General features: G+C 38.7%; 3 pseudogenes; all 3 read left to right on the top strand.

Annotated features, from left to right (window-relative positions):
• Positions 1–30,699: 30,699 nt before the first annotated feature.
• On the top strand, positions 30,700–31,127 carry LOC127484818 (EP300-interacting inhibitor of differentiation 1-like; annotated as a pseudogene).
• A 13,628-nt stretch (positions 31,128–44,755) lies between these two features.
• LOC103351949 (ubiquitin-conjugating enzyme E2 C pseudogene) lies at positions 44,756–45,221 on the top strand (annotated as a pseudogene).
• Positions 45,222–45,349: 128 nt separating this feature from the next.
• Positions 45,350–50,252, top strand: LOC100348431 (calpain small subunit 1-like; annotated as a pseudogene).
• Positions 50,253–72,089: the final 21,837 nt, after the last annotated feature.

The following is a 72,089-nucleotide window of genomic DNA, read 5'->3' as shown; positions in this document are numbered from 1 at the left end:
TGGCCCGAGTCCTTGGGCCCCTGCACCCCCATAGGAGTCCCGGAGGAGGCTCCTGGCTTTGGATCAGCACAACTCCAGCCATTGCGGCCATCTGGGGAGTGGACTGGTGGATGGAGGATCTCTTTCTGTCTCTACCTCTCTCTGTAACTATATCTTTCAAATAAATAAAATAAATCTTTAAAAAAAGAAACTAGGCATTGTGGTGCCTTGGGCTTTATTCTTTTGCTCAAGAAAATTTTGACTATTTTGGGTCTTTTGTGCTTCCATATGAATTTTAGAAAAATTTGAGTTCTATGAAGAATATCATTGGTGTTGATGGGGATTGCACTGAATCTGTGAATTGCTTTGGATAGTATGGACATTTTAGCAATATTAATTTTTCCAGCCCATGATTATTTGCACTATGATGTGAATTTTTAGAATACCTACTCTGATAGCAGAAAGCCACACAAGGAACATTGTCTGTCATCCCCATGGTTGCCTTCTTCAGAGCTAGGTTTGGAAGCTGCTATGATAAAGGCCAAAATTTGCTAAAATTTAACAGACTTTTTCTTCACTCCCCAGTATGTTGCAAAAATATTACTGGACTCCATAGTTCCAAAATAGATTATTCAGACATTTTTTGCAAGCTAAAAACTGTTCCAGTGGAAGGATTGAACCATGGAACTTGCAATCCACCCAACTCTTTGACATCACTGAATTTTTCCCCTTTGTTGCTGTGTAAATAGTGGTTCAATCTAGGAAGAACAACAATTATATCCTTTTACATGCAGCATCCAGAATGTTGAGGTGAAGCAACAGATGTTTTCCTTCACCCATGTTATTTATTTCTGCTTGTCTTGGTGTTAGTATATATCTTTGCATCTCACCCGGTCCCATTTGTTGACAACACGGCTGTAACTTCAGTCTTGGGAAGTCTTTAAACACAAAATGTACACCTGAAAAATTATGTTGCAGAAAGAAGGTGAGCCTCAGAATCTTGAGGACTTTCATAAATAATAGTGATTATAATTCCCTCTTCTCAACTCAAAGTGCAGGTAATTAAGGAATATGTAAAAGCACAAAAATAATAATTCATATCCAGTGGTCTTCAACTATCATCACAGATTTTTGGTTAGCAGAAGAGCAAAGAAAATCTTCTATTACTTATACTTTTTCAATGTCTTATCCTAAATTTCAGAAATAATCCAAATTGTAGAAATTTCTCTCATGGGAAGAGAGAAAAAGTGCTCATGCTGAAGGATCCATGTGTAAGTGGAGGAAAGCTTGACCTAGCATGGTTTTTAGTCTTAAAAGATGTGCAGAGACCAGTATCTGCAATGAAACTTTCATAAGCCTTCAGAGGAACCCACACCCATTTCCCACTCTCAAGTTAGTAGGTTATAAAAATAATGAACAGAGTTTTAAAACACCATTCCTCAAAATATAGCTATAAAGGGAAGGAAGGATGAGACATTTTAGATTGTTTCTTTGAGATCTTTTCCATTTTTTAAATCCATGTATTTATTGCTATAAACTTCTCTCTCTTTACTGCTCTTGCTTCTCCCACATAGTTTTATGTTGTGTTTTAATTTTCATTTGTTTCAAGTAATTTTTGATCTCTTTTTAGTTTTGTCAATTATCCATTGGGTATTCAAGAGCATATTTTTCAATTCCTATATAATTGTAGATTTTCTATTGGGCTCCTTATTGATTTCTAGTTTCATTACATTGTGATCTGAGAAGGCACATAGTATGATTTCCATTTTTTGAAAATGTATTAAATATGTGGTGTATCATAGGAAATGTTCCTTCCATATGTGGTTGAGAAGAATATATAATATAGGGTTGTTGGACAAAATGTTTTATAAATTTTGATTTGGTCCATTTGCTTTATTTTATGATTTGTTGATTTTCTTTGTTGATTTTCTGTCTTTGTGATGTATAAGCTAATGATAGTGCTGTGTTGAACTCTCTGACTATAATGGGAGTGAATCTCTAGATCTAATAATATTTTCTTTATATATTTTGGTGGTCTTGTGTTAAGTGTATATATATTTATAATTGTTACATCTTTTTGCTGAATCAATCCTGTTATCAATATGTCATATTCTTCTTTACCTGTTTTTATAGATTTTGGTTCAAAATCTGTTATATCTGATGTGAGTGTAGCTACTCCTGTATATTTTTGTTTTTTGCATAATATATCATGTTCCATCTCTTAACTTTCAGTCTGTTTGTGCCTTTACCTATGAAGTGAGTTTTTCATAGGTAAGATATAGTTTGGTCTGTTTCTAATTATTCAGCCGATTTATATCTTTTTTAAAGATTCATTTATTCATTTGAAAGGCAGAGTTACAGAGAGGCAGAGGGAGAGAGAAAGAGAGAGAACGAGAGAGAGAGAGAGAGAGAGAGAGAGAGGTCTTTCATCCACTGGTTCACTTCCCAGATGGCTGCAATAGCCGGAGCTGCGCCTATCCAAAGCCAGGAGCCAGGAGCTTCTTCTGAGTCTCTCAGGTGGGTGCAGGGGCCCAAGGACTTGGGCCATCTTCTACTGCTTTCCCAGACCATAGCAGAGAGCTGGATCAGAAGTGGAGCAGCCAGGACTCAAACTGGCACCCATATGAGATGCCAGCACTGCAAGCAGCAGCTGTATACACAACACCACAGTGCCATTCCAGACCTATATCTTTTGACTGAGGAATTTAATAAATTCATTCAAAGCTAGTATTGACAGAGAAGAGCAGACTGTCATTTTGTTGATTACCTATGGATTGTTTTATATATCCTCTATTTTTTATGACTCTTATTTTTGATCTTTTTGTTTTGGTAAATTATGTCTTGAAACAATTTTATTCTCTTCTATTACACTTTTATGTATTTGCTCTGTTAGCGAATTTCGTCATGTGGTTGAATGATGACTGCTTTGATCATTTTACTTCCACAATAGCATTTATTTCAGGATGTCTCATTAGAGCTAGTCTGGTGGTGATGAATTCTCACAATTTTTGTTTATTTTGGAAGCACCTTACTTTTTCTTCACTTCTAAAGGATAGTTTTACTGATATGATATTCTTGGTTGGAAGTTTTTTTTCTTTGTTTCAGAATATTGAGTATAGCATCCCATTTTCTTTGAGTTTGTAGGATCTCTCCTGAGAAGTGTGCTGTTATTCTAAAGGGTTTTCTTGTTTATATAACCATGTTTTGTATAATGAACTTTAGGATCCTTTCCCTCTCTTCGGCTTTTCACAGTTTGACTATAACATGCCTTGGAGACATACTCTTTAATTTAGTCTAGTTGGTGTTCATTGAGCTTCCTGTATCTTGCTGTACATATCTCTTTCAAGAGTTAGGATATTGGAGCTGGTGCTGTGGTGGAGTGGGTAAAGCCACTGCCTGAAGTGCTGGCATCCCATATGGGAGATGGTTTGAGTCTCAAATGGTCCACTTCCGATCCAGCTCTCTGCGATGGCCTAAGAAAGCAGTAGAAGATGGCCCAAGTCTTTGGGCCCCTGCACCCACGTGGGAGACCCGGAAGAAGCTCCTGGCTCCTGGCTTCAGATCAATGCAGCTCCAGCCATTGTGTCCAACTGGAGAGCGAACCAGCGGATGGAGGACCTCTCTCTTTCTCTCTTAGCCTCTCCTTCCTCTGTGTAACTCTGACTTTCAAATAAATCTTTAAAAAAAGACGGGATATTTTAAACTATTAACTTCATTAAATGGGTTCTTTTTAAAAAAATATGTGTTTATTTGGAAGGAAGAGTTACAGAGAGAGAAAGTGAGAGAGAGAAAGAAAGAATCATCCATTCACTGGCATAGTTCCCAAATGGTCCAGCAGCTGGAACTGGGTCAAGCCAAAACCAGAAGCCTCAAACTCCATCCAGGTCTCCCACTTTGGAGGCAGGTGACCAAGAAGTCGGGCCATATTCTGCTGCTTTCCCAGGCACATTAACAGGGAGCTGGATTAGAAGTGGAGTTGTGGGTGGGAGGGACGGTATGGGGGGGAAAGCCATTGTAACCCATGAGTCGTACTTTGGAAATTTATATTCATTAAATAAAAGATAAAAAAAAAAAAGTAAAAAAAAAAAAAAAGAAGTGGAGTTGTTGGGACTCAAACCAGTGCTCATAAGGGATGCTAGCAATGCAGGCAGCACCTTATCCCACTGCACTACAATGCCAGCCCCATGACACTCTTAATATCTTTTTTCTTTTCTATCACTTTAAGTACCCTATAATGTAAATATTCTCTTGCTTAATGGTAACCCATAGGACTCCTAGGCATTCTTCATTTCTTGATATTCTTTTCCCTTTATTTTTGTCTTACTGGATTATTACAAATTCTTGTCCTAAAGATCAGAAATTCTCCATTCTCCTTCTCTATTTTGTATTGAAGCTCTCAGTTATATTTTTTTATTTCTTTGATTGAAGTTTTCGGATACAAACTTTATGATTGATTCTTTTTAATGAGTTCATTTTATTGCATTTATCTTTCCTATCATGTATTGTTATCCTCATTTCTTTGAATTGTCTATTCATATACTCTTGCATCTCATTGAATTTCCTTATATAATTATTTTGAATCATTTTCAGTTATTTGAGATTTCCTTTCAATTAGGTTCTTTTTCTGGAGAGCTATTGTGTTCTTTTGGAGGTGTCATGCTTTCTTGCTTCTTCATGTTTCTGGTGTCTATATGTTGACATCTGAATATATGGGCTAACAGATCTTTCTTTTTTTTTTTTTTGTGGAGCTGACTCCATTGGAAAAGATTTTTTTTGTTTAGAATGAAAGTGAAGTGCCATTTGGACTGTTAATTCAGCTTTCATTCTAGATGACCCCAGAAATGTAGCCTCTCAGTGATTTCTTCAGCTGCAGTCGTTGGTAGCAGTATCTATGACTGCCACGGTTGTCTAGTGTATAGAAGTTCATGGAGGTAGTAACATGATTTTGAAGTGAAAGTGAGCTTCCAAAAGTGTGTATCTTCAGGCCCCAAAGTGTTGAATATCCACCTCACTAGGGTTGGTGATGGCAGTAGCCACATTCCTAATGACATTGGACAGACACAGAGTGTTCTGTTCCCTTGTTCAATCAGGCAGGCATTAGGGATGCTGGGGCTTGTGGTATAAAGCTGTTCCCCCAGAACTGTGATGTGGATGGGACCCTCCCCAGGTCCTGGTCCATCAGTGTGGGTGACACTGCAGCTTATAGCAACAAATGCCTCAGTACCAGCATGGGGTAATATGGATACTTTTCTCTGGTTCCAAAGTCTGGGTACAGGTTTTGCTAATAATAATTCCCTGGCAGGTGTGGGCCCAGAGCAGTGAAATGTAGGTAGGGTCTTTCCCCAGCTACTTCATATTGAGTTCAAGTGACTCTGAGTAATACAGTAATAATAGTCATAGTTCTGGATTTTCACGTCAATAAGGGTACCTTGCCCAGTTTCCATGGGAAAAGCATAGGTTATGACAGGGGTTGCACACTGGCAGTGCTGAACTTACAGCAATGAAATGAAAACAGAACTTTCCCCATGTACACCATGCAAACGTAGGTTTTCCCCTTGAGTTATGGAGATTACAGTCACAGTCTCAGAGTTACATAATGCATTGGAGACTTCATGGACCCCCATATTTCATGTACAGATTATGTTGGAACCTGTGCACCAGCAGGGATTCCACTGGAGCACTGGAATGTAGATAGGATCCTTCTCAGTTCCCATGAGGTGAATTCTAGTCATTCTGTTGGAGGTAGTTACAAAAATCTTAGTCCTAGAGCTTCCGTATTTTGGGGTTCCTTACTCAGGTCTCACATGGATATCACAGGTTATACTCTGGATTGTGCATTAGCAAGTGCATGCCTGAATTAGTGGGACACAGATAGGGCTTTCTCAGGGGCCCACAGACATGCAAAAGTATCCTAAGACTTGTACAACAGTTACAGACCCAGAGCTGCAAGACCCAATGGGGCCATTACCTAGTTCCCTTGTGGTGAACTCAGGTGATCCTATTAAATATGCTCCAGCAGCCACAGTCTCAGAACTGCAGGATGCTGTGAGAGCCATTCCAGGGTCTCGCAGGGTAAGTGCAGGTCATGCTGCAGATTGTGAACTCTCAGCTGTCATCTGAAGCAGAGGGATGCAATTAGGGCCCTCCCCGTCTCACAGGTGATTGTGAATTACTTCAGGGACTTTAGCACCCACAGCCACAGTCTCAGAGCTACAGGACATGGAATACACAGCTTCCAATTCTTACAGGGCATGCAAGGGTGACATTAGGGCTTTCATCCTGGCTACCCAGCTCCCTGTCCTAAGTGATGCAAGAGGAGACTTCCTCTTGTCTTGTAGTCTGGGCTTTTCTATGGGATACTGATGATGCAGAATCCAAGAAGCAGCAGGCAAAATGCCCTAAATCACGCAAAGTGGGAAAGTGTGCTTCCAGAGTCTATGTCCAGCAATTCTGCTGCTTCAAGATGCAAATGGGCCCGCTCTCTGCCCTGTGAAGTGCCTCAACCCTAGCTCTGGGGGCTTCTGGTGGCAATGGGGAAGCCTGTTTTTCCTAATATAGAATGAAGTTGAGCAGTGATTGTGCCACAGCAGCTCCTGACTGAGGTTTTGGGTGGCTATGTGGGTTCATTTGGTGGAGCAAAGCAGTCACTTTGGTTCTAGACAACTTTTTTTTTGAAAGTCAAGAACTTCTTTTATTTTAAAATAAACATTGAGGATCCCCCATTTCCCACCACCCTACAAAATTTTTGAATGTGGAATGTTCAACAGCCTATCTATGTTCAACAGCCTATATGTTTTAGTAGGTTACAAAACCAGCAAAAACTCCAGTTGTCTAGACAACTTTCTTTTTTTTTTTTAACTTTTATTTAATGAATATAAATTTCCAAAGTACAGCTTATGGATTACAATGGCTTTCCCCCCATAACGTCCCTCCCACCCACAACCCTCCCCTTTCCCACTCCCTCTCCCCTTCCATTCACATCAAGATTCATTTTAGATTCTCTTTATATACAGAAGATCAGTTTAGCATACATTAAGCAAAGATTTCAACAGTTTGCTCCCACACAGAAACATAGAGTGAAAAATACTGTTTGAGTACTAGTTATAGCATTAAATCTCAATGCACAGCACACTAAGGACAGAGATCCTACATGAGGAGTAAGTGCACAGTGACTCCTGTTGTTGACTTAACAAATTGACACTCTTGTTTATGGCCTCAGTAATCTCCCTAGGCTCTTGTCATGAGCTGCCAAGGCTATGGAAGCCCCCTGAGTTCACCAACTCTGATCATATTTAGACAAGGCCATGGTCAAAGTGGAAGTTCTCTCCTCCCTTCAGAGGAAGGTACCTCCTTCTTTGATGACCCGTTCTTTCCACTGGGATCTCACTCACAGAGATCTTTCATTTAGGTTATTTTTTTCCCCAGAGTGTCTTGTCTTGGCCAAGACACTCTAGACAACTTTCTAAACCGGATTTAAACTCAAGTGAGGACTGTGAATTCCCGTGTAGTTAGGACTTGCTGATCTGTAGCAATGGTGTGAGTCATACAGCTTTCTGTTTACCTTTTCCTGGCAAAGTGAAATCCTTCATCTGGGGAACTGGAATAGAAACTGCTGTGTTCCTTGTTCCTCTAGATGATGGTTTTCTGAGTTTCTGTACCGTTTAAATTTCCTGTTTCTCAGTGTCATTCTCCTGAAAAACAAGGCCTTTTCTTTGTTGTTGCTCTGGTTCTTCTTTGTGGCTGAGGTGAGTGCAGGGCCTCTCTATTAAGCCATCTTTGATCCATTGGAAACCTACTTTAAGTAGAATGATATGGGCAGATTAAAAGTAAAAGTATGAAAAAAGCATGTAATGCCAATAATAACTTTTTTTAAAAAAGCTGAAGGATTCTATTAATGCCAAACAAAATGGGCTCTGGAAGAAAGAAAATTACTAAGGGTTAATAATGACATTACATAATGATAAAAGTGAAACCAATAGGAAGTGACAACATAATTAAAATACATACACACCCAATAATAGGGACTCAAAACATATGACATGAAACTGAAATGAGAAATGGAAAACAGAAGTTATAGTTGGGGACATTAACATCCCTCTTTCAGTAATTAATCCACAGAAAGGGCAAAAACACTTTACAGCTCATTTTATGAGAGTAGAATTTTCCCCAATATAAAAGCTATTAAGGGGGTTGGTGCTGTGGCGCAGCAGGTTAAAGCCACTGCCTGGAAGTATATACACTACCTGTGGCGTAGCAGGTAAAGCCGCCACCTGCAGTGACAGCATCCCATATGGGAGCCCGTTCGAGTCCCAGCTGCTCCATTTCTGATCCAGCTCTCTGCTATAGCCTGGGAAAGCAGTGGAAGATGGCCCAAATCCTTGGGTCCCTGCACCTGTGTGGGGGACCCAGAAGAAGCTCTTGGCTCCTGACTTTGGATTGGCTCAGCTCTGGCTGTTGCAGCCAATTGGGGAATAAACCAACAGATGGAAGACCTCTCTGTCACTGCCTCTCTCTGTAACTCTGTGTTTCAAATTAATAAAAATAAATCTACAAAAAGCTAATAAGAATAATATAGGAAAATCAAAATGTAGACAACATAGCCCTCAAAATATGAGTAAAAAATTCTTCACAAACAAAAATATTAGAAAATAGAATCTAGCAATATGTATTAAAACTAGAGTCTGGACAGGAACTGCAATGCTGGCACAGTATTCCATTGTAGCAATAATAAATAATATTGACAGAGAAAATCACATGATCAATTCACAGAAAAGATTTTGAGAACACTCAACATCTTTCCAATTATCAGCATATTCAATCATGAGAAACAGGAAGCTTATGTTAAAAAGATTTTAAAAAATACATTTTGAATTGTGAGTTCATCAAGGTCACATCATGCAAAGTTAAAATTAATCATATTTCATACTAGCAATGAACAAATAGATATTGAAATTTTAAAATATCATCTATCATAGTGTCAAAAAATAAAACGTATTGTATAAGTTTAACAAATCTAAAAAGAATCTTCATGTTAAAATTTAAATGTTAATTAAAGTAATCATAATGCTTAAGTAAATGAAAAACATACTGTTTTTGAAACAGGATTCATTGAAATATTCAATATAGATAAAAGATCAATTTTCTCAAAATTTGTTTATAATTTTAATTGTTATTCAAATAAAAATCCCAGAAATTCGGAGCTGGCACTGTGGCACAGTGGGTTAAAGCCCTGGCCTGCAGCTCCAGCATCCCATGTGGGTGCCTGTTCGAGTCCCGGCTGCTCCACTTCCGATCCAGCTCTCTGCTGTCGCTTGGGAGGGCAGTGGAAGATGGCCCAAGTCCTGGGCCCCCTGCATTATCGTGCGAGACCCTGAAGAAGCTCCTGGCTCCTGGCTTCGGATTGGCACAGCTCTGGTCATTGCAGTCATTTGGGGAGTGAACCAGCGAATGGAGGACCTTTCTCTCTGTCTCTCCCTCTCTCTGTAACTCTGTCTTTCAAATAAATATTTTAAAAAAATCCCAGAAATTCTTGTAGGTACATACCAGTGACTTGTAATAATTCTGTAGTATTTCAAAAGATATGGGATATCAAAGACATTTTGAAAAAAATTAAAAACTTATGTTAGTTCACTTTCAGAATTTTTATTTTAAGTGATATGTAAGTGTACATATTTGTTGGGTACAGTATAATAACTTGATACCTGTATAAAATGTATTATTATCAATATCAGGATAATTAAAATTTACATCTACTTAAATATCAGTTATTTGTTTTGGGAGACTTTGCACTCCTCTCCTATTTCTTTATAAAATACATGATTTTTATTTTTAAAAAGAATTTATTAGATTTTCTGGGTCACAGCAAATGCATGGTAGTTACTAAAGCATAATTCTCATAAATTCTCATGTTAATGTGATATTAACACAGAGAGAACAGATTCCATGTAGTTCATACATCCTAGTCTAAAAATATGATACTTCCCTTCTTCCTTTCCTTCCGCTCCTCTTTCTTCTTTTCTTTCTTTTAAATTTTTCAGGTAGTATATATATTTTTCAAAACTGGGAAGACATTTTTATTTTTTTAAAGATTTATTTATTTATTTCAAAGTCAGAGTTACACAAAGAAAGGAGAGAGAGAGAGAGAGAGGGAAAGAGAGAGAGAGAGAGAGGTCTTCCATCCAGTGGTTCATTCTCCAGATGGTTGCAATGGCTGGAGCTGATTCGATCTGAAGCAAGGAGCCAGGAGCTTTGTCCTTCCATGTGGGTGCAGGGGCTCAAGGGTTTGGGCCATCTTCCACTGCTTTCCCAGGCCATAGCAGAGAGCTGGATAAGAAGTGGAGCAGCCGGGACTGAATCAGCACCCATATGGGATGCAGGCACTGCAGGAGGCGGCTTTACCTGTTACACCACAGGTAGTATATTTTTAATTTACATTATAGTAAAAACCTTAATGCTCTAATAAATAAAGAATTAAACAAGTAAAAAGTAAAACACCATAATTCATCAGGAATATAGGCAAATTCTATAAATAATAATCAAATGAAAAATGTCCATTTCACTCATATACAGTAAATTTTTAAATAATCACAGGTAATTAAACTATAGTAGCGTATCATTCTTAATAACTGGCTTGACAACACTGATATATTCAAACACATCTTCTCTTTTTGTTTTTGATTATTTTGCTTTTGTTTTTTGACAGGCAGAGTTAGACAGTGAGAGAGACAGAGAAAGGTCTTCCTTCCGTTGGTTCACCTCCCAAATGGCTGCTACGGCTGGCGCGCTGCGCCGATCCGAAGCCAGGAGCCAGGTGCTTCTCCTGGTCTCCCATGCAGGTGCAGGGCCCAACCACTGCCCTCCCGGGCCACAGCAGAGAGCTGGACTGGAAGAGGAGCAACCAGGACAGAACCGGCGCCCCAACCGGGACTAGAACCCAGAGTACTGGTGCCGCAGGCAGAGGATTAGCCTAGTGAGCTGTGGCGCTGGCCGATTATTTTGCTTTTTAATCTTAGCTCCCACAGATCAGGGAGAACATGCTGTATTTTTCTTTCTGTGGCTGGCTTATTTCACTCAACATGATGTTCTCCACTTGTATTCATTTTGATACAAATGGTAGAATTTCATTCTTTTTTATAGCTGAATAATACAATTCTGTGTGTGTATATATATATGTAATATATATATATCACTTTTGTTTATCCATTCATATGATGATGGGCACCTTAGTTGACTCCATATTTGGCTATTATAAACAGTGCTGCTATAAGTGTGGCAGTGCACATATTTCTTTGTTTCAATGTACTCATGTCTTTTGGGTATAAACCCAGTAGAGGTATTGTTGGATCATATAATAAGTGTATTTCTAATTTTTAAGGAAATCTCTATATTGTTTTACACAGTGGCTATTCTAATTCGCATCCCCACCAACAGTGTATAAGTATTCCCCTTTCTCCACATCCTCACTAGCATTGGTTACTTTTTCGGATAATAACCATTGTGTGGTTTTGATTATCATTTTCCTGATTGCTAGTGATGTATAACAAAGTTTTGTAAATTGTGTCATCCTATAATGTAGTAGAATGCCAAAACTTATTCTTCTTAGCTAACTGTATGGTTTACTATCAGATTTTTAATACTATATTGAGAGTTTCAGTATTCAAGTTGTTGTAGTATTCAAAAAGTTTAGACACCTCAACCAATGGATGGAAGAAGTCAGAGTCAAAGGACTGCATTCTCCACTTCCATGATCATGGCAGCTCAAATCATACTAGCTAAGATGTGGAAGCAATATAAGTGATAGAGTCAAGAACAGATCCACACAGTTATGGCCAACTGATGTTTGACAAAGGTACGAAGGCAATTCAACAGAGTAAGAATAGTCCTTCAACAAACAGCAATGAAATAGTTGAACATTTCTATGTTAAAGGAAATAATGAATGTACCATGACCAAAATATTGTACCTCATATGAAAATTAATTCAGTATGAACAAGATCTAAATGTAAAACTGTAGAGAAAAATCATCCTTTAGGTTGAGTAGAGGTCTTGGACACAATACAAAACATGTATTTTATGGAAGGAAAAAAATAAATAAATAAGACTTAATCCAAATTTAAATATTTTCTTTGGTATTGTAAACTTAAAGAATAAAGACCGGAAGATAAATTTCAAATCATGAGTAAAAGACTTGTATTCAGGATATATGAAGACATCACAAAATTCAACAGAAAGAAAACAACAAAAATCCTAAACAGATATATTAGCCAAAAATATGTGGAAGGGAAATTGAAAAAGAAAATATTTTCAACATCTTTATTATTAGGGAAATGCAAATCAAAGTCACAGGAGGATATCACCAGACATCTATTAGGCAGCTAAAATAGTGACTTAAAAATATGGCCATGGGCTGGTGTTGTGGCACAGTAGATTAAGCCCCACCTATGAGGTGGTTGTCTTTTATCAGAGTGCTGGGTTGAATTCCAGCTGCTATGCTTCCAGTACAGCTCCTGGTTAATGAGCCTGGGAAAGTATCAAAAGATGGCTAAGTACTTGGGCCTCTATCACCCACAAGGGAGACACAGAAGGAGTTCCAGGCTCCTAACTTTCATCTGGCTCAGCCCTAACCACTGCAGCTATTTGGAGAGTGAAATAGTGGTTAAAAGATCTATTTGGGGCCAGCGCCATGGCTCACTTGGTAAATCCTAACCTCCGCCTGTGGCGCCAGCATCCCATGTGGGCACCGGGTTCTAGTCCCGGTTGCTCCAGGCCAGCTCTCTGCTGTGGCCTGGGAAGGCAGTGGAAGATGGCCTAAGTCCTTGGGCCCCTGCACCTGCATGGGAGACCAGGAGGAGGCACTTGGCTTCGGATAGTGCAGCGCCGGCCCCAGTGAACATTTGGGGAGTGGGCCGGCGGAGGGAGGACCTTGGTTCAAATCCCAGCTGCTCTACTTCTGATCCAGCTCTCTGCTATGGCCTGGGAAAGCAGTGGAAGATGGCCCAGAGCCCCTGCACCCACATGGGAGACCCTGAAGAAGCTCCTGGCTCCTGGTTTCAGATCAGCGCAGCTCGGCCATTACAGCCATTTGTGGAGTGAAGCACCGGATGGAAGACCTCTCTCTCTCACTTCCTCTGATTCTCTGTAACTCTGCTTTTCAAATTAATAAATAAATCTTTTTTTAAAAAAAAAATCTATTTATCACTCTGTGTCTGCCTCTGTCTTTCCCTCTCTCCCTACCTTTCAAATAAATAAAATAAAACTTTTTTTTTAAAAAAAGGTAATTCCAGTACTTATGAGAATGCAGAGAAATTGATGGTAGGTATGCAAAATGGTATAGACACTCTGGAAAGCAATTTGGCAATTACTTGTTAGTTAGACTCCTTGTGCTACATGACTCAGCAATTTTACTTCCAGATATTACTCTAGAGAATGAAAACTTATGTGCCATAAAAACTAAAATGCATGTTTTTAGTGTGTCTAGTTGTACTTTCCAATAACTAGCGAAAACTCAGTGTCCTTCGTTAGGTGAGAGAAAACCAAATAAACAGGAATGTGTGGGGTACAGCAGTTAAAACACGGCTCGAGGTACCTATATTCCTCATGGGAGAGCCTAAGTTTGAGTCCTAGATCTGCTTCTGATTCTACTTTCCTGATAATGCCCACCCTGGGAGGCAGTTGGTGATGGTTCAAGAACTTCTGTCCCTGTCATTCATGTGGGAGATCCATACTGAGTACTGGACCCCTAGCTTTGGCTTGTCTCAGCTCTGGCTATTGTGGGCATTTTGGAAGTGAACCAACAGATGGAAGATATTTTTCTGGTTGTCTCTGTCTCTATTTCTCAAATAAAATGAAAATGCATAAATAAAAATTAAAATGTATGTGATGTGTGCCATCACAAAAATATGGATGAATTTCAAAGGTATTATGATGAATGGAAGTGTGGTAGAGGCCTTCCCAAAATAGAAATAAAAGAAAAAAATGGATCTTGGGAATGAAATGTGGTCATTATCTGCTTGTCTATCAATGTTTCAACTGTGGCCATTATCTTCTTGCATGTAACTGTTTCAACTTCTGCTTGCTAGCACAGAGAGATGACGTTAATCCTTGCCAGACAAGATACAGCTCAGTATGTGTGTGAAAGAAACATTAGCTGTAACTATGTATGTGTGCTCAGTATTGTATCAATTCCTGTAGCCACCATGTGGCATTAGAATATCTGATCAAGTGGATTACATGTAGCTATACAAGGGAGAAAAAAACAAAAATGATATATTTACAAAATACCTTTTTTTTTGTTTTGGGCTCAGTCTTTTGTATACGAATCCAATTGAGCCTTAAGCTGGCATAATACAACACTGCTTCCTGGCCTTCAAGTCTCATCTGTGTTCACAAATCCTGCTACAGAAGAAGTCAGTCAAATGACTATATTACCCACTCCCAAGTTCATGGCAGCTCATTTTACATCAGTTAAGGTGTGTAAACAACACAAATGTCCATCAACAACAGACAAATGAATAAAGGTAATATGGTGAATATACGTACAATGGACTATTACTCATGCTTGAAAAAAGGGATATCCTGCAAATATAGGGCAACCTGCTTTGGTAAACCTTGAGAACATAATGCCATGTGAAATAAACCAGTCACAAAAAGAGAATCACTGTGATTTCAGTTAAATGAGGTATTTAAAATAATCAAACCGATAGAAGTAGAGAACAGTATTTGCCAGAGACATGGAAATGAGGGAATACCAATCAGCAGTGCAAGATGAAAAAGTTCTAGAGATCTGTTTTACAGCATTGTGCCATAATTAGCAACATTATATTATGCACTTAAAATTTATTAAGATTTTGGATATAAGGGCTCTTGCCACAATAAAATAACAAGAAAAATATTTAAAATGCTTTATTCTGTATGTTTCCAAATATATGACATTCTGAAAAAGTCATTAAGTGAAAAAAAAAACATAAAAAGATATCAGTACATTCTCATCAAATTGACTAGAATTAAAGATTAATCACACTAAGTGTTGGCAAAGATGTGGAGAAACTGAAAGTCTCATATATTGTAAGTAGGAATGCAAACTAATACAGCAGTTTGGGAAATAATTCAGTAGCTTCTTTTTCAAAAATTGTTTATATATTTATTTATTTGAAAGGCAGTGGAAGGAGAGAGGGAGAGAGAGTAGAGAGAGAACGAGAGAGAGAGAGAGAGAAAGTTCTCATCCGCTGGGTTTGCTCTTATATAGCCACAAAATCTGGAGCAGTACTCTGGAACCAGGAACTTAATTCAGAGTCCCCACATGGTTGACAAAACCCCATTACTTGAGACATCACCACTACTTCCCCGAGTGCACATCAGCAGGAAGCTGGAGTCAGTAGCCAGAGATGAGTATTGAATCCAACTATTCTAAAAAGGACATAAGCATAAATTGTCATCTTAACTGCTCACTTAAACAACTACTCTCTCCTCTAGCTTCCAGCAGTTTCTTATACAAGTTAATATGCACTCTGCCATATAACCCAATCATCCCATTCTTACATATTTATCAAGAGAAATTTTAAAAATATATATTTGGGCTTTGAGAGAATGATTGGACTTCATAAGAAGCTCAAAGAAATTTCTTGAGTAAAGAAAAAGTTTTTTTATCAGAAGTCAGCAAACTTTTTTTGTAAACAATCAGAGAGTAAATATTTGAAGTTTTGGGGCCATACTGCTTTTCTTTCAACTACTCAAATCAATTCTTGTCACAAAAAAATTAGCCATAGACAGCATGTATACAAATAAGCACAGCTACATTCCGATAAAACTTTATTTTTAAAAATAAGCATAGGGGGGCAGCACTGTGGTGCAGCAGGTAAAGCCAACGTCTGCAGTGCCAGCATCCCATATAGGAGGTGGTTTGAGTCCCGGCTGCTCTGCTTCTGATCCAGCTCTCTGATATGGCCTGGGAAAGCAGTAGAAGATGGCCTAAGTCCTTAGGCCCCTGCACCCACGTGGGGGACCTGGAAGAAGCTCCTGGCTCCTGGCTTCATATCGACCCAGCTCCAGCTGTTGTGGCCATTTGGGGAGTGAAATAGTGGATGGAAGACTTCTTTCTCTCTTTCTTTCTCTGCCTCTCTGTAATTCTCTGCCTTTCAAATAAATAAATAAGTATTTAAAAAGAAATACGCATAGAGAAGCCAGCACTGTGGCACAGCAGGTTAACGCTCTGGCCTGCAGTGTCGGCATCCCATATGGTTCCAGACCTGGCTGCTCCACTTCCGATACAGCTCTCTGTTATGGCTTGGGAAAGCAGTAGAAGATGGCCCAAGTCCTTTGGTCCCCTGTACCCACGTGGGAGACCCAGAAGAAGCTCTTGGCTCCTGGCTTCAGACTGGCACAGCTCCGGCCATTGCGGGCAATTGGGGAGTGAACCAGAGGATGGAAGACCTCTCTCTCTCTCTCTCTCTCTGCCTATCCTCTCCTCTCTTTGTGTAACTCGTTCAAATAAATAAATCAATCTTTAAAAAAATAAGCATAGGAACATAGTTGGTCTATGGACCGTAGATTGCCAACCATTTCTTTTTTATTTCTTTTTTTTATAAAGATTTATTTATTAAAAGGTAGAGTTACAGAAAGAGAGGGAGAGACAAAGAGAAAGAGATTTTCCATCTTCTGGTTCACTTCCAAAATGGCTGCAATGGTCAGGGCTGGCAGAAGCCAGGAGTCCAGAACTCCATCCAGGTCTCCCAAGAGGGTACAGAGGCCCAAGGATTTGGACAGTCTTCCACTGCCTTCCCAGACACATTAGCAGGGACCTGGATTGGAACTGGAGTAGCTGGGACTCAGATCCATCCCATATGGGATGTTGGCATTGCAGGCAGCAGTTTAACCTGCTTCACCACAACACTGCCCTCCTGCAAACTCTTTTTCTGTATCAATGTGATGATGGTTATGTGACTGTGACTGAATACACTTATCAAAATGCATCAAATACACTTATAATGGCATGGTGGGTGAATTTTATTATACCTTTATTATACACAAATTATATCAATAAATTTTTTTTATTCGTTCACTTTGAAATGCAAAGATAGAGACAGAAAGAGATCTCCTACCCACTGGTTCATTCCCCAGATGTCTTCAGTGGCCAGGACAGGCCAGGCCAAACCTGGGAGCCTGGGACTCAGTCCATCTCATATTTGAATGGCAGGAACTTAGCTATTTGTCGCATCACTTGATGCCTCCCAGGGTGCAAATTAGCAAGAATCTGGAATCATGAGTGGAGCCAAGACTTGAACCGAGACACACCAATATGAATGCAGGCATCCAAAGTGGTACCTTTACTACTGCCAAATGCCTGCCCCTAAAACTGATTTTAAATGAAGAAGAAAATTAAATCAGAAGGAACATTATCAGTATCCTTTACACTTGTACACCACTTCGTAGTTTATACAGTGCTTTCATATGTATGAATTAATTTTGTAATAAATAGGCAGACTCTGAAAATCATGATATTTAGAAAAAATTATAAACCATACACAGGTCTTTTGAAATCTTTTACTAATTTGTCTTTTTATCTGAGCTCTACATTCTTGGAAGATATAGAGCCGAAGTGATTCTACAATGCAAGTTATTCAATATCTTAGCAGGAAAGAGATGGCACATTCAAAAGGATTTAATTTAAGAGATTTAATGAAGTTACTCTTCACAAAAGTGTGATCAGTCTAAAGAACCAATAAATTGTTATAAGATGGATCAAAGCTAATAACAAGGGTAAGTTCTTAATATTCTTGTGGGCCTGAAGGTACTTCATTAAGACTTCGCCAAAAATTGGAGCTGTAGGAGATGAGCTGCCCAATAGGAACGCTGGTCAATTAGCTTTTGCAGAGAGATAAAGAGGCTGCAAAACTATAACTTTTTTCTCCTCCTCTCCCCTTACTTCCTGTATCCTATTGCTGGGGTAAACTGGAAAACAGAGGGCAAAAGACTTTTCGTGAAATAGGCCCTAAAGGTCAGCCTCTTCTGGCATGGAGGAAGACAGAGGAGGGTGAAAATAAGTTCATGGTGGAGCAGAGACAGGAAGCAAATGGAGACTGTATACACCATTCACCAATTTATGAAGAGGTTTGGCCCTATAAATAGTGTTTTTATTTTGACTAATGCAGCAAGTAAGAAAAATTCCCCCTAAGTGGTTTAACTGAGGAGACCCTAAAAAGGCCCCTGAAATTCCATTATTGAAGAATCTTCTTTTGTGTTTTAAAGAATTTTTTCATTTGCAAAAAATTCCTTTTTCTTCCCTCTTTTCCTCCATTTTTGCATAAAATATAAACTGCTCTAGAAGCTATAACCCCACAATACAATATTGCTCAAAGGTGTCTGTCTACCAAATCTAGGAAGAATAGAAGTGATGTACTATGCAAAGTGCAAGACGATCAAAGAGATGAATTTTGCCTCTAAGCCACCACTGCCCATTGCTGGAACTAGTTGTCTCCCAGTCCTGACCAAGGTCCAGGAGAACAGACTAATTCAGGACTACTTCATTTAATAAATGTTGCTCACAACCCTTGAACTGTTTGTTTATAAGACTTATTTTCTCTCCAAAATTTTGGAAAAGTTGATGAAACATTTCCATGCTGAGTGGAAGATTTTGAAGGCCAGAGGATATCATGAAACCTCATTCCTGAAATTTGAAATAAAGCCTCTGTCACTGTTTCTATTATAGATAATCTTTTGATTTCAAAGGAATAAACAATTAATGGTTTCCCTTTGATGATTAAGGTAGACCACAAAGCTCTTTTCTTTAAAAAAAAAAGATTTATTTATTTGAAAGGCATAGTTATAGAGAGAGACAGGAAGAGACAGAGAGAGAGCTTCCATATGCTCTTTCACTCCCCAGGTGACCAGAACAGCAGGGCTCCAAGTCCTTGGGCAATCTTCCACTGTTTTCTCAGGCACATGAGTAGGGAGTAGTATTGGAAGTGGAGCAGCCAGGAACCAAGCTGGTGCTCAAATGGGATGCTGGCATTTCATGCAATGGGTTAACCCATTTCACCACAACATTGGCTCCATGAACTCTTTTCCTCTAACGTTTGTTTCATTACTACCTGGGAAACACAGTATATCTTAGCCCAGACCCTCAAGTTCAAGGTATACAAATAATACAGTTAATATGAGTATTACTGTAGATAATAAACTAAAATAACTTATATGACCAAATTAAATACATACACTATTTCTCATCTGGTCCCTTTAATTGCATTCTCCATCCAATTAGAACACTTTTCTTCTGTAAATGCACTTTATGTTTAATAATAAATGAATTATTTATTATTCTTTGGTTTTGTTTGTTTACTTAGCAATTACCAGTTGCCAAACATCATACAAGATATCTTATTAGCATAACTTCATTTATCCTTATAATGACCTTATGAACTAGCTATTGTGCTAATTTTAATAATGAGAAAATAAACTGTAAAGAGTTTCCACGGTAAGTAATTTCCACTGTTCACATGGAACTTAGCTGGCAGAGCCAGGAATTTAATTCATGAATAATCTGGTTCAAAAGTTACTGCTTTATCTTACCTTCTTATTTTCGTTCTATTTGAAGGTTTATTTTATTTATTTGAAAGGCAAAATTACAGAGAGAGAGGGAGAGACAGAGAGAGAGAGAGATCTTCCAACCTCTGATTTACTCCCCAAATGGGCTCAACAGATGGGTGTGGGCCAAGCTGAAGTTAGGAGCCTAAAATTCCTTTTGAGTCTCCTACATAGGTGATTGCTTTCCCAGGCACACTAGCACGTAGCTGGATCAGAAGTGGAGTAACTAGGACACGAACTGGTACCCATATGGAATGGAGGCATCACAGGTAGTGGCTTAACTGCTACTCCATAATGTTAGTCCCTTATTTTCTTATTTTTGTTATTTTCCTCAGACTATCTCTGCTTACCAGGATTGTCCATTCCCCATATATTACTGGAAAAGTTCTATCTATCTCCAAGGGCATATACTCTACCTAAAGACTTACCTCTCTTTACGAAACCATGCTTCTGGTACAGTACAAAAACTGAATGAATTGTATACTTATATAAATTGTGTAATTTCCCACACAAGTATTCCATAACCTGCCTCCAAGGACCTCATGTTTTCTTTTCTTTTTTTTTTTTTTTCATCTTTACAAGCAGGGGCTGACCCTCAGGTATATTTACCCTTAGGCCTGGAAATTGATCAAGAGGCAGATGTGTATGAGTTGGGAGTAAGGGAAATGCAGTTTGAATGTAAAACAAGGATGCATACACACATATCCAAGAGGTCCTGATGACACAGGATAGAGATAGTTATGGGAGTAAAAGGAGAGCAGATTGTGTGGCCCAAGATACCTCCATTTGTACTCTTTCTTTAGGCCTGGAAAATGTTGAAGACAAGACTGCAATAGTTGGTGTACTTTGGATAGTCAGAGAACAGTAAATGGGGTGGCTTAAATGCAGAATATTTTTCACTTTCCTGTCTTCTTAGGATACTTAAATTAATTCTTAGGCACTTTCTCTTGGCTGCCCACTGCCCAGGGTTCCCTACCAGGACTGGTTTATCTAGACAATATCCAGATCCTCAAGCTATGCTCTCATCTTCCTTTACTTTTCCAAAACACATTTTATATTTCCTAGAGTTCTGCATTCTGCTAAACAGCAAAAAAAGGGGGTGGGGTTTAAAGGCAGAAGAACTATACTTGAGTGTGGGTTAGTAATCAGTTGTAACTTTGAGTAAGCTACTTTACCTTCCAAAGTCATTCACCAGTATTTGCAAAGTGTTTTCTGATATATTGTCATGTAAGTCATTTATTAAATGGGCATAACACTAACATCTTCCTAATAAAGTTTCTACTAAACAAAAAGTAAAGACATCAGGATTAATGTTCATTGAGCCAAACACTCTACAGAACATCTTATGCTCATATATCATATTTATTTCTGTGAAAAACCAACATCATTTGTATTATTATTATTTTACAATTGAGGAAACTAATATGGAGACAGTTTCATTCAATTTTATCTCTAGTAAGTTGGGTAACTGGTAAACCTCAAACTGAATTCAGTTTGTCTGACTCAACAGCTCAGTCTATTAGCTATATATAATAGTGTATATGGGAAGATGTCAGCTATTATAATGATTACAAGTGGAGCATTAGTAAGTGTTACATGATCACTTTAAGCTTAATCTGTTGATCCTCCTAAGTGTGTCTGTATTTCCAAACATGATTACTCATGAAACAATGTTTAACTGAGGAAAGGAATCTCTCTTGGCTGAATTTCACACAGTAGGGCAGGGTAGTAGAAGAGTCAGAGTACTTTAACCGAACCATTTAGATAAATAGTTCTCAACTTACTGTAACTTTGCCCCTCCTCCAGCTTGTTACAACTGGAGTTATTCTAGCCACTAGTAGGTTGAAGCCAGGAAGATACTACTAAACATGCAGCAATGCACAGGGTAGGCCCCTACAACAAGGAATTATTCAACCCAAGATGTTTCTAATGCTGAGGTCCAGAAACCTTATTGATGACCTCCTGCTCCTAGAATTGCCAGCTGCAAATAATCCATTCAGGATTTCTTCCCCATAATGTTGACTCATACTTTACCCTTCTGTAGACATTTATCAATATTTATATTTGAATTTGGATTGCAAATTTATGGGTGTTTCAACCATTAACTTAGATGTAGGTAGGTTTAGGTGCCTAATTTACAGGAGTGGTTTTTTTGTTGTTGTTTCCTTTCCAAAGTTTAGTAACACATTTGGTTCAGTACAAAGTTGAGAAACCTGACCAGGACTCCCAGATTCTTTAAAAACTTGGCTCCAGGAACTGTAGAACAGCATGAAGCTAGGAGAATTGGGGGCCTCTTAGTCTTGGTCTCATTACATATTACCTCAACCAAAGCTTCAACCACACATGAGTTATGAGACTGCTCATGATAAAATATTTGGGTTTCAAATAGAATCCATCTGTGGCTTGATTCTCCTCCATCAGATCATTTTTAAAATATTCCACACATAGAAGATTCTTAGCAATGTAGAGTCTCAGTGCACTTTGTAAAATTATGCACTAACATCCACAAAATATTTCTGACAAAATAGGTATACAGCAATTATTGTCAATTTAGATACGTGGGAGGCAAGGCAATTATTAAAAAGCAAACTCAGCTTCTATCAAGAAGGGCTACAGATTTTAGTTTTGAATTTCTCAGTCAGTCCTCTAATTGTTCAATTATGCTTTCTTGCTTAGTTAAAATCATTGATCACTGTAACTGGCTACTGACTTAACAGAGAAATGGATTTTAAAGATGCCAACACCTAAACTAGAAAGAGAAGGCATTTCATTAATAGGTTTTGGGATTTTCAAAGGATATGCACATGAAAAGTAGGAGTGTGTGGAGAGTCTTTGAGGAGATAGAATAATGAAAAAGCTCACTTTAATATTTCTTCCTTATTAAAATGCAATGGTGACAAACCACAAATCACCACCTTTTGGGTTATACTAACCTCACCCCCTAACACATCATGATGCTGAGTAATGAATGAGATCATTAACATTACTAAGCTTTCAGACCAAAGTTTAAAGTATGTTATTACTTAAGTCTCCAGGCAGCAACATGTTATTACTTGATTCTTTGAGTAACCAACCTTTCAGAAGAAGGAGAAGGCAGTGATGACAACCCTTGCTAAAAATTCCATCAGGCTATGATGATCATGGTTGAGGTATGAGTGCTTTGATATTAAATTTAAAAAGCAATCATTTCTTTTAAAGAGTGGTCTGCTCTAAAGCCTGGCTAGGGTAAGCCTAATTCAACTAACAGACCAGAGTCATTCCAGATTGTACAAACAAAGTATATGGGCAATTGCACCTGGGGGAAGCAATCAGCACTCAAAAACTAGCATTTGGTTATTCCCTGCTTGGGCCAGAACTTTGTAGACTAAGTAAGTGTTCAGCTGAAAAGCTGATTGCTTCCTCTTCAGGGAACTAAAAGTATTGGAGAGATGAGGATAACTAATACACATTCAAATTCACATTGTAACAAAAAGTCAGTTCAATTCTCACCTTCCCTTACTTAAGGCTAAGTTTTGGGCTACAAACATGGGAGTGGATAAAATAATGGGTGTAGCTAGAGTGGGCCAGTGCACAAGTTTAGCCATGGGGCTAACTCCTTCCCCACTTCCACTGTGCGGGGAAAGTATGAAGGCATAGTTTACAACTGCAGAAAATTCTAAGATTTTGAGGAAGATTCACATCATTTTTATGCTTATTTTTTCCTTTCAGTATGTTTTGTTGAGAGGGAGGATACATAATCCCAAATGTTAATTAAAAGGAGGAACAAGAGATTTGGAGCTAAATGGATCTGTTTGAATCCCTGTTTCCTCATTTTGCCAATTGGTTGATACTGAGCAAGATCCTGTTTTCTAACCTTTAACTGGGGCTAAAACTTCTGTTTCTCTAATATGTACAGAAAACACCTAGAATTCTGTGGGTCTTCAAAAATTGCCCTTTAAGAAACAAAGTTCTTTCTGGGTTTAGTATTATTATATGTTTTGTATAAACAGATAAATTGATGTTTAAAGTGGCTGTAAATTCCTAGAAAGTATTACTTTTAACTTTACAGAGGCAGGTCATCCACTTGGCACAGTGAAAATATTTGACATTCTATAGGAATTACGTTTGTAGACTACTCAGTCTATGACCGATTGCTCCTGGAAAAAGGAGACCACAAAGTTGGCTAGGCCCCACTCTCACAAATAAGAACCAAGGGCAAAATCCTCACTCAACTTTCATGTAACCTATTAGAGGAAGTAGGTGATTAAGAGGATGGCTCTGGAGCCAAAATTTCTGGGTTGAAATCCCAGCTCTGTCACTTACTAGCTATGTCACTCTGGTCCAAGATCACATTAATTAACCGGGTGCTCAGCTCCTTCATTTATAACATGGAAATACCGAATCTACTTCATAGTGTGCTGGAGCTGCATTATACTTGTTAAGAAAATATGGTTTTTAGGCCGGCGTTGCGGCTCAATAGGCTAATCCTCTGCCTTGCGGCACCAGCACACCGGGTTCTAGTCCCAGTCAGGGTGCCGGATTCTGTCCCAGTTGCCCCTCTTCCAGGCCAGCTCTCTGCTGTGCCCAGGGAAGTGCAGTGGAGGATGGCCCAAGTACTTGGGCCCTACACCGCATGGGAGACCAGGATAAGTACCTGGCTCCTGCCATCGGATCAGCACGGTGCGCTGGCCGCAGCGTGCCGGCCGCGGTGGCCATTGGAGGGTGAACTAACGGCAAAAAGGAAGACCTTTCTCTCTGTCTCTCTCTCTCACTGTCCACTCTGCCTGTCAAAAAAAAAAAAAAAGAAAGAAAGAAAGAAAGAAAAAAAAGAAAATATAGTTTTTAAATTTTCAAGTATTTTGTGAAATGGGTGTTAAACATGACTTTATACAAAATTAATTCTTTTAAACTTACAATTAAATATTAAGGGAAATGTGAACAAATATTGAAAACATCACTTCTACCTTAATTTAATCAGATTAAGGACACCAGTGACAAGCCTGCAGTCTGTAAAAGTTGAGTTTCCCCTAATTCATTGCGAAGAGGTAGAAGCATATCAAAGGAACTGCCAAACATTCACCAAATCTTGCTAAATCAAGAAGATGGAATTATTATAGAATTTTAAAGACGAATGGAGTATGGATAAAGTTTATATGTAGCAATGTCTTTATAGGTTCAAAGTAATGTAGTGCTGTGTTTAAAGGACCACCATCATGTATGGACTGCAAAGCACACTCAGAGTCCTGTTTCCTCAGAACTACTGCATTAAAATTGATATGAAATGTACTGTTTAGAGACCCCTCATCTAAATCTCTGCAACCAAATTGGAAATCAAATCTGCTTCTCTGTCCAAATGACCTAGATTTTTCAGACAGGAGGGAGATATTTCATCCTTACAGATATAATATCAATCAGCAACATTCCTAATGTCTTTTAGAGGATGGGATTCTTCAGTGAGTCAGAACTCAATAGTCATTCAGTGAAAGGGAAATGATGTCGCATTTTACAATTGCAGATGCCAATGGGAAGAGTATCGTTTTCCATTAAAATTTCAACTGCTTTATCTCTGTCTTTTATCCCAACCTGTCAAATACCAGGGAGGATTTTCACACTAAAAATTATTTTGCTTAATTTTCTACATTCCTAATCACTTTACTATATCTTGCTATTATCTATATTCTTCAGGATATTGGCATGCATTTTATCTGTATAGAGGAAATACTATAGTGTGCTACTACACATCCCCTTCTGACTCTGAATGATGTGATATAATGCTGTTCTCTTGAAGTTGGCCATAGTGGAATATCTGTACAACAGAAATCATGAAACATCATTCAGAAGGGATTTTTCCCCACAAAGCTGATGTCAAACATTTACCAATACATCACTGCTCATAAATTTATTGTGAATTTTCTTTTTTTAACTTTATTTAATGAATATAAGTTTCCAAAGTACAGCTTATGGATTACAATGGCTCCCCCCCCATAACTTCCCTCCCACCCACAACCCTCCCCTTTCCCTCTCCCTCCCCCCTTCCATTCACATAAAGATTCATTTTCAATTCTCTTTATATACAGAAGATCAGTTTAGCATATATTAAGTAAAGATTTCAACAGTTTGCACCCACATAGAAACACAAAGTGAACAATACTGTTTGAGTACTAGTTATAGCATTAAATCACAATGTACAGCACATTAAGGACAGAGATCCTACATGAGGAGTAAGTGCACAGTGACTCCTGTTGTTGACTTAACAAATTGACACTCTTGTTTATGGCATCAGTAATCACCCTAGGCTCTTGTCATGAGTAGCCAAGGCTGTGGAAGCCTTTTGAGTTCACCAACTCTGATCATATTTAGACAAGGTCGTAGTCAAAGTGGAAGTTCTCTCCTCCCTTCAGAGAAAGGTACCTCCTTCTTTGATGACCTGTTCTTTCCACTGGGATCTCACTTGTGGAGATTTTTCATGTAGGTTGTTTTTTTTTTTTTTTTTTTTTTTTTTTTTTTTTTTTTTTTTTTTTTGCCAGAGTGTTTTGGCTTTCCATGCCTAAAATACTCTCATGGGCTTTTCAGCCAGATCTGTGTGCCTTGAGGGCTGATTCTGAGGCCAGAGTGCTGTTTAGGACATCTGCCATTCTATGGGTCTGCTGTGTATCTCGCTTCCCATGTTGGATCGTTCTCTCCCTTTTTTATTCTATCAGCTAGTATTTGCAGACACTAGTCTTGTTTATGTGCTCCCTTTGGCTCTTAGTCCTATCATTATGATCAATTGTGAACAGAAATTGATCACCGGGACTAGTGAGATGGCATTGGTACATGCCACCTTGAATGGCTTGAATTGGAATCCCTGGTATGTTTCTAACTCTACCGTTTGAGGTACATGCCAATGCTTACAACCATATCTAAAACCAATAGTAAGCATCAAAATGTGTTATTTGTTATCATTAGGAGAAGAAGAATGTGGAAGAGAAGGAGTGGAAGTAGGAGTAACAAAGAAACTAACTTTTTATGATAGGTGAAACTCTAATATGACCCCAAGACCCTTACTTCCTGATGAACATTCCCTACACAATCCAGGGGACTATAATGAATCTTGCTCATGATTAGACTGTGATATATAACCTAAGTGACTTCACAATAGGGACATAATCTGTGTGGATGTGACTTATTCACCTGAGCCCTTAAATTCTTGGTCTAGATGTCAGAGACAATGAAAAGTCAGATATTTGAGGCATGGGAAGGATTCATTACATTGTTGCTGGCTTGGAGACTGAGTGGGCTACTTGTCATGGAAAATGGGTGGCCCCCAGGAACTAAGAGCCTGGAAGAAAACAGGAACCCTAGTTCCTCAAATGCAAGTAAATGAAATCTGCCAAGAATAAAAATCACCTTAAAAGCGGATTTTCTCTTGTGGTATATTCACACGATGGACTATTACTCAACCATAAAATGAAAGACATCCATCTTTCAGGAAAAAGTGGATGCAATTAGAGAGCACTATGCCTAGTGAAATAAGCCAGTCCCAAAAAATTGATTATTATATGTTTTCTCTGATTTGTGATAACTAATATACAGAGTAAAAAAATGCAATGTATATAAGCAAAATTGACATTTTGAGATTGGATTATCGCTTTTAGTCTTGTCTATACTTCTGAAGAGCAATGGTTTTTGTACTTGATACTTGCTGATTTCTTTATTTAATGGAGGGATAAGCTTGTGATTATAAAGTAAATTGAAAGTATATCATTGAAAAATTAAAACCAAAATAAGAATAGAAGGATGATGGAGGGTGGGAGTGAGGAAGGAGGGGAGGGGAGAGTGGGAAGTATCATTATGCTCTTAAGACTGTATAAGTGAAACACATGGAATTTATTCACTTTGTGTAAGTAAAAAATGAAAAAAGAAAGCGAATTTTCTCATCAAATTTCTCATATGAGAACTTAGCCTGAACAACACCTTGATTTAAGTTTGCTCAGAAGACTTATTCAAGCCCCTCTCCCCCAACAATTGTCTGGCCTATACAATTGTGGGGTTACAACATGCTGTCTGTGATGATTTGTTAAGATCAGTTTAAAATAAAAGTACTTTCCATTATGTTATTTGTTATCTCATGGATTTCTCATGTTATTTGTAATAAAAAAAACTTAAAGGAAAAGGTTTTTGTACTTTGAGATCAGCAGGAAGAAGAAGGCTAAAGGAACTCAATGTATCAAAAAATATGGGACTCTTCCCTGCATCCCATTCTCCCATCCTCCCACAAAGTACCTATTAAATATCATCCTCCAGGAATCTGTCTTGTTGGTGTGAGATAAACTTTGGTCTAAGTGAAACTCAACTCATTTAAGCTGATTTCGTAACCTTTGTCTCCACAAATTCTTCTGAATCAAGTACAAACACTACTTGAGAAGTTGGCTATAGTAAAGAGGATACAGAGGGCCAGCACCGTGGCTCAATAAGCTAATCCTCCACCTGCGGCGCCGGCACACTGGGTTCTAGTCCTGGTCGGGGTGCCGGATTCTGTCCCAGTTGCCCCTCTTCCAGGCCAGCTCTCTGCTGTGCCCAGGGAAGTGCAGTGGAGGATGGCCCAAGTGCTTGGGCCCTGCACCCCATGGGAGACCAGGAGAAGCACCTGGCTCTTGGCTTCGGATCAGCGCGGTGCGCCGGCCACAGCACGCCGGCTGCGGCGGCCATTGGAGGGTGAACCAACGGCAAAAAAGGAAGACCTTTCTCTCTATCTCTCTCTCTCACTGTCCACTCTGACTGTCAAAAAAAAAAAAAAAAAAGAGAGAGAGAGAGAGAGAGAAAGAGGATACAGAAAATTCCAGTGAGTACGATGAGAGGTATTAGCTCCTAGAAAGACAGAAAACAAGCCCAAGTAGGAGCCTGAAGTTTTCTTCAAGAAAGGAAGAAGTGTAGGAAAATTGGCAGAGTCCAAATTGTGTATTTGGATACTTAGAATATTTATACCACTACCATTTTATAGTAGATAATTATTATTATTATCATTATTATTATTGGTCATTCATAGTGATTGACATATTATGCTAAATGCCCTGCTAGGCATATTCAAATGGGTTATTTTAAGAGAAGAATATGAATAGTGAGGAAGGCAGCTTAAAGAGATGTATGATTTCTCCATAGTTCCAAAGCCACTAAATAGCTTGGATTTGGATGCAACTGGCTCAAAAGTCCAGATGCTAAATCATGTTGCTACACTGATTCTCTCTGGACTGTACAATTGGTGCTCTTGGTAGCAGCACTGGTCCATGTGAAAATGGTGAGCAATCATGCAAGTATGTGTACCTGCATATAAACAGCCACATACTATACCTACTGATCAGATTCTCATTACAGAGAATAACCTGGAACTTACTGCTGGTCAACATTTTCAGAATGGAAATGAAATTTGCAAATTTTGAATTACAATTTTCAAACGTCTCTAAATAAAAAGAATTTACCTTTATAGAGTGGTTTCTGTGGAGGAATCTTCCCTTGCATACTTTATAAACTATTGCTGGCTTAATACAGACCACTAGAAAAGTATGAATCAGGACTGCTGAGAGATTTATTTTGATGCAACATTGCCCAGTAATCAGTTTTTTGGAATATACTTTGGCATTTGGTATTTTGACATGAACTTAAATAAGATTAATTATAAGAAATAGCCTGTAAGAAAAACATTGCTGTATTTACTGTAGATGTGCTGTTCAAGGTATCATTGAAGTGGTCTCATGAGGAAACAACAGCTCTTCTCAACAACTGATCTCCATATTTTGTTTAGGTGGTTTGGGTCAAACAACTGATGGCATTTCCCTTTTTGACAGCTTCAAACTTTAGAATCAAATTTGTCATTCATGTTTAGCAAATGTGAAGAAACTCTTGAAATGCATTTTGCAGGTTAATGCCATTCAGAGTTTCTTCCTCAGTCAGTGCTATTTTCTCATTTCTGAAGCCATCAAAATTCCTGTTGACAGAGGTAGTATGTGTAGTGGTTCATGTCCTCTCTGGTTAGATTAGCTGTGTAGGAAATCTATCTTCAGTCACTTACTGTGAGACCCTGGACAAGTTACTTATACTCTCTATACCTCAATTTCTTCATCTGTTGAATGAACGTGATAATAATAATTACTTCCTAGGATTGCTGTCAGTAATATGTAACATGTGTAATATGTAATATGTGTATTGTGTAATGTTGGAAACCCAGTACAACTACATTGCACAATTCCAAATGATAACATTTACATAGCATTCAGTATTATGAATGATGCTTCCTAGATTTAGACAGTGTAATGGCTCTGTTGCTGACACATGAGTGATTATGTGTGTGTGTGTATACACAAACATTTATTAACACATAATATACATTTATGTATGTATAGATAAATATATGTGTATACATATATATATATGCTGTTACTATTGTCACATGCTCATAAAGCACAGTTATCAAGTAAAATATAAAAGGATTTCAGCTATTTTCTCTCTCTCTGTTTCTTAAAAATCTGTCAACTTTCTAGCACTTGCAAGGCTACCTATTTGCTTAAAATACAGTCAATTACAATCCCATTTTGTTACACTTTTCTTTCAATTAGGCTGCTGAGAAGGAAGCACTATGTGGCAACCAAGTTTTATATGTAAATAAAATGGTAAGTGGGTCAACTTGTTCTTCTAACTTTAAAGAGCAAGTACAGCATAGGGAAATTTTTAATTTGAATTGAACCCAAAACCTTTCTTAAGGATCTTCAGTGAGGTTTAATTCAAGAGTTAGATTGGACTAGACTTGAGTTTCTTTCAGCTCTTTGGTTTAAAATCTCATTGAAACTTAGAATATACTTAACAATTTAATGTCAATAATTATATACTTCCATCACCATTGCTAATATTACCTTTTTAATGTGCTTATTCTACCAAACTGCCCCATCACAATTACCTTGAATGACAGAAAGTTGAGAATGCAAAAAAAAGGCTTCAAGCAAGGAAGGTTGTTAAGCCACAATTTGCTTCTGCTAGACATCCCTTCCCCAAATAGTTACTGAATTTTTATTGCATGTAAAACACCAATCAGAAGATTGAGTTCATTATTCCTATCTCCTGAGAGAAAAAACAGGAGCCATAGTAAAATGAACAACTGGAGTGTTGTGCTAGAACCTGAGCCGTTTCTACAATGTCAGACACGGCAGAGGTGTCAGAGCTGCATGAAGAGTGCAGTGACCTGCAATGGATGCAATGCCAGGCAAGGGTGACCTTCCGTAGATGGAGGTAGGCAGAGGAAGCTGGGAGCTATTCCTGAGGCCCTCCTGTAGTTCACAGTCCGTGACTGCAAGAGCAAGAGTGGAGGCGAGGAGGCGAGATACCTGACTATCCGGAAGACGAGCAGCTGAATGGTGCTGGCTATAGAGTATCCACAGCTCTTGAAGAAGCCAACATGTTTATGGGAACATCCCCAGCAAGAGAAGCAGCCCTCCATGCCTGGTTTCAGAGGTTTTATGAGAAGACCTCATATGATCTGCTAACCTTTATAGAAGAACTTTTCCACTTATGGTTGTCAATCGTCTAACCAAAGAATTCAGTTGTGATGAGATTATTGCTTGAAGATAGTTAAATGCTGATAGAAGACGAGGAAACTGCATGAGTAGAGACCTAATATTCCACTTTCTTTGGGATTCATTCAAAATAGTTTTGTGCCAATGAAAAATTTGTTCTTCAAAAATAGAAGTTATTTTTGTTTTTCAGAATAGAGGACAACAGGACAGTGACTGCAATACGACAGTTATGAAGAAGGAAAAGAATCATAAAAGAAAAATGAACCATGACTGTTGAAGTCTGTTTTCAAAGATGCCATGAAAAGCCCATGATTGGCACCAGCATTGTGGCATTGCGGGTCAAGCCACCACTTGCTACACTGGCATCCAGCTCAAGTCATGGCCGTTCCACTTTTGTCAGGATCTCCCCCTTCGGGAACTGGCCGGGTTACCGTGAAGAAAGAGTTGAGGAGACTGAGGAAGGTCAAGCTAAACACACTTTATTGATACTCTAGGTGACTAGGAGGAGAGATCGCTCAAGCCTACTCCTGCGGGCACTAGGCACTACAGACCAGGAAGAGAGGCTGAGCAACCTCTGGTTTACAGCGTCTGAGGGTCCCCTTATATACAGTTTCTAGAGGCTAGCCCCGCCCACATTCTGACCCCCCAGGGTCCCGTCGCCATGGCAACGACAGTTTGTGGTTAGACCTTCTAGTTAGGCCATCCATTTTCGAATCTTACCAGCTAGGGTGGTTACCACTCTACTTTTCTTTCAAGCTGCATGCTACTGGGCAGTTACTTTCTTTCAAAGGGCGCTACAGTTACTTTGTTTCAAATGGCGCTACAATTACTTTCTCCATGAATGGTTCCCTAACAACTTTCAATCCAGATGCCTACTAATGACCTAAGAGAAGCTGCGGAAGATGGCCCAAGGTTTGGGCCCCTGCCACCCATATGGGAGACCCAGAAGAAGTTCCTGGATCCTGACTTCAGCCCTGCTCAGTGCTGGCTGTTGTGGCCATCTAGGGAGTGAATAAGCAGACAGAAAATTCTCTCTCTTTCTCTATCTCTTTCCCTCCTCCGCCTCCTCCTCCTCCTCTCTCTCTCTGTAACTCTTTCAAAATAAATTGTTTACAAAATTAAAAACATACTTTGTGACTTTATTATTAATTCATATTATTTTGCTTGCATTGGGGAAAATGTCTTTCACATTTGCTTCACTGTAAAGATGGTTTTTGCAAAATCAATCCACAAGCAAGACAAACTGTCAATTTAAGAGCCCGCTGATAATAATTACATAATAAAAATTGTACATAAGATATCTTTATTTGGACTGAAAGCTTATGGGGAAAACTTTGAAAATTACACATTATCAACTATTTGAGTCATGGTAATCAAAGGTTAAATTTTCAGTGTAAGATAAGTTGAATATTCTTCACTATTCAAAAGAATAAACAAACTGAAAATGAAATATTTCTTACACATGCTGTATCTTAAGATGTGTTTCCAAGAGTGTCTGAAATTATGTTTGCACATCCATCTTGATTATTTATAAAGCTGCTGTCATCCATAATTCAAGAAAATCATTATAATGACTATTTTTCAAAGTCAAAAAATAGGATTACCTTTAAAAAGTTTAAAGTGTGTAGGGACCAGTGCTGTGGCATAATAAACTAAGCCTCCGCCTGTGATGCCAGCATCCCATATGGGCACTGGTTAAAGTCCCAGCTGCTCTTCTTCCGATCCAGCTCTCTGCTATGGCCTGGGAAAGCAGTGGAAGATGGCCCAAGTCCTTGGGCCCCTGCACCCACATGGGAGACCTGGAAGAAGCTCCAGGATCCTGGCTTTGGATTAGTGCAGCTCAGGCCATTGTGGCCAACTGGGGAGTAAACCTTTCTCTGTCATCTGTAACTCTGTCTCTCAAATAAATAAGTGTTAAAAAAGTTTAAAGTGTAGACATTAAAATGTGTCTGAAAGTTAAAAGGAAAAAGCTCTCATACTAGAGAAATTTTGTTTTACTTGTTTTGGTTTTTATTCAACTTAACAATTTTAAGACTATTTGAACTTCTTATTGTAAGAATCATTAGTGAAAATCTTCAAATGAAAGCAAAGCCTTATATCTAAAATGTGTTTATGAACACCTGTACTATCGACCATTAGAGGATTTAATCTATCCAGAAATCCCACTCAGTATCTGAAGTTTCCAACTATCTCCTCCTCCAATTAAACCTGTTGTTTGTTATACCTCCACTACTATTGGAGTTAATAAAGTTTCTTGTTTTGCATTTAAAATAAAAACACAACTTGGCTGATTCATTTTTTATTTCAAAGGAATTGAAATATAAAATATAATTGAATGACAAGGATTTTCTTTAAAAAAGGAAGATCACAGCCAATATTATTGATTTAATTGTGTCCCTTCCCTAAAATTCATATGTTGAAGTCATAACCACCAATACCTCAGAATATGTGTTTTTGGAAATAAGATATTAAAATGAGTTCATTAGGGTTGGGCCTAACCCCATATGACTCAAGTCCTTATATAAAAGGAAAATTTGGAAACTGACTCCATACAAGTAGAATGTCCTGTGGACATGAAGGCAATCATCTATAAGCCATGAAGAGAGGCCAGTAGTCGATTTTTCCTCACAGCCCCCAGAAGGAGCCAATCTTGCAGACAACTAGAGTCCAGACTTCCAACCTCAAAACAGTAAGATAACAAATATCTGTTGTGTTACCACTCAGTTTGTGGTATTTTGTTACAGCAGCTCTGATAAACCAATACAATCAATTTAACAGTTCATAATTATGCAGTAACCTAAGTTTACAATCTGTTTAGAGCCATATATACAACATGTGCACATGCGTAAGTGTGCTTGTCTCCCACCCACCGACAAACACACACCCTTTGAGGAATATTAAGGCAGAACTCACTTAAATGTTTTCAAATATTAACAATCATGTTTTATTTTTAAGTAAAAAAAACTATAGTTGTAATTCCATAAAGAGATCATTGAATAGCTGCATTGCAGCAGTCCCAGAAATATTTGTATTATCAATGCTGAGTCGTTCTTGACAGCTATGGAGGTTGTATGTGAATGACAAAAAGCGGAACATAATGAAGAACAAGCAAAAAGGGACAAATGTCAGAACAGATCCCAGTTGCTGGCTGCTTTGGGAATGGCATTCTTATGGAGATGTTCTTCTCTAGACCATATGTAATCCATGCACGGGGGCATGAAATTTTTTAACAGCAAAATTCCAGTGAGCCAACAAGTGTGCAATTTGAACCCCAGCTGCTCCTTAGGGGCAAGGAGAGGGGAGAAGGATACATCTGACGGTGAAACATTGGAGTAACTATAGATTAAATGCCTTCTCAGTTATTCAGGGGGAAAATTCTTCCAGATAACATTCGAGTTGGAAATTATTTCCTCCCTATCAAAAGTGAGGTACATTTTTAAAACTTCATGCCAGCAGACATAGGTTTAAAGAAGCATATACCAAAATACACCCATATACATTAATATATGACATTTCACTATTATGTCATCCTATTAAATGTCAAAAGCTTTGAGGTGTGCTTGTGTGTGTGTGCCTATGTGTCAGTGTAGAGAGGGTCTTATATTGTCCACATGCAAATGGACATGCAAATATGCTGGAGATGTCATACTTTAAGTCCTTAGTTAACAACTATCAAAGTTATTAGTGAATCTTTGAGCTGAAGAAAACTGGGAGTTGGCAGTTGGGTTGGGAGTGTATTGAAAGAAGACTAGAAGAGTAGGACAAAGTTTGATCACAATTTTAAGAACATTCTTGAAAGGGTCAAGATAGGTGAGAGAGTCCTCAGAAACTTGATTAATCTCTGAAAATCGTGCAACAAAGACTTCCCTTACTGCTCCCCATGTACACACCTGAAGAAAGCACCAGAAAGAATATTAGGTGGACAGGAATTGATTTGTCTGGCTCCCTGGGGCTGGATTGGGAAGACTGCAAATAACTGAAGTACTGTAGAGTTGTTCATTGTTTTCTGGAATTCAGTCTTCAGCTCCTCATTTCAATATTGCTATTTGAAAAGTTTTCCCACAAATAATCTCTAGCCTAAATAAGAAAATCCATTCAATAATTATGAATGTGTTTACCTAATTATAGAATATTTTGAATCTTACCTGTTTGTAGTAACCTGTTAAGCTTTTACAATCTTAATAATATTAATATTTCAGATATAACATCTAGCAGGTACTTTATATTTAATTGTCAATTATGAGATGAGTTTTGTTTTCATTTTACAAAGATACTGTAGGTTTAAGATGAAGTTATATATACCTTGGATTAAATATTGACTAGTCTAATTTGTAAGTTGGTATGATTTCATTTCTAGTAAGCCATAAATGATTTAAGGTGTATTTTTTAAAGATTTATTTTTTTTTTTTGAAAATCAGAGTTACACAGAGAGAGAAAGAGAGGCAGAGAGAGAGGAAGAAAGAGAAGAGGTCTTCCATCCACTTGTTCATTCCCCAGTTTGCCACAACGGCCAGAGCTGTGCTGATCCGAAGCTAGGAGCCAGGAGCCAGGAGCTTCTTTTGGGTCTTCCCATGTGGGAGCAGAGTCTTAAGGTCTTGGGCCATCTTCTATTGCTTTCCCAGGCCATTGAGAGCTGGATCGGAAGCGGAGCAACAGGGGCTAGAACTGGCGCCCATATGGGATATGGACACTGCAGGCAGTAGCTTTACCCACTACTCCACAACTTTGGCCCCTTAAGGGTGTATTTTTAAAATACTTTGTTTGCTTTTAACAGGTTATATATCTGTTTTTCTAGTATTCTACATTTCAGCAGACTTCACTGACAAATGACTTTCTTTAGGTTATTTAAATGGAATATAAGAAATATCAGCACAAAGTTCAGGGTCATTAATCATCTATTTAAAAAACTCAAGAAGCCTTGAAAATCATTTTCCTTGTTTTATCAGCTCTGCAGAGGCCCTCATAGGAATAACCCCAATTTAGCTCCCATTTTAGCCCCAGAGGAAACCCTTGATATTTACGTCAGCCCACTGGGAAAGACCATCAGCCTTCTACTAGAATTCACCAAACTGAGTTATTCAGGAGAATGATGGGCCAGTCCTAGTTCCCAGTAAACTAAGTCTTCCTCAGTGACCAGCTACTTCAATTTTTAGGACCAGTCACTCTCCAGAAGGGGACATCAGTGCATGGTGACCTTTGCAGGAGAAGCAAGTCAGTGGAATGGTTTCTCTGGAAGGACTCTCCAATGTTAAGTTATTTTAACTTTAGGTAAGAGTCAAAATAGGGGCCCTGGCCTGCAGCTCCAGCATCCAATTTGTGCTCCGATTTGAGTCCCAACTGTTCCACTTACAATCAGCTCCCTTCTAATGCGCCTAGGAAAGCAGTAGAAGATGGTCCAAGTCTTTAGGCCACTGTACCCATGTGGGAGACCCAGAAGAAGATCCTGGCTCCTGGCTTTGGATCTGCCCAGCTTTGGCCATTGCAGCCATTTGGGGAGTGAACCAGCAGATAGAAGAATCTCTCTCTCTCTCTCTCTCTCTCTCTCTCTCTCTAACTCTCTGTGTAACTCTGGCTTTCAAATAAATAAAATAAATCTTTAAAAAATTAAAAGAAAGAATTCAACTGTCTTGCCTACCTCCAAGGTAAAATTCCAAGTGACTTCGTTCTCACAGGCAGGTCTCATTTCTTAGCATCCTTCATTCTGTAACCATGTCAACAAAGAGGGTTGCTGGGAGGAAAAAATGGTTCTCTTATTTTCTTTCTTTATGACAAACTTGGAACTTTTGACTCAAAGATCCCAAAAGCAGGGAGAGTGTTTTTCTGAAAGCTCCACTCTTTGTTGACACACATCTCACCCTACAGATAAATAGGAGATCAGGACACCACAAATCCAGTGGGCTTAGCAAAAGAAACTGACCAGAAATCCTACACTGAACCCCAGGTATGAATACATCTTCATACAACTTGACATTTTCCCCATAAACCAAACTTCCTGACTGAAATGCTTTCCTGCTTAATACCACTTACATGCTTACCTGATACCATCTATCAACACTGTCTTTACCAAGGTTCAATGCAAGAAACAGTTACCTGAAAAATTCAGTGACTTAAGTAAAATCCCTCTTATATGAATTGTCTATTATAACACTCTGAGCCCCTAACATAAAGATCATGCATTTCTCCTAGAAGGAATCAAGAAAATATTCTGTCTCCTAACAATCGGTATGCTATCTTGTATGGATTATAACTGAGATAACTCCTTTTGTCTTAGTTTGCCCAAAATCTCAGAACCGTATCTGTTGACCAATTGGCAAAAACTTTCCTTTCTTATTTATGTTTTACAGTATTTTAATTTCAGTTTTAAATATTCACTATAATATGTATATTATTATAAATAGTTTCAAATCTCTATGAAACATGAGAGCAGATAAGAATGTAAATTACAAATGCACACATATTTAAGGAAGAGCCATTTAAGACTTTCTGAAAGACTCCAATTTACTTTCTGACTCAATAAATCTGTCAATTCTTAATATTTTATATAAATAGTATATTATAATATGAGACCTCTTGTGTCTGACTTCTTAGCATGATAACTTCAAGTTTCATCTATGTTGTCATATACATCAGCACTTCATTCCTTTTTATGAGTAAATAATATTCTGTTGTATGGATATGTCACAATTCATTTATCCATTTCATCCATTTATGGACATTTGGGTTGTTCTACTTATTGGCTATTAAAATTAATAATGTTTTGAATATTTATGTACAAGTTTTTCTGTTGATGTGTATCTTTAATGAGCTTGGATATATCCCTGTAGATGGAATTGTTGTGTCATTTGATGATACTTAAATTTTTGAAGAGTCACTAAATTATTTTACACATAGGCTGCATCACTATATTCCCACCACAATGCACAAGGATCCTATTTCTCTGCATTGTTTGCAACACCTGCTATTTTCTCTTTTTTTAAGATTTATTTTATTTATTTGAAAGACAGAGTTACTGAGAGAGAGGGAGAAATAGAGATCTTCCATCTGCTGGTTCACTCCCCAAATGGCCACAGTGGCCAAGTGGGGCCAGACTGAAGCCAGGATCCAGAAGCTTCATTCATGTCTCCCATATGGATGCATGGTCCTAGGTAATTGGGCCACTTCCTGCCGCTTTTCCAGGCACATCAAGCTGGATTGGAAGTGGAGCAGCTGGGACTTGAACCAGCACCCACATGGGATGCTGGCGCTGTAGGTTGGGGCTTTAACCTGCTATGACACAGTGCTGGCCCCATAACTTTTTTATCTTAATACCTATATACATACATATTCAAGAAGTCGGTTATGAGAAAGCCATATACCTGTTGACTCATTTTACGTCTTTTATGGAGCAATTAGTATTCAGATATTTTCCCAATTTTAATAGGATTATTTGTATTTCTATTATTCAGTTGTATGAGCTCTAAATAAATTTGGATGATAACCTCTTATCAGATAATGGTTTATAAATATTTTCTCAGTCTGTTGGTTATCACTTAAACTTACATGTTGTGTCTACTGCTGGGCAGAAGTTTGGTTAGTTTTATGTGCTCCCCTCTATTTAGTTTTGCTTTAGTAGCTTGAGTTTTTGTGTGATATTCAAGACTCATCCCTATGCCCAATGCCAAGAAGATTTTCCTCTATGTTTTATTCTAAAAGTTTTATCATTTCTAGTCTTACACTTAGGTTTTTTTTTTAATCTATTTTGAGTTTGTGTTTGTGTTTGATATAAAATAGGATTCCAATTTCATTATTTCACATTTGAGAATGTGTAGTTTTCCCAGCATGATTTATTGAAAAGCCTCTCTGCCCAATTTTGTCCTTTTGGTACTTTTCAAAAATTGGTTGTCTGGGGGCTGGCATTGTGGTCTAGCTGGTAAAGCTGCTGCCTATGACGCTGGCATCCCATACGGGCGCTGGTTCAGGTGCCAGATGCTCCACTTTTAATCCAGCTCCTTGCTTATGACTTGGGAAAGCATAGGAAAATGGCCCACAGTCCTTAGGCCCCTGCATCCACGTGGGAGACCCAGAAGTTCCTGGCTCCTGACTTTGATCCAGCCCAGAATCGACCAGTGTGGCCATTTGAAGAATGAGCCAGCAGATGGAAGATTCTCTCTCTCTTTCTCTCTCTCTCTCTCTTTCTTTCATCTCTCTTTCTCTCTTTCTCATCTCTCTCCCACTCTCCCTAACTGTGTCTTTAAAATAAATAAAATAATTTTAAAAAAAGATTGTCTGAATAAGTTTGTAACAATTTCTGTGCTCTCTGTTACAATGTATAGATCCAGGTGTCTGTTTTTACCCCATTACCATACTCTTATGATTACTATAGATTTGTAAAATAATTTCAATTTATTAAGTGTGATGCCTTCAGCTTTATTTTCTTTCTCAGAATTGTTTTGGGTATTTCAAGACTTTTGTGGTTCCATAAAAATTCTTATCTTCTATTTTTATATTTCTGTGAAGAATGTCATTGATCTTTTTTATTTATTTTTTAGTATTGACTTAAATAAGGTGAACAGATTTCATGTATTTCATTTATACAGATTTAGGAGCATAGTGATACTTTCCATCCTATCTTCCCTCCTATCCACACTCCTACCCTCTGTAACCCTCTGTCCTCTTCCTTTCTTATTCTTTCTTTTAATTTTTACAAAGACATGCTTTTGATTATGATTGAGATTTTGATAGAGATTGCATTGGATAGTATGGATACTTTTCCAATATTTATTCTCCCAATTCATAGTCAAGGGATGTATTTCCATTTTACTTCATCATTTTTTATTTCTATCATCATGTTTTATAATTTTCAGTGTATATATATTTCATTTGAGTAAATGTATTAAGTGTTTTATTTTTGATGCTGTCATAAATGAGACTGCTTCTTGATTTCTTTTGCTGTTAGGTTTTTATTTGTGTATAAAATGCTACTGATTTTGTACATAGATTTTTTTTAACCCTGTGACTTTACTAACTTCATTTATTAGTTCTAACATTATTTTGGAGTTATTTGAGTATTTGCTTCTAGGAACCTGGGATTTATATGTTCTGCTAATGAACACTCACTTCCCACTAGATAGATAGATAGATAGATAGAGATAGATAGATAGATAGATAGATAGATATAATATAGATATAGATATATAGCTCAGAAAAAAATTAGGTTCACTAACAGGAAATGTGCTCAAGAGTACATTTTCAGACAATATCAGATTGCCTAGAGACAAAATAAGAACAACTACTTTAGTATCTAAGAATTTCTTCTGCAAAATTGTTCTTCAAAATCTATAGCTGTAATTGTACAGATAAAAAATTTTCATGATAAGTACAGTTATATCAGTTTAGAATGGCACATTCTTACAGTAGCTTTTTGCATTTTAAATAACATCATTAGGGAGAACACATGTCAAGAAGAAAGAACACAATTGCCTAAGACAAATATGCATTTTAATTATTTGTTCAATTCTTACTAGTTGTGTGTCTACAAGACACGTAATACCATTGTCTTTATTTTATCAAGAGTATAATGGTGGAAATAATAAGCACCAATTTTATTATTAGGATTTGAAGAGGGTAGATATAAAGTTCCAAGCAGGATATTTTGCCCATAATTATTCAGTAAACAACAGCTATATATTGTGTGAAAAAAGGCAGTTTAATGAGTCTTATAATCAGAAACTCTCAGAATTTTTCGGACACATTGGATTTCATCTAGCTATTGGTTACAAATTTGTCAAATTCACGGAGGCCTAAGACAAAAAATTAAAATTTTGAGGACAAGTATATGGTTTATATGTTAGTTACCAAGTAAAATCACAACCATTATTATTGTTTTATCATCATTTCATAAAAGATCATTTCATTCCCCAAACTAGAAAGAATATATCTAAATAGAACATAGATTTTAAAGTTAATTAATTTTTTAAAAAAGATTTATTTTATGTATTTGAAAGTCAGAGCTGCAGAGAGAGCCAGAGAGAATCATAGAGAGAGAGATCTTCCATCCACTGCTTCACTCCCCAAATGGCTGCAATGGCTAGGGCTGGGCTAAACTGAAGCCAGGGCCAGGAGTCAGGAGTTTCCTCTGAGTCCCCCACATAGGTACAGGACCCAGGCACTTGGGCCATATACTTTTGCTTTTCCTAGGCCATTAGTAGGAAGCTAGATCAGAAGTTGATCAGCCGAGAATTCAACTGGGGACCACACGGGATTCTGGTTTCGAAGGTGGCGGCTTTACCCACATCAGTCCTAGGTTAAATTATTTCTGGGAGAAAATCATGAGACTTTCCTTAAGTTTTCATTTTCACTGAATTCTTTTTTTTCTTTTTTTTTTTAACTTTTATTTCGTAAATATAAATTTCCAAAGTACAGTTTATGGATTACAATGGCTCCCCCCCCATAACTTCCCTCCCACTCACACCCCTCCCATCTCCCGCTCCCTCTCCCATTCCATTCACATCAAGATTCATTTTCAATTATCTTTATATACAGAAGATCAATTCAGTATATATTAAGTAAAGATCTCATCAGTTTGCACCCACACAGAAACATTTTACTGAATTCTAACAAAAACTTTCACATAGATTGGGAAGTATTCATCTTTGAATTAAGCTTGCATCTCTGATTCTTTATTGGGGATCTTCTTGGACTCTTCTGATCATGGAGACATCATTACTTCCTAAAGCAATTTTCCTTTGTTATTATTAGAAACTATATCCCTAGGGACAAGTCTGCCTCTCTGTGGCTCCACTAATTAGAAACTATTTTTGTCCCTTAGGAATTGCACAAAACAATTCTGGTTCTTATTTCAACATATTCTATAATTTTGAGGAAATAAAACTATACCTACTTTCATCTTCTTAGAAATTTGATTTTCTCCATTCTATAAATTCTTTCCCCAAAACATACGAGTAAAAGAAAAGAACTTCCAGCACTGCATTTAGTATATATGAATTATCACATATACACAATATTTAATACAACATAAAGAACCATCTGTTTTATAGATCAAATTAATTGTTGTCATAAATCAGTAAGAGATTTCTAGGACATCTTTAAAAAATATCACTAGAATATCCCCACTTAAATTTCACAATCCCTGTGGTGGGTTAAATAAAGTTGTCTAAGTCCCAATCTTTGAAACCTGTGGATATGTTACCTTACATGGAAATAGGGTATTTACAAGCATGATTAAGTTAAATATCTTGGCTTGAGGGAAACATCTGTGCATGCCCAATGTAGTGACAAGAGTCCTTATATGAGGGTGGCAGAAGGATTAGCATTAACAGTAGGAAATATGAGGATGGAAATTTGGAGTCATATGAAAAAGAAATCACAGGATAAGAAATGGAAGCAGCCTCTGGAAGCTGGAAAAGACAAGGAAACATTGTCCTCTAGATTTTCCAGAGGGAATGCAGTTCTGCCAATGCCTTGATTTTAGGATTTCTGACATCCAGAACTGTAGGATATTAAATTTTTATTATTGTAGGCCCCTGAGTTGTGGTAATTTGTTACTGCAGAAATAAGAAACTAATATTCCCTCCTAATTTCCACTTTTCTTCATGAGATCATCTTCAAAATCATACCTTATGTAATTCTTTAAGTTATTAGAAATGAGGTAATAAACATCAGACTTTTTTAAACATTCAGTTGATTTTTTTGAGAGGTAGAGTTACAGACAGATAGAACAAGGAAAGAGAGAGGAGAGAGAGAGAGAGAGAGAGAGAGAGAGAGAGATCTTCCATCTGCTGGTTCACTTTCAAAATGGCCACAAGGGCCAGTGTTGAGTGATCCAAAGCCAGGAACCAGGAGCTTCTTCCAGATCTCCAACATGGGCACAGAGGCCCAAGCACTTGGGTCATCTTCCACTGCTTTACCAGGCCATTAGCATCAAGCTGGATCAGAAGATGAAAAGCTGGGACGTGAACTGGCATCCATATGGGATGCCCAGTCTGGAGGTAGAGGCTTAACCTACTATGCCACAGCGCCAGCTCCAAAATATCACACTTTTAATACATACACTTAGTAAAGGTAAATATTCTATTTAAACAAACAGAAAAATAATGATAACTTAAAGTAGATTTAAAAATGTAATTGAAATTAAGTAGAATCATTTAGGCTGTAGGTTTACCAGAATAGATGTTTAATGCATCCCGTTATCTTGCAGCCAAGTTACTCACTCCCAGATTTGTGAAAAAAAAAATTACATAAGAAAATGGGATCAACACAAATTGAACAATTAGATATATTAACAATGAGATATATGGAATAGCTCAGTGTGACTGTTAAAACTTTGGTAAGCAGACATATTCTGACACAATCACAACTATTGAAGTCCAAAATGATAGGCAGAAGGAATAACTGGATTCTATTTTTCCAGAATTGATTTTAGCACTTCAGGTAAACTCATTCTTGATTTCTATTTGGAAAAGTGATGCCGCAACATAAATATTGATGTTCCCTAAACCCCCCACAAAAGATTCCTTCAGGCATTCAACGCATCTTTGGCCAGCCAACAATCTCAGTTCTGCCTATGAGCGACAAGATCTCTTTTTTTCAGGCAAAATCTTAGATGGGAGGAATGAAAGATTACCACAGAAATGGAAAATACATTATGTAGACAGACAACATTTGAAAATGATGCTCATACAAGAGCCTTTCAAAAGTTTGTCAAAGAAATGGAATTTAAAATGTTTATTTTGATGGAAAAATTGAAATTTATGAATAGATTTTTATGTGTTTCCATGGATTGTTTAAAGACTCCTCATATGTATGGATTTCAAAAACATTTTCAACAAAATAAACTTTTAATTCAATTTCCCACTAACATTTTGAGATTCCCTTGTAACAGTTTATTTGTCATTCCATCAACTCACAAACTATGAACAACAAAGTGATTTAAATTACTCCTTGGAGAATTTTCTCAATCTCTTTTTGAGGGCCAGATGCCTCAAATGCTTTCAAATTAATGTATGAATCCAAATTCATTTTTGTCTTTTCAAAAGAAAATTATAATTCTGGGATTACAATAGCAAAGAATCTTTGAATATGTTGCACATCATTCCACAAAATATTTTCTTATTAAAATCCCTGCAATTTAACTGAGTTAAGGTATTTTGTACTAAGGGGAAGGTTTAATGTACTCATCTGGATAATGTGTTACTGGGGATTAAGTTCTCCATTCCAATGTTACCATTTTAGAATATGTAGAGTACTTGGGTGACTACATAGCTTGAGAATGGAAAACTGCAGGTTACAATGAAAGATAGACCCCAATTCATTCCCTTAAACCTTGTTTCTATGATTCTGGGAAAGACATTAACTTTTTTAAGTCCTAGTAAGTACTTTATCTGCAAAGGGAATATAATAATCATTCTAATACCTTCTTCTAAATTGATGAGAAAAAAACTGAAATAATTCCTATGAATCAATTGACACATTGACTGGCATAAAACAAATACATAATAAATGGGAATTTTAAATGCTGTTAGTCACAATTCAAATGCAGCAGTTGCAGTTGTGTTCTCTGAGTTCCTGTCTTTCCACTAGCGCTTGCCAAATGGCCTCTCAAAATGGGGAGCCCTCAGTCACCAGCATCACTGCTGAGCCCAGCAGAGGTACTGTCAGGGTTACAGTGGGTAGGAACTGATGATCTTCACAATGTCTGGCATCAAAGGATTTTGCCTTCCCTGAATCAGACAACCTTTTCAAATAGGTAAAGACCATCCATGGAACACACAATATGAAGACCTGAGGTATAAGCTCTCCTTTGTAGTGCACCCATAGTGAAGTTCCTCACAAACTGCTTCAACCCCAACATTGATACTCAGGATAACATCTACTTGGATATCCTGAAGGACAAGTGGTCTTTCATGTAAGACATTAGGACCATACTACTGTCCATCCACCCAGCACCTGCTAGTAGAACCCAACATCGATAGCCTTTTTAACACATGCTATGGCTGAGCTCTGGAAAACCATTACAGCTTTTAAGAAGTATCTGCAAGAGACTTATTCAAAGCAGGACTCCAGCCAGGACACCTCACCCGGGCTGTCCAGTCACTCCTTCTGTCATCTTCTTAGTTTTTCCTTAGAATATCTGTCATTTCCTTGATTTCTGTCTTGGACTCTATATCTTGACCTGTGGTGTTATTGCTGTCAGTTTTTTTTTTTTAAATTAAGCCCCTGATTAAGCTCTTTTGTTGTACATTAAATAAATATAGTTTGATTGCTTTTGTAAAAATGTTATTTGTGGATAAGCAGCCTTTAAGATTATCTCTTATGGTCCCTGACTTGGCATTCACATCCATTACATATAAGAAGTTTTACAAAGGTTCATGAAAGATGTGTGTTATAAGAAAAATACGTGTGGGATCCAAAGTGTTTTATATCAAAATAAACATATTTTAATTATGTTTTTCCGCAAACATTCTGTAAGATTCTTCCTTAGAATGTGGCTGAACCTAGTAACTTGCTTCTGACCAATAGATTATAGTTAAGTATCTGTTCTGTTGTTAGATTAAATAAAATGGTGATTCCTCTTGCTAACACACTCTTTTTGCTGAGTTTAATAAAATTGTCATTTTGGAAAAGCCCACATGGCAAGACGCTGATGGTGATCACTAGCCAACAAACATCAATGAACTGATGTCTTCAATTTAATAGCTTTAAAGGCACCGAATGCCAATTAAAACCATGTGAGATTGACAGTGGATCCTTCCCCAGTCAAAACTTTAGATGAGATCCCAGTCTATACTTGCTCCTCAATTGCAGTCTCATGAGAAAGCATGAAGTAGAGGACCTTGTAAAACCATACCCACATTATTGACCCACACAAACTATTAGATCATAAATGCATGTTGTAATCTGCTAAATTTGGAAGATAATTTGTTACAAAGCGATATATAACTAATATGCTCTCACTTCTGGAAGCAAAGAAGGAAATATTTTGTCATTAATTGCCACATATTCTGCTAAGTGTTTGCCTACCTTACTCTGCAAACAAAAATATTCTGTGCTAGGCTATTTCACCTCCACCTTACTGAGGAGAAAACAATGCTCAGAATTTAAAACATCTGACCAAAGTTTGAAAGCTAACGTCAGAATTAGGATTCAAGTATTGATTTCTGGGACTCTGAAGGCTAATCTATTTTACTAAACCACAATGCCATTCTCAGCCTTCAGTAATCACCAAGAAAAAATAGGTTACTTCCTATAAACCCCCACAGATGCCTATGTGTATCATAACACTGTTGGGTAATCATGTATTTGTGTTAATTTCATGTGTTTACAGTGATCTTAGTCAAGAAAAAGCCATCTCTTATTCAATTTTGTGTTTCAAAACTCTGGCATAGTGTTTTATACTTATTCAACAAATACTATATGTACAGTAAAAATTTATTAAAATCTTAGTAAACAAAGAAAAAATAACACAAATAAAATTACTAGGACAATGAGTAGGAAAATAGCCCCAGTTTATGCACACATGGCTGTGTATATTTAACAATTTCTTTGTGCACATATATAAATATTATTATGTACAGGATACTGTATAGTTTTATCTAATATATGTATATGATAAAATAATTTCATGTAATGTGAAATATATACACATACACAACAAGGCAGGGATTTAGCCTAGTTAAGATGCCAGTTAACACATCCACTTTTCACATCAGTGTGCCTAGTTTCAATTCCTGGCGCTAGCTCCTGATTCCAGCTTCTTGCTATTGCAGATCTAGAGACAATGGTAATGGCTCAAGTTAATTAGGTTCCTGACACAGACATAGGATACTAGGACTGGGTTCCTGGCTTCAGCTCAGCCCAACCCTGGCTATTGCCAGCATTTGAGGAGTGAGCCAGTGTAGAGGAGTGCTCTCTCTCTCTCTCTCTCTGTACTAAATGTTTTTAAAATAAATTGTATTTCAATTGCTTGTACTGTTTCTGTTACTATTTCTTAGGACGGATCTGTATACATGCACACTTAAGATGATACAATTCTCCTCTGCATCATGATTCCTAAATTATAGTTCCAAAATACCTTATGTTTCTATGTTAGTGTTGTAGAAGGAGTTTTTGAAAACTCCCTGAGTTTGAAAAGAAATGTACTTCTGGTGGTACACTACCACTTTCCCAATCATAGATACACCTACTAGAATTACAAATGATCTCTCTGCTTAACAGCTTAATTACACTTTAAATGTGAATGTGCAAATAATATACTAATACACGAGAGGGGGTGAGCTTGCATAACTCTCCTCTGAGCTGTCCTATTCCCTGCTGATGCAGTCAGGCCAGATATATCTCAGGAAGTGTCTTTCCTTCCATATTTAACACTCTCATGTTCAGTTAGCATATAAACAACGAGAAATATATGAGTAGCTTTCTTAAGTTACAAGAACATTCCCAGCTGTCCAATCCCTTTGCAATTGCTTTGTAACTATTCGAGTTTGTCCCATTACTAATTTTAAACCATTATGTTTCCTCAGAACCATACTGTCCCTCTAAACATAGATTAAGCCTGTTTAAAATTCAAAATGGTTTACATAATTTATTGTTATTTAATTATTATCATTATTATTGAAAGCTTGTGGCCTTTTGAATGCTTGTGTTTGATCAAAAGTAAGGGAAGGAAATGCCATCAGAAAGTCTACCGTGAAGAATTTTTCTTGCCCTCTCTTTCCATAGTGTTAAACAACATGGAATGTAATGACTAAAAAAGATACATTAGAGTATATACTAATATGTGTACACAGAAAAAGACTCCCAAAGGCACTTATTCTCATTTTATAATTAGATGTTTTCTATAGGATCAAGAGATAAATCTAGATGTGGATTTCAACATGGTCAAATAAAAACTAAGAAATATCAAATGTGTCATATAAAATGCAAGAAAATCAAGTTTACATTATTTAAGTAACAGTGATATTGTATGTTAAACTGAAAATCCACTTGGAAAAATAAACTACTGTATCAAATGTGTTAGATGTAGGCATCAGCTTTCAAAACCATTCTTTCTCAGAATAGGCACTAATAAAGAAAAAGAGAAGAAATTGACTAGCTGACCAAAGCAAACAAGGATGAAAGGACAGGTGCTAAGATATTTCTCCAGCTGGGCAGCTTTAATCTGGGTCAGTGACAAATAACCACACTCTCTCCACCTGTGCAGTGCCATAGAGACAGCTCATCTTAACCTCACTACAGACCTCCAAATGGAAACATGGGACACCACTCATTCGTTCTTCTCCCCTATTGATATGGCCTACTAAGCCTACCTCTTAACCCTGGAATTCCTTCATCTTGGTGAACTAGGAACACCATTATGAACATTTCTCTGGTCAGCAGAAAAGAATAAAAACATAAAATATGTCATATCCATATTTGTGTAATGTGGATAAAGCAGAGAAAACAATAAATGTATCAATGACTAGAGCTTTCCCCTTCACAAATTAGGAAAACAAGAATAAATTTTAAGAAAATTTAAGGAAAGATGCAGAACAACGTTGGTTGTACTGCAGGTCCTGAGTCTGAGTCTCAGCCTTGTTCCTGGTTAACTTGTTCTTAAAAGGCGGTGGTGGTGGCTGGCAGGTGGGGACCTGGGCACAGGTTTGGGCAGCAGCCTGGAGTGTGTTCTCCAAGGCCTGATCAGGGGAATCAGTACAGCGGTGGTAGGAGAGGGGGAAGGGAGGTGCAAGTGGCAGTAGAACAAGCCATGCTCATCCCAGGTGGAGCCTTTAGAGCCATCACCCAGGCAGCTGTGCAGTACAACCCTGAACTCCCACCCTTAGAACCGATTATTCCAACATTGAGGCCAACGAGAATGAAGAGGCCAAACAGTTCCAGAGACTGTTTGCCCAGCAGGCCGTAGATGATATGGAGGTCAGTGCCACAGTGTTGCTGTGGATTCGTTCTGAAAGGAGGAGCACAGTGGGGGCAAGAGGCACTGAGTATGACACAGACACTGGGAGTTGGGTGAAAGCGGGCCAGAGGTGAGCAACCCGCAGTCTCGTTTATTTCAGTTGGTACAGCAGCTTATATGGCAGAGGCAGCCAATCCAGTCAAGGGGCGGTCTATGCCCTAAGCAATCACAGCCTGTTGCCGGGCAGGCTCCATTGCCAGGTGGTTTCCCAGGTGGTTTACAAAGCCATTCCTGAGCATTCCTGGCAAGCTTGCTTGCCAGTGGCCATCTTGGCATGGCCATATCATTCCACCACATTTCCCCACAGAACTCATGAATATTTTCAGCAAGGTGGTTGTGGGCGATCTCAACAGTTAGTTGAGTCCAGGCACATTTCTCCCCACTCCCGCCTTCTGCCAATCAGGTAAGCAACTCCCAGATGTGGCCCAGGCCCATTAAGCCCACCTGGGGAGCTACATGACTTGTAAGCTGATTGGATAGGCATATTGGCACCAGTGTCCATTCTGTCCTATTGTCAGCATTCCCCAGAATTGATTACACCCCTTTTACCTGCCCTTTATAATGTACGTGCCTGTGAATAAATGCGGACATGTTCACCGAAGACTGTCCCAGGTGTCTTTGTGGAGGGAAAAGGCGCTGCCGCCCTGCTCACCTTTGACAGTGTGGCTTAGCGGGACTAAGCTGCAGGCTGTGACCTGACACTCTGATCTGAAGACTGATAGGCTTTGGCATTGACACTTGTTGCAGCATGGTGGCGGTGATGGATAGTGACAGCACAGGTAAGTTGAGCTTTGAGGAGTTCAAGTACCCATGGAGCAACATCAACGAGTAGCAGGCCACATACATACATTTTTGACACTGACATAGCAATGACCATTGACCCAGCAGGGACCATGTGTAGCGGTGAGCTACCAGGGGCCTTTTTATTTTTATTTGTATTTTTATTTTAAATTAGTTTTTAACAGATTCAATGTAATTTGTAGATACAATTTCAAAAACATGACGATATTCCCTTTTGAGGCAGCATTCCACCTGAATGAGTATCTCTACAACATGATCATCCGACACTATTAAGATGAGGGAGGGAACGTGGATTTTGACAACTTTATAAGCTGCTTGGTCAGCCTGGATACCACGTTTTGTGTCTTCAAATCTCTTCACAAAGATAGCACTAGACAAATTCAGGTGAACCTCCAGGAGTTGCTGCATCTGACTATGCACTCCTGAGTGGGAACCTCAGATCAGCCCCCTTACTGCCCAGCTGTAGGAGTCACCTTGGACCCTTTTGTCTCTCCCAGGACTGATCATGTTTGCATGGATTCTGGCAACTCACAGGCTTTTTGTTATCCCAACCCCTAGTAACAGCTTCTGAGGCAACAGCCAGGGCCCAACATGCTGCAACATGGCATTCTAACCCCATGTCTGTTTCCTAGCATTTTCATGTAGTTATTATTATTTTAATTGGTTTTTTAGTCCTCACATGAAAGATAAGAGGGGTTTATGCACTATGTTTACAGTGTTAGAGAATTCAGAATTCATATAGTTATAGTTATCAGAACGTTTTCTTCCTTCTGATATTTCTTCATAATCATTAGTGACTCTTAGTTTAAAGAACTTCCTTTCACATTCCTTCTAAGAGATCTGGTGGTGATAAATTCTCTCAGATTTTCTTGATCTGGAATGTTTTTGTCTTTGCCTCACTTCTGAAGGATGCCTTTGCTGAGTATTGTTGGTTCACAATCATTTCCCCTCATCCCCATGAAAGTTGCAACCCTTTCCCTTTAGGTCTGTATGCTTTCTGCTGATAAGTCTGCCATTAGATGAGTTTGGACCCCTTTATGTGTTATTGACTTCTTATCTCTTGTAGCTTTAAGAATATCCTCTTTATATTTAGCCTTGAAGAGTTTGACTGTAATATGTCTTGGTGTACAGTTGCTTTGATTGAATTTGATTGATGACCTCTCAACTACCTGTATCTAGATAGCTGTATCTTTCTATAGGCTTGGAATGTCTTCTGTTATTGTCTCTTTGAATATTCTTTCTATCCCTTTAGCATGCTTAAGTTCCACTCAAATCCCATTTCCTTGCATATTTGCTTTCTTTTTGCTCTCCTAAAATTCTCACAGCTTTTTTCATTAATCTTGATTTTTTTCCTTTTTTTCTCTAACTGTATATTTTCTTTTTTTATATTTTTTTTACTTTTGACAGGCAGAGTGGACAGTGAGAGAGAGAGACAGAGAGAAAGGTCTTCCTTTTGCGGTTGGTTCACCCTCCAATGGCCACCACGGCCGGCGCGCTGCGGCCGGCGCACCGCGCTGATCCGAAGCCAGGAGCCAGATGCTTCTCCTGGTCTCCCATGGGGTGCAGGGCCCAAGCACTTGGGCCATCCTCCACTGCACTCACGGGCCATAGCAGAGAGCTGGCCTGGAAGAGGGGCAACTGGGACAGAATCTGGCACCCCGACCGGGACTAGAACGCGGTGTGCTGGCGCCGCAAGGCGGAGGATTAGCCTAGTGAGCCATGGGGGCGGCCCTCTAACTGTATATTTTCAAACAACCTTTCTTGGAGCTCACTAATTTTTTCACTTATTTCATCTGTTCAGTTATTGATGCTTGATATTGCTTTTTAAATTCCATTTATTATGCATTTAGTTAATAGTTTTCTGCTTAATTATTTCTCTCTGTCAACCCTCTGTTAGATTATTAAGTCACATCTTTGTCTTCTCTTGAAGTTTACTGAATTTCCTTAAAACATCTCTGTTGAAATTTTCATCTAAACATTTGAAATTTTCAGTTCCTAGAGAGTTGCTTTCTGGTACATTATTTTGGTTTTAGATCAAACCATGGTTCCTGGGAAGTTGATGATGTTGTTATTGTATGATATTATTTGTTCAATAAAAGATTCCCTGTAGTAACCTGCCTTCATTGTGGTTGTCTTTCCCAAGATTCTAAGAAGTCTATTTTCTCTGAGCCTATGGACACTTTTGCTATCCCTGTGATAGACTATGCCCTAAGTTGAGTCTAACACAGATCTACTCTTGGTATGTTTTCACTGTTTCTGTCCCCAAATACTTGTCATGCTCAGATTTTTCCCAAATTCTCAGTTGGTATGCTATTCAGTATGATCTGGGGAAGTATCTAAAAGAGGATGATAGTCTATCTCTACAAGACTTTTCCTGGGCATAGGGTATCACTAGATTCCTCATCCTGGGAACACCAACAACACACTCCTAGATCACAACCAAAGCCTACAGCTCACTCATATCAGTACAGTCTCTATATAGGTCCCTGCTATGGTTTGGAGGTTGTGGAAATGGCTTCACTGCCTGATGTCATGCCTGTTACCAGTGATGATGATGCTGGCTGGGGCGTAATACTGGTGAACTGGGTCCACAGAAATCCCCTTGGCACAAAAGCAGATCAAAATATTACATCTAAGGCCACTGGCCTCAGGATAGAGATAATAAGGATCAACATAATGTTGGGTTTTACCAGCCCAGCACTGAAAACCAATACAGTTCTCTGGTTCCTTCCTGTCTTCTCAAATTTGCAGAAAAGTTGATACAGACAGCTCTTCAGCTGCTCAGACAGGATAAAAACATCTTCAAAGATAATGTGAGTTGATTTGAGGCAGATTATATATAGATGGGTTTTATTCTTCATTCATCATATATTCTATGTCATTTTTAAAAATGAGAATCCATTTATTTTCAAGGTAATCAATGATAGCAAAGAAATTAGTACTGCCAGTTCAAAGATGGTTTTCCGGATGTTTTCTTTCTTTCTTTCTTTCTTTCTTTCTTTCTTTCTTTCTTTCTTTCTTTCTTGTTTGCTTGCTTCCTTCCTTCCTTCCTTCTCCTCCTCCTTTCTTCTTAACTTCCTCCTCCTCCTCTGTCTCCTCCTCCCTCTTCTTCCTCTTCTCCTCCTCCTCCTCTCCTCCTCCTTTTCCTCCTTCTCTTTCTTCTCCTCCTCCCCTTCTCCTTTTCCTCCTTCACCTCCCTCTCCTCCTCCTACTCCTTCTCCTCCTCTTCATTCTCCTTCTCCTTCTTCTCCTCCTCCTTCTGCTCCTTCTCTTTCTCCCTCTCTTGCTCCTCCTCTTCCTCCTTCTCCTCCTCCTCCTTCCCCTTCCCCTTCCCCTTCTCCTTCCCCTTCCCCTTCTCCTTCTCCTTCCCCTTCCCCTTCTCCTACTTATCCTTATTCTTTTTTAAATAAAGCCAAAGTGTTCTCACAAGGGATCAGCGCTGTGTCACAGTTGATTAAAGCCCTGGCCTGAAGCTCCAGCATCCCATATGGGCACCAGATCGAGTCCCAGCTGCTTCACTTAAAATCCAGCTTCCTGCTAATGCTCTTGGAAAAGCAGCAGAGGATGGGCCAACTGATTGGGTCCTTACGCCCACATGGGAGACCCAGAAGAAGTTCCTGACTCCTGGCTTCATATCAGCTCAACTCCAGCCATTCCAGCTATCTGGGGAGTGACCCATTGGATGGAGAACTTCTCTCTGTCTGTCTCTAACTTCCTCTGTAACTCTGTCTTTCTAATAAATAAAATAAATCTTTAATAAAGCAAAGATTTATCTTTTATTTCATTCAGATTTTTCAAAATAAATTTTAGAATGTTATAAAATACATAACATTTAACATTCAACAGATAAGTTACAATTGTTATTAAAAACAAACATAAAAGGATAACAGAATAACAGATACTAAACTGTTCATACTCTATATATTGACTCACAAGTAAAAGAAAATGTTTGTATTTGTCCTTTTGGGTCTGCTTTATTTCACTAAGCATAATAATCTCCAGTTGCATCCATTTTATTGCAAATGTCACTATTCATAATTTCTATGGCTGAATAATATTCCATTGTGCATATATATCATATTTTCTTTTTTTAGTGGTATAAACATATTCTTTTTTTGTAACTTTTATTTAATAAATATAAATTTCTAAAGTACAACTTTTGGATTACAGCAGCTTTCCCCCCCATAACCTCCCTCCCACCTGCAACCCTCCCATCTCCCACTCCCTCTCCCATCCCATTCGCATCAAGATTCATTTTCAATTATCTTTATATACAGAATATCATTTTAGTATATACAATGTAAAGATTTCAACAGTTTGCACCCACACAGACACACAAAGTAGAGAGTACTGCTTGAGTAATAGTTTTACCATTAATTTTCATAGTACAACACATTAAGGGCAGAGGTCCCACATGGGAAGCAGGTGCACAGTGATTCCCATTGTTGATTTAACAATTGACACTCTTATTTATGACATCAGTAATCACCTGAGGTTCTTGTCATGCGTTGCCAAGGCTATGGAAGCTTTTGAATTCGCCAACTCCGATCTTACTTAGACAAGATCATAGTCAAAGTGGAAGTTCTCTCCTCCCTTCAGAGAAAGGTACCTCCTTCTTTGATGGCCCATTATTTCCACTGGGATCTCACTCACAGAGATCTTTCATTTAGGTCTTTTTTTTTTTTTTTTGCCAGAGTGTCTTGGCTTTCCATGCCTGAAATACTCTCATGGGCTTTTCAGCTGCATCCGAATGCCTTAAGGGCTAATTCTGAGGCCAGAGTGCTGTTTAGGACATCTGCCATTCTATGAGTCTGCTGTGTATCCCACTTCCCATGTTGGATCATTCTCTCCTTTTTAATTCTATCAGTTAGTATTAGCAGACACTAGTCTTGTTTATGTGAACCCTTTGAATCTTAATCCTATCATTATGAATGCTTATTGGCAGCTCAATTCACAATGGCTAAGACCTGGAATCAACCTAAATGCCCATCAACAGTAGACTGGATAAAGAAATTATGGGATATGTACTCTATAGAATACTATACAGCAGTAAAAAACTAAATGAAACCCCGTGGTGGAATGAGAAGGCCATGCCAAGATGGCCGCTGGCAAGTGAGCGTCAGTTACTCAGGAATGGCTTTGAATCCCATCTGGCAAGGAAGTCTGCCTGGCAACAGGCTGTGATTGAATAGCTTTTAATCTCACCTGGTGATGGAGCCTGCCTGGCAACAGGCTGTGATTGATTGGGGCATAGACCGCCCCTTGACCAGATTGGCTGTCTTGGCTATATAAGCTGTTTGTACCAACTGAAATAAACGAGTCTGTGGGCTGCTGCCTCAGGCCTTCTTTCATCCGACTCCCGGGGTCTGTGTGGTGACTCCGCACCTCTTGCCCCTACCATGCTCCTCCTCTCAGAACGAATCCTCCCAGAAGACATCAACCTCAATATCTGGCACGCCAACGTGACTGAGACAGAGACAGCGTGTTGGACTCAGTGAGGTCCCCCCTGGATTTCGGCAAGTAGGCCCCTCGGTGTTTTGTGTGCTGTTTGGTTCTGTGAGGGTGAGCACAGAAGCCCCTCCTACGCCCCTGTCCTTGTCCTTGTCCTCGGTCTAAGTGACCCCAGGTCAGGCACACACTGCCCAGAAGCGTACGCCGCTTCTCAGCTCCTCCTTTTACTTTCGGTTCACCCGGAGAATTCACATAAGGGACTGATCATCCCAGAATTCGGAACCAAGTCATCTTCCCTCACTTGAGAGGTGACGCTCTGGAGACACCGTGTGGGCATATGGCCTTGACCTAACGAATCAAGGCAGTCCTCCACTAAGCACAGGACATACTTACGATCTGATATACCACTGTCTGTTCGTCTAACATAGGGAACTCCTACATAATGCCATCAGCCACTGAGGTGCTAGGAATTTGTTTTGTTATAGCAGCAGTGCTGTGTGTGTCTTTCCTTTCGCTAGAGTTGCAGTCGCGTGCCGCTCTTAAGTGCTTGGACATGGGAAAGATACCCCCCTCTCAGAATCCTGCACAGATTATCAAGCATAGTGAATCTGTGAGTGATAAGATCCTGACACTCCAAGTCCCTGTCTCACAGACAACAATTGATAACTTAGGGAGAGAGAACTCTGACAGTGAAAAAAAACCATGTAGCAAACAATGCAGCAAACAAGGTAGCAAACAATGTAGCAATGCCTAGTCAGCCACCCCCCCACATACCCATGGGATGAACTTAGAGGACCTCGAGACAATAACTCATGCAAGGTCATCCCATCCACACCCAGTAAAGATCCCCACATTTGTGTCAATCCTCAGGCACCCCAGGCTCTCAGGGCAGCCGCTAGATCTCATGCTGTTGCAGTTGATTTCTTAACAATGTTGCAATGGATTCATTTCTGAGAGGAGGAGCATGGTGGAGGCAAGAAGCACGGAGTCACCATACAGACCCTGGGAGTCGGGTGAAAGCAGGCCTGAGGCAAGCAGCCCACAGACTCGTTTCTTTCAATTGCTACAACAGCTTATATAGCCAAGACCAGCCAATCCAGTCAAGGGGCAGTCTATGCCCCAACCAATCACAGCCTGTTGCCAGTCAGGCTCTTATTGCCAGGCAGTTTCTGAAACCATCCAATCATGGCCTGCCGTCAGTCATGCTCTGTTGTCATGTGGTTTCCTCTGTTGTCATGTGGTTTCTGAAGCCATGCCAGGCAGTTTCTGTTGTCAGCGGCCATCTTGGCATGACCTTTTCACCTCAGCGGCCATCTTGGCATGAACTTTTCACCTCAGCGGCCACCTTGGCATGAAATTTTACCTCAGCAGCCATCTTGATATGACCTTATCACCTCATTCCACCATACCATGCCACCCACATGTTTGCCGTTAATGTCCAAGTGAATGCAAAATTCATGCCCTGGATTCCAACACCTGTAAAAAGGCTTCTGCTAATCAAGGGTCGAGGATATGCTTGTGTCTTTCCAGAGAATGCGGAACAGCCCATTTGGGTACCAGCCAGAAACATCAAGCCTGCAACTGACAGCCAACCAGAACCAGCTGAACAAGATTGAGAATCCGCCTTGTTAGCAGACGCACCTGCCCTATCATCCTACCCTGAGAAACTGCCCATAGCCATGCCTGTTACTGTTTTATACCCCACTAGCTCTGGTCAACCACTCAAATGGCCCACAGCCTGTGTGCGGTCATGCCATTCCTGATAACCATTATTCCTCATTCCTACGCCAATCTGAGCAAGCAATCCTGTGGTCTCTCGATTTGAGCACTGGTTAGTCAACGATGGGTAAGATCCCCTGGGGGACAACTTAAGACAGGCACAACTGCATACATAGACCACATGGAAATGGGGTCAACAATGGTATGGCCAAGAATCATGCCTCCTGTTGCTCAAAAATAAACAAAAAGGGGGAAATGTGGTAGAATGAGAAGGCCATGCCAAGATGGCTGCTGGCAAGCGAACATCAGTTACTCAGGAATGGCTTTGAAACCCACCTGACAATGGAGCCTGCCTGGCATCAGGCTGTGATTGGATGGTTTTGGAAAGCACATGGCAAACAGAGCCTGCCTGGCAACAGGTTGTGATTGGTTAGGGCATAAACCGCCCCTTGACCAGATTGGCTGTCTTGGCTATATAAGCTGTTTGTACCAACTGAAATAAATGAGTCTGTGGGCTGCTGCCTCAGGCCTGCTTTCACCCGACTCCCAGGGTCTGTGTGGTGACTCCGTGCCTCTTGCCCCCACCACGCTCCTCCTCTCAGAACGAATCCTCTCAGAAGAAATCAACCTCAACAAAATCCAGTCATTTGCAACAAAATGGAGGAATCTGGAAAACACCATGCTGAGTGAAAGAAGCCAGTCCCAAATGGACAAATATCATATGTTCTCCCTGATCAGTGACAACTAATTGAGCACCAAAAAGGAAACCTGTTGAAGTGAAATGGACACTATGAGAAACAATGAATTGATCAGCCCTTGTCCTGACTGTCGAGGAACAACTTACTACTTTATTCCTTTCAGTATTTTTTTGTTCTACTTAATACTATTGGTTGAACTCTTTAATTTACACACAATTATTCTTAGGTGTTTAAATTTAACTGAAAAATGATCCCTGTTAAATATAAGAGTGGGAATAAGAGATGGAGGAGATGTACAGTTCGGCACATGCCCACTCGGACTTACCCCTAATGGTAGAGTTAGAAATGTGCCAGGGGACTCCAATTCAATCCCATCAAGGTGGCATGCACCAATGCCATCTCACTAGTCAAAGTGATCAGTTTCAGTTCATAACTGATCAGATATATCATATGGTTTTTACCCAAACATCAGTTGATCTAAATTTGGGTGGATTCCATGTCTTATCTAATTGTATATTCCCAGCAGCAGAAAAGCTTGATCAAATGGTACATCTAATTTTACTTTTCTGAAGAATCTTCATATTGTCGTCCATAATGGTTGTACTAATTTACATTCTCACCAACAGTGTATTCGGGTATCTGTTTTCTCCACATCCTCACCAGCATTGTTATTTTTTAATTTTTGTTTGTTGATTTCTGTATGAGAGTCATTTTAACTGAGATAAAGTGATACCTCACTGTGGTTTTGATTTCCAATTCCCTGATGGCTAACAATGTTCAGTATTTTTTTCATATATTTGTTGGCCATTTGTATTTCTTCTTTTGAGAACTGTCTTTTTGTGGTCCTTTGCCCATTTTTTAACTGGAATGGTTGTTTTGTTGTTGTTGAGATTTTAAGTTGCTGATATATTCAGGATATTAGTCCTTTGTGGGATAGGTAGTTTGCAAATATCCATCAATTCTTTAGTGTTCTAAAAGTTTCTGAATTTGATATAATACCATTTGTTTAGTTTGGCTTTTGTTGCCTCTGCTTTTGGAATCTTGTCCAAGAAGTCACCCCCTATGCCAATGTTTTAAAGTGTTTTCCTTATGTTTGCTTTTGGAAATTTCATAGTCTCAGGTCTTAAATTTAGATCTTTCATACATATTGAGTTGATTTTTTATGTGGTGAGATGTACAGATATAATTTCATTTTTCTACATGTTGTATCCAGTTTTGCTAACACCATTTGTTGAAAAGATTATACTTAACTCCACTGTATGGTCTGAGTACTTTTGTCAAACTTTAGTTGGCTGTATATACTATGAATTAATTTCTGGACTCTCTCTCCTCTTACATTGATCTATGTATCTGTTTTTATGTGGGCACCAAGCTGTTTTAATTACTATAGCTTTGTAGTATGCTTGGAAGTCAGGTATTGTGATGCCTCCAGCTTGATTTTCTTGCTTAGGATCATTTTGGCCATTCTGGATCTTTTGTGACTCCATATGAAATTTAGGATTGTTTTCTCTAATTCATTACAATTCTGTAATGAATGCCATTGGTATTTTGATAGGGATTTTATTGAATCTGTAGATTGCTTTATATAGGCATTTTAATGATATCAAGTCTTATGATCTCTGAGCAAGGAATATCTTTTCATTCTGTTGTGTCCTTGGTTATTTTGTTCATCAATGTTTGATATTTTTCAATGTCGAGATCTTTCATTTCTTTGATTAAATTCATACATATGTATTTGACTTTTTTTGTCTATTGTGAAAGGAATTGCTTTCTTGATTTCCCTTTCAGTGATTTCATCACTAGCTTATAAAAAGCTATTGATTTTTTAATGTTTATTTTGTAACCTGCAACTTTACTGAATTGGTTTATCAATTCTAATAGCTGTTTTGCTGGAGTGTTTACGTGTTTCCATGTAAAGCATCATGTCATCTGCAAACATTGATAATTTGACTTACTATTTTTATGAATTTTGATGTCCTTTCTTTCTCCCTAATTACTCTTGCTAAATCTTCCAGTACTAATTGAATAAAAGTGGTGAAAATGGACATCCTTTTCTTCTTCCAGATATGAGGGGAAATGCATTCATCATTTCCCCATTCAGTATGATTTGGTTGTCATTTTGTAAGAGTTTTAATCATGAATGAGTGTTGAATCTTATCAAATGCTTTCTCTGCATCTATTGAGATGACCATATGGTTTTTGTTCTTCATTCTGTTGATGTAATTTATGAAATGTATTCATTTGCGAATGTTAAACCACCCTTGCATTCCTGGGGAAAATCCCACTTGATCATGATGTATTATCTTTTTGATGCGGTTTTAGATTCAATTTGCTAGTATTTTTAAAAATATTTTATTCATTTATTCAAGAGATAGAGTTACAGACTGATAGAGGGAGAAACAGAGAGAGAGAGAGGTCTTACATCCACTGGCTCACTCCTGCAATGGCTGCAATGGCCGGGGCTGGGCTGATCCAAGGCAAGGAGCCAGGAGCTTCTTCCAGGTCTCCTATGCAGGTGCAGGGACCCAAGCACTTGGTCCATCTTCTACTGCTTTCCCAGGCCATATCAGGTAGCTGGATTGGAGGAGGAGCATCCGGGACATGAACTGGTACCCATATGGGATGCCAGTGCCACAGACAGAAGCTTAGCCCACTATGCCACAGTGCCTGCCCCAATTTGCTAGTATATTGTAGAGAATCTTTGCATTAAAGATATAAGTCTGAAGTTTGCTCTTCATGTTGTATCTTTGATTTGGTGTTAAAGGTGATTCTGGATCATAAAAAGAGTTTGGCAGAGTTCCATTCTGTTCAACATTTTGGAATAGTTTGAAAAGTATTGGAATTAATTCCTCATTGAATGTTTTGTAGAATGCAATAGTAAATCCATCAAGCTCTGGGCTTTTCCTTGATGGAAGATGCTTGATTACTGCTTCCATCTCATTGTTTGTTATGGGTCTGTTTAGGTTGTTGATATCTTCTTGTTTTAATATTTATAGGTTATATAAATCCAGAAATTTATCCATTTCTTTGAGGTTTTCTGTGGGGAGCAACTCGGACTAGACTAAGTTACTGGAATTAAGACTTATTCTATGCATCTGCTCTCCCACAATATGGCGCTGGGAGAGGAGTAAACTACTTTTACACAGCTGCCTCCAGTTCGACCAATAGCCTGCAGGTGCTGATCCTGCTCCTGATTGGAGGAGAGCAGCGTACTCGGCGTGTGGGTAGCAGAGTTGGGATTGGTGGAAGAGGACTATAAAGGAGGAGAGAGACAACATGCACCAGGAACATCTAAGGGGAACATCTATCTGAAGGAACACCTGAGCAGCCCCCGAGAGAGCCGGCCGGCGGTGTGCCGCTCCCCCACGGAAGTGGGGAAAGTGGCAGGGGGAGCCGCCCTTCCATGGAGGTGGAAGGGGTCGGTAGCCAACCCGGGAAGGACCAGCAGCAAACCCGGGAAGGGCCGAGCAGATAAAAGAACAGCGCAGGGTCCTGTGTCGTTCCTCCGCGAAGAGGGGGAGCGACAGTTTTCCATTTTTTTAGCATATAGTTCTTCATAGTAGTTTCTTATGATCCCTTGTGTTTCAGTGGTTTGGGGTATAATGCTTCCTTTTTCAATCTGTAATTTTATTTTTTTGAGTTTATTCTCTTTTTGTCTTTTTTGGTCTGGCTAGAGGTTCATCTCTTTTGTTTATCTTCTCAAAAAATCAACTTTTTTTGTTGATTTTTATATTTTCTTTTTAGATTTAGTTTCATTTCTTTCTGTTCTGATCCTTATTATTTATCATCTCTTATTGAATTTGGGTTTCTTTTGTTCCTGTTTTTCTAAGTCTTCGAGATGCATTATTAGATTTTTAATTTGAGATTTTTTTAAATGTAAGCACTTAATGCTGCAAACTTCACTCTTTTTTAAGATTTATTTATTTTATTTGAAGGCAGAGTTACAGAGAGGCAGAGAGAGAGAGAGAGAGAGAGACAGACAGAGAGAGACAGAGAGAGAGAGAGGTCTTCCATTAGTTGGTTTACTCCCTAAATGGCCACAATGGCCAGAGTTGAGCCAATCTGAAGCCAGGTGCCAGGAGCTTGTTCCAGGTCTTCCATGTGGGTGTAGGGGCCCAAGGACTTGGGCCATCTTCTACTGCTTTCCCAGGCCACAGCAGAGAGCTGGATTGGAAGTGGAGCAGCTGGGACTCAAACCAGTACCCATATAGGATGTCAGCACTGCCAGACCCTAAACTTCCCTCTTAATACTGTGTTTGCTGTACCTCATAACTTTTGATATGTGTTTTCATTTCCATTTATTTCAAAAACTTTTTATTTCATTTTTAATATCTTCAGAATGTGTATTCTGTAGTTGTTGGGTTGGGTGAAATGTCCTAAGGATGTCTGTTAGGTTCATTTGCTCAATAGTACGTTTCAACTCCCAGTTTTCTGTACTGATTTTCTATATGGATGATATATTCATTAATGAGAATTGGGTGTTGAAGTCCCCACAATTATTGTTTTGGAGTCTGTCTCTCCCTCTACATCTAAAAATATTTGCTGTATATATCTTTGTGGTCTTGAGTTGGGTGCATATTAATGACCAATATGTGTTTTTACTGACTGAAATCTTTTATCAGAATATAATGTCCTATTTTATCTCTTTTTACAGCTTTTTATTTAAAATCTGTTTTCTCTGATACCAGGATAGTTATTCTTTTCCTTTTTGCTTTCCATTTACCTGCTATGTTTTTTTTTCCAGTCGTTCAATTTCAGTCTATGTGTCTCTTTGTGAATTGAGTTTTTTTGTAGACAGCATATAGTGGGGTCATGGTTTTTTATCCATTCAGTCAACCTAAGTCTGGTTGGAGAATTTAATCCATTTACATTCAAGAATAGTATTGATGCATATGAACTAAGACCTGTTATTTTGTTGATTGGATACTGATTCTGCCTGCTCTGTTAGTGAATTTTGTGGTGTCATGAGTTTTCATGTTTACTTCTAATGCAGGATGCTCTTTGGAATTTCTTGTAAGGCTGATCTGGTGCTGGTGAATTCTCTTAGTGTTTGCTAGAAAATATCTTATTTCTCCTTCACTTTTGAAGGATAGCTTCGCTAGATATAATATTCTTGGTTGGAAGATTTTTTTAAAGAAACTATGGGATATGTACTCTATGGAATACTACACAGCAGTTAAAAATGAAATTCAGTCACTTGCAACTAAATGGATAAATCTGGAAAGTATCATACTTAGTAAAATAAGTCAGTACAAAAGGGAAAAATACAATACGTTCTCCCTGATCTGTGATAACTAACAGAGCACCTACAAGGTAACCTGTAGAAGTGAAAATGACACTACAAGAAGCAATTACTTGAACAGCCCTTGTCTTGACTGTCAAAGAAGAGTTTATTATTTCATTTATTTTTTATTTATTCTTTTTTCTACTTAATACCATTGGTTGAACTCTTTACTTAACATAGAATTAATCGTAAGTATATTAAGTCAATTGACAATAGATTCCAGTTAAAAATAAGAGTGGGAATGAGAGAGGGAAGAGCTGTACAGTTAGGCACATATTCTCACAGACTTACCCCTAAGGGTGAAGCTAAAAACTTGCCATGAGACTCCAGATCCCATTGAGCTGGGTGGTTCTAATCCCATCTTATGTGATAAGGTGATCATATTAAGTGTGGAATTGATCATATAGATAGGATTAAAAGTCAAAGGGATCGCATAAATAAGACCAAGTGTCTGGTAATAATAGATAGAATTACAAAGGAGAGAAAGTTTTAATATGGGAAGCAGTACACACAGCAGGCTCATAGAATGATAGATGCCCTAAACAGCAATCTGACCTCAGCACCAGCCCCTAAAGCATTCTGATCTGACTGAAGATACCAAGAGAGCATTTCAGGCATGGAAGCCAAGACAGAGTGGCAAAAACTGTTCAGCATGAAGTATCTCTGTCAGTGAGACCCCAGTGGAAAGAAGTGGCCATCAAAGGAGGTACCTTTCTATGAAGGGAGGAGATAACTTCCACGTTGCATATGGCCCTGTGTAAATACTGACGGAGGTTGTGGACTCAAAAGGCTTCCATAGCCTTGGCAGCTCATATCAAGAGCCTCAGGTAGTCACTGACATAAAAAATAAGAGTGTTAATTGTTATACTTTGTGTGTCTGTATGGGTGTAAACAGTTGAAATCTCTATTTAGTATAGAGTTGGTCTTCTATATATAAAGTTATTTAAAAATGAATCTTAATGAAGAATGGAGTGGGCGAGGGAGTAGGAGGTGGCATGGGATTGGGGATGGGAGGGCAGTAGTGAGGGCAGGAGTGGGGAAAAGAACCATTATATCCCTAAAAGCTGTACATATGAAATTTGTATTCATTAAGTAATAACCTTCTAGAAAAAGGACTTTAGATAGGGGTCAGCATTGTAGCATAGTGAGTACAGCCCCCACCTTTAACACTGTCATCCCATATGGGCACTGGTTTGAGTCCTGGCTGCTCCATTTCTGATCCAGCTCCCTGCTAATGTGCTTGAGAAAAGTAGCGGAAAATAGTCCAAGTTCCTAGCCCCGCACCCACATGGGAGACGTAGAAAAATATCTGGCTCTTGGCTTTGGCCTGACTCAAATCTGGTTCTTGCATCCATTTTGGAAGTGAACCAGCAGGTATAAGACCTCTTTCTCTGTCCCTCCCTCTGTCCCCATAACTCTGCCTTTCAAGTAAATAAAATAAAACCTTTTTTTTTTAAAAAAAAGATCTTGAATATATTATCTCACACTTTTCTGGCCTGTACAGTTTCTGCTGAGAAGTCAAATGTTAATTTGATTGATTTTCCTTTATATTTAACTTTCACCCTTTTTTCTCACGTCTTTAACGTTTGGCAATTTGACTACAATATGCCTTGGAGAAGATCTTTTTTCATTGAGTCTGTCTGGAGTTCTTTGATCTTCTATCTGGATGTCCATATCTCTTTCAAGACCTGGGAAATTTTCAACTATTATCTATTTAGCAAGTTCTCAATGGCTTTTTCCTTTGCTTGTCCTTCAATTATATCTATAATATAAATATTTGGTTGTTTAATGGTATCCCATGTTTTGTGTAGACTTTCTTCATTCTTTTTAATTCTTTTCTCTTTATTTTTGTCTTATTGGGTTATTTCAAAATTCATATCCTCAAGATCAGAAAATCTTTCTTCCACGTGGTCTATTCTGCAGTTAACGCAGAATTTTTTTTTGTACTTCACTGAATAAAGATTTCATCTCCAAAATTTGTTTGATTCTTCTTAATGAGTTCTATATCTTTAGTAATATTTTCTTTACATCATTGATTTCCTCATTCCTTTTTTCTATCTGCATTGTCTTGCACCTCATTGAATTTCCTTATAATCATATTTTGACTTTTATATCTATAATTTCATAGATTTTCTCCAGTTCAGGATCTAATTCTACAGGATTGTTGTTCTCTTTTGGAGGCATCATGCTACCTTGATTCTTCATGTCTCATGTGTCCCCACATTTATGTCTGTCAATCTGGTGTATTTTTCCCTTCTTTATGGAGTAGATTTTATTGTAACAGAATTTATGGTTTAGCTGGTATGAAGAGTATCACTTAGCTTGTTTCTTTGGCTTTAGCTCTAGATGTGTCCAGAAGTGTAATCTCTGAGCAATTTCTCTTGTCTTAAATAATGTCAGTTGTGTTTATAAGTGACATAGTGGTCTTGTCTGCTGCATTTTTTAGTGATAGAAGTGTGACTTTGAGATGAATGTGGGTTTCCTAGGGTCTATATCTTTGATCCACAGAGTTTGGTGTCAGTCTCCCTGGTGGCTGTGGTCACCAGGGCCTTTGTCTAGGTTCTAAGACAGACAAGGATGTCTGTCCCCTTATGCAACTAACAAGCCTGAGTGATGCTGGGACTTCTGGAACCAATTGCTGTGGTTCCAGAACTATATAATGTGGATGGACCTTCCTCAGGTCCTGCTAGGAGAGTCCAACTGGTGCCATGGCTTATAACACCAGTAGGACAAGGAATGTAAACTGAACCCTGCTCTTGTCCTACAAAGTGACTACAAGGTATACAGGAGATTTTGCTCTGTAGGTATGAGTCCAGAAATGTAGGTGGATTCTTCCCTAGGTCCACCAGGTAGATTCCAGTGGCAGCGAGAAATTTGGAACTGCTTGTATAGTGCTGGTTGTTGCAGAGTACAGTGGGGACATTACTCATCTCTCAGGGAGGGAGCAGATTTTTTGGGGGGCTGCTTCTGATGGTAGCCTCCAGAAGCTGAGGTGAATTCCTGATTCTCATAGAATGTGTGAGCACAACTTTGGGGAGAATGCCCCAGAACTCCCATAGCTGCATCATGCAGAGAATCTGTCCTTTGATCTGCATGTAGCCCTGATTCTGACTCTGGTGCTGGTAGGAGTGGAACGGAGGCATGCTGGAAGACTTTTTGCTGTGGAGTATGTTGCTCTGCGGGACTAGGGGAGGGGAAGGAAGTAAGGCAGCTTCCCTGTTCCAAGATCAACAGTTGCTAAAACCCCAGTCAGCTCCCCAGGCTGAAGTAAAAGTAATTGGGTGACTGTAGAATTTCCTGTCAGCTAAAACTGCGAGCAGAAAGCTGCACAGCAATTTCTTCCTACCTTGATGTGATAAAGATGGTGGCTCACAGCTGGCAGCTGGCTGTGCCTCACAGCTGGCTGCATCATTCTGTCTTCTCTAGATCAACTGAGTCTTCCTTGTTTTTTCACTTCTTTATCGAAAATTTCCATCAGTCACCTGGAAATGTGGTCCTTCCTTTGTTCTTTTCACATTCCAGGGCAGCTGAAGTTAGTGTGGCTACACCCTATTCAGCCATCTTGGATCTCTTTATTTGACTTATTTAATAATTCATTTCTAATATTTATGCTTGCTTTTCACAAGTATCTCCCTTTACAGAATTTCCTATCCATGGATGTTAGATTTCCTTATTTCATTTGTTTACCTAGGTTTTTGCACAATTTTACAATTATCTTTTTAAATTTCCTTTTCAGGCATTCCATCAGTCTCCCATTCTTCACACTTCAATATTAATGTATAATTGTGTTCCTTTTGGAGAGTCATATTGTCTTTCTTATTCATGTTTCTTGGGTTTCCATGATGATTTTTATGCCTCTGACTGCTCACTATTTGTAATTAAAGGCTTTATTCTTGGAAATATATCTCCGTGGTTCAGTGGGTTGCCTAAAGCTTGCTCTGGTGTTCCAGGGGTGTGTACTAGGTGGGGCCACAGAACTCTGGCCACTGTTTGTGGGTAGGGCAAGAGTTACACCCACAGCCAGCGCTGTGGCTTAGTGGGTAAAGCTGCCACCTGCAGTGCCGGCATCCCTTATGGGTGACGGTTTGAGTTCCGGTTGCTCCTCTTCTGATCCAGCTCTCTGCTTTGGCCTGTGAAAGCAGTGAATGATGGCCCAAGTCCTTGGGCCCCTGCACCCACGTGGGAGACCAGGAAGAAGCTCCTGGCTCCTGGCTTCGGATAGGAGCAGCTCTATCTGTTGGTCTGTTGCAGTCATTTGGGGAAAGAACCAGTGGAAGGAAGAACTCTCTCTCTCTCTCTCCCCCTCCTTCTCTCTCTCTCTCTCTCTCTCTCTCTCTCTCTCTGCCTCTCTGTAACTCTGCCTTTCAAGTAAATAAATAAATAAATCTTAAAAAAAGTTACACCCATGTTTCATGTGGTGAAGCACCTCTGTCTACATTCAGTAGGGGAAAGGGTTTTCAGAGTTGTCTGGTATTTCAAAGCCCCAACCCTTCTCTATGTTAGGTTAAACCAGCTTATGCATAGCCTTCAGTGAACTTTAGGTGCCTGTACAGCCCACCCATCCAGGCACGTACACCATATAGAGCACTGATCCACTCAGCCATGGGTCTCCAAAGCCCTCCATGAGATCTGTCCCCAACATTTAGGGAGCTCTGAGTTTCTGCAGGTAGGTGCATGAAAACCCAGCCAAAACCCATGACAGTTTCAGCTGCATTGCCTATGCCCAGGACTACCATATCTACAGTGTACAAGGGATCTCTCTTTGCCCTGTGAGCTGCCCTATCCCCAGCATGAGCTGTCTGCCATTCTCTGAGTCAGGACAGAGTTCAGCTGCTGCTCCACCACAGCAAATAGAATCTGGAGTTTTGGTAGGGGGGAGGAAAGGGAAGCAACGTGACCTCCCTTCATAGAGCAAAGTAGTTGCCCAGCCACCCAACAACTCTCCAGGCTGCACTCAAAACCAGTGGGGACCATTGAATTATCTCAGCCAAAGTCACTGGCAGGGACTGTAGCAGCCTCCTCTCACCTTGGCCTGGTAAGGTGGCACTTCCCAACAAGTAGCCAGCCATGTAGATGCAGGAGAGGCTGGTGGCAACATCTCTGACCTCTCTCCTTGCTGCTCTCTGGAGTCTTTCTTTTGTTATTTCTGTTCTCCACTGAAAATTTCTCTCAGGACCATGGAATCATAGTCCTTCCTTGTTTTCCTGGTATCTTTCTGTGGATGAGGTCAGTGGGACTTCCCACTATTCATTCATCCTAGATCCTCCTCTCCTAGCTGTTTTTTTTAAATACTTTGTTTCCCTCTTCCTGTCTTCATCTGTGGTTTGATAATTTACTTTAGTGGAATGTTTTAGCTCTTTTCTATTTATTTTCATTCTTTTTGTTTTTATTCATCTATTACAGATTTTTGCAGTGTGGTTACCATGAGACTTATATAAATCATCTTATATCAGCCTGTTTCATGATGGGGACATTTTATTTTTGATCACATAAAAAAACTATACTTTTATTCCATATCTGTACTTTTTATAATTTTGATGTAAAAATTTACATCATTTTCTAATTAATATCCCTTGATATTTTAGTGTAGGTATATTTATTAACAGTTTTGCCTTAGCCATCATGCTAAGGCTAAAATTTTGTTAGACACTACCAACACAGCCCAAGCACACTGAATATGAATCTGTCTTATATCACTGAGATTTGTATTTTGTCCACTTCATTAATTCATGATCTTTGTTTCAGCTTAATAATTCCATTTAGTAGTTCTTGTAATGCAGATCTAATGTTACTCCATCATATTTTTATCTTTTACTCTCCTTCATTTCTGAAGGACAGTTGTACTGGGTAAAGTATTCTTGGTTCTCATTTTTTTCTTCTTTCAGCACTTTGAATATATTTGCTCACTCTAAAGGCTTATAGGATTTCTGCTGAGAAATCTACCAATAACCATATTGAGACTCCCTTTCATGTAACCTTTTTCTTATCTCTTGCTGCTTTCACAATTTTTTCTTTTACATTATTGGGTAGTATAATTATTATTTATCTCAAGAAAGGCACTATATAATGATTAAGGGATCAATTCAACAGGAAGATGTAGCTATTAGAAATGTGTAAGCACCTAATCACAGGGCACCGGTTTATTTAAAACATATGTTAAGGAACTTAAAGGGAGACATAGATTCCAATACAGTAGTACTGGGGGCTTCAATACTCCACCCTCAGAAATAGATCAACAGGACAGAAGATCAACAAGGAAACAGCAGATTTAAACGACACTACAGCCCAAATGGATCTAACAGATATCTACAGAACTTTTCATCCTACACTTGAAGAATACACATTCTTCTCAGCAGTACATGGAACCTACTCAAGGATTGACCACATACTAGGCCATAAAGCAAGTCTCAGCAAATTCAAAAGAATTAGAATCATACCATGCAGCTTCTCAGACCACAGTGGAATGAAGCTGGAAATTAGCAACTCAGGAGTCTCTAGAGCAGATGCAAACACATGGAGACTGAACAACATGCTCCTGAACGAACACTGGGTCGTAGACGAAATCAAAAGAGAAATCAAAAACTTTCTGAAAGTAAATGAGGATAACAACACAACATATCAAAACTTATGGGATACAGCAAAAGCAGTGTTAAGAGGAAAGTTTATATCAATAGGTGCCTACATCAAGAAATTGGAAAGGCATCAAATAAAAGAGCTTTCAATGCATCTCAAGAATCCAGAAAAACTGCAGCAAACCAGACCCAAATCTAGTAGGAGAAGAGAAATAATTAAAATCAGAGAAGAAATCAACAGAATTGAGTCCAAAAAAATTGCAAAAGATCAGCCAAATGAAGAGCTATTTTTTGAAAAAATAAACAAAATTGCCACCCCATTGGCCCAACTAAAAAAAGAAAAGACACAAATCAATAAAATCAGAGATGAAAAAGGAAATGTAACAAAACAGACACCACAGAAATAAAAGAATCATCAGAAAAATACTACAAGGAGTTGTATGCCAGCAAACAGGGAAATGTATCAGAAATGGATAGATTCCTGGACACATGCAACCTACCTAAATTGAACAATGAAGACATAGAAAACCTAACCAGACACATAACTGAGGCAGAAATTGAAACAGTAATAAATCCCCTCCCTCCAACAAAGAAAAGCCCAGGACTAGATGGATTCACTGCTGAATTCTACCAGACATTTAAAGAAGAACTTATTCCAATTCTTCTCAAATTATTCAGAACAATCAAAAGAGAGGGAATTCTCCAAAATTCTTTCTATGAAGCCAGGATCACCTTAATCCCTAGCAAGAAAAAAATGCAGCCTTGAAAGAAAATTACATTTGACTATGACTTTGTTTAAATACGATCAAAGTCGGATAACTCAAAAGGCTTCCATAGCCTTGGCAACTTATGACTAGAGCCTAGGGAGATTACTGATGCCATAAACAAAAGTGTCAAATTGTTAAGGCAACAACAGGAGTCACTGTGTACTTACTCCTCATGTAGGATCTCTGTCCTTAATGTGTTGTTCAATGTGAATTAATGCTATAAGTAGTACAGAAACAGTATTTTACACTTTATGTTCTGTGTGGGTGAAAACTGATGAATTCATTACTTAATATATACTGAATTGATCTTCTGTATATAAAGATAATGGAAAATGAATCTTGATGTGAATGGAATGAGAAAGGGAGAGGGAGACTGGGATGCCCACAACTGCTATTCAATATAGTTCTGGCAAAAGATCTCTGTGAGTGAGATCCCAGTGGAAAGAACAGGTCATCAAAGAAGGAGGTACCTTTCTCTGAAGGGAGGAGAGAACCTCCACTTTGACTATGACCTTGTCTAAACAAGATAAGAGTCGGAGAACTCAGAGGGCTTCCATAGCCTTGGAAACTCATGACTGGAGCATAGGGAGATTACTGATGCCATAGACAGGAGTGTCAATTGGTAAAGTCAACAACAGGAGTCACTGTGCACTTACTCCTCATGTAGGATCTCTGTCCTTAATGTGCTGTGCATTGAGATTTAATGCTATAACGAGTACTCAAATAATATATTTCACTTTGTGTTTCTATGGGGGTGCAAACGGTTGAAATCTTTACTTAATGCATACTAAACTGATCCTCTGTAAAAAAAAAAAAAGAAATTATCAATTCCCAACTTGACTCTCACTGGGACTAAACATGACAATAGGTCTGATCTGATTTCATCATCATTTAAAAAAATCATCTATTACTTTTCACTTTATGTTTCTGTGTGGGAGCAAACTGTTGAAATCCTTACTTAATGTATACTAAGCTGATCTTCTGTATATTAAGATAATCGAAAATGAATCTTGATGTGAATGGAAGGGGAGAGGGAGTGGGAAAGGGGAGGGTTGTGGGTGGGAGGGACGGTATGGGGGGGAAGCCATTGTAATCCATAAGTCGTACTTTGGAAATTTATATTCATTAAATAAAAGTTAAAAAAATGCAGCACTTAAAAAAATATATAGTTCTGCAATTTTTAGCCAGAGTCATTAGGCAAGAAAAACAAATTAAAGGGATACAAATTGGGAAGGAAGAACTCAAACTATCCCTCTTTGCAGATGATATGATTCTTTATTTAGGGGATCCAAAGAACTCTACTAAGAGACTATTGGAACTCATAGAAGAGTTTGGAAAAGTAGGAGGATATAAAATCAATGTACAAGAATCAACAGCCTTTGTACACACAGGCAATGGCACAGCTGAGAAAGAACTTCTAAGATCAATCCCATTCATAATCGCCACAAGAACAATCAAATACCTTGGAATAAACTTAACCAAGGACATTAAAGATCTCTACGATGAAAATTGCAAAATCTTAGAGAGATAAATTAAGAGGATACCAAAAAATGGAAAAATCTTCCATGCTCATGGATTGGAAGAATCAATATCATCAAAATGTCGATTCTCCCAAAAGTAATTTATAGATTCAATGTGATACCAACCAAAATACCAAAGCCATTCTTCTCAGGTCTGGAAAAAATGATGCTGACATTCATATGGAGACACAGGAGTACTCAAATAGCTAAAGCAATCTTGTACAACAAAAACAAAGCCGGAGGCATCACCAT

Source organism: Oryctolagus cuniculus, chromosome X (assembly GCF_964237555.1).
Source record: "Oryctolagus cuniculus chromosome X, mOryCun1.1, whole genome shotgun sequence".
Classification (NCBI taxonomy): domain Eukaryota; kingdom Metazoa; phylum Chordata; class Mammalia; order Lagomorpha; family Leporidae; genus Oryctolagus; species Oryctolagus cuniculus.
The sequence above is the reverse complement of the archived record's forward strand: the minus strand, read 5'-3'. Positions and strand labels throughout refer to the sequence as shown.